The sequence below is a fragment of the Andrographis paniculata genome, unplaced genomic scaffold, assembly GCF_009805555.1.
Source record: "Andrographis paniculata isolate CXL003 unplaced genomic scaffold, ASM980555v1 Contig36END, whole genome shotgun sequence".
NCBI lineage: Eukaryota > Viridiplantae > Streptophyta > Magnoliopsida > Lamiales > Acanthaceae > Andrographis > Andrographis paniculata.
In genome coordinates this window covers 2258918-2320198 of record NW_026137569.1, presented here as the reverse complement: position 1 = coordinate 2320198, position 61281 = coordinate 2258918, and the positions used below count along the sequence as shown (strand labels likewise).

At 33.0% G+C, this 61281-nt stretch overlaps 8 protein-coding genes across 13 annotated transcripts; 6 read left to right on the top strand and 2 right to left on the bottom strand.

The window, feature by feature from the left end:
• The first annotated feature begins 2736 nt into the window (after positions 1–2736).
• Positions 2737–5042, top strand: LOC127249994 (probable amino acid permease 7). 2 transcript variants are annotated; one of them, XM_051273124.1, is made up of 7 exons: positions 2737–2890; positions 3020–3280; positions 3347–3440; positions 3527–3741; positions 3852–3985; positions 4065–4292; positions 4387–5042. In XM_051273124.1, exons 1-7 carry the CDS (start codon positions 2782–2784, stop codon positions 4738–4740), a joined length of 1395 nt encoding a protein of 464 aa, XP_051129081.1. In that variant the 5' UTR covers positions 2737–2781; the 3' UTR covers positions 4741–5042. The 2 variants fall into 2 exon arrangements, with proteins under 2 accessions (XP_051129081.1, XP_051129082.1); XM_051273125.1 differs by having other exon boundaries at positions 2754–2890; positions 2977–3280.
• A 2753-nt stretch (positions 5043–7795) lies between these two features.
• LOC127249565 (proteasome activator subunit 4) lies at positions 7796–23402 on the bottom strand. The gene is made up of 35 exons (XM_051272447.1): positions 23122–23402; positions 22341–22443; positions 22145–22257; positions 21603–21725; positions 20547–20648; positions 20299–20464; positions 19578–19694; positions 19412–19479; positions 19224–19325; positions 18933–19149; positions 18496–18729; positions 18290–18423; positions 18038–18158; positions 17727–17945; positions 17493–17648; positions 16689–16765; positions 16340–16548; positions 15838–16054; positions 15673–15752; positions 15484–15601; positions 15223–15393; positions 14635–14803; positions 14499–14542; positions 14335–14377; positions 14060–14205; positions 13747–13841; positions 12704–13605; positions 11470–11748; positions 11260–11355; positions 10340–10518; positions 9876–9957; positions 9552–9676; positions 8956–9048; positions 8094–8247; positions 7796–8000 (listed from the first exon to the last, which is right to left on the bottom strand). The coding sequence occupies exons 1-35, from the start codon at positions 23280–23282 to the stop codon at positions 7959–7961; spliced, it is 5457 nt and encodes a 1818-aa protein (XP_051128404.1). The 5' UTR covers positions 23283–23402; the 3' UTR covers positions 7796–7958.
• A 5223-nt stretch (positions 23403–28625) lies between these two features.
• LOC127249624 (uncharacterized) lies at positions 28626–31279 on the top strand. Its single transcript, XM_051272531.1, has 3 exons — positions 28626–29454; positions 29543–30845; positions 30939–31279. The coding sequence occupies exon 1, from the start codon at positions 28740–28742 to the stop codon at positions 29394–29396; it is 657 nt and encodes a 218-aa protein (XP_051128488.1). The 5' UTR covers positions 28626–28739; the 3' UTR covers positions 29397–29454; positions 29543–30845; positions 30939–31279.
• LOC127249622 (KH domain-containing protein At5g56140) lies at positions 30703–35147 on the top strand. The gene is made up of 7 exons (XM_051272530.1): positions 30703–30845; positions 31533–31618; positions 32378–32523; positions 33275–33394; positions 33477–33593; positions 34004–34147; positions 34490–35147. Exons 1-7 carry the CDS (start codon positions 30724–30726, stop codon positions 34637–34639), a joined length of 885 nt encoding a protein of 294 aa, XP_051128487.1. The 5' UTR covers positions 30703–30723; the 3' UTR covers positions 34640–35147.
• A 5838-nt stretch (positions 35148–40985) lies between these two features.
• On the top strand, positions 40986–45875 carry LOC127250026 (phosphatidylinositol/phosphatidylcholine transfer protein SFH13-like). 2 transcript variants are annotated; one of them, XM_051273172.1, is made up of 16 exons: positions 40987–41226; positions 42042–42087; positions 42217–42511; positions 42798–42897; positions 43031–43297; positions 43588–43665; positions 43784–43888; positions 43976–44025; positions 44098–44197; positions 44307–44369; positions 44455–44538; positions 44619–44735; positions 44819–44966; positions 45054–45421; positions 45563–45637; positions 45725–45875. In XM_051273172.1, exons 2-16 carry the CDS (start codon positions 42081–42083, stop codon positions 45743–45745), a joined length of 1878 nt encoding a protein of 625 aa, XP_051129129.1. In that variant the 5' UTR covers positions 40987–41226; positions 42042–42080; the 3' UTR covers positions 45746–45875. The 2 variants fall into 2 exon arrangements, with proteins under 2 accessions (XP_051129128.1, XP_051129129.1); XM_051273171.1 differs by having other exon boundaries at positions 40986–41226; positions 43784–44025.
• Positions 45876–46783: 908 nt separating this feature from the next.
• On the top strand, positions 46784–48421 carry LOC127249651 (GPI-anchored protein LLG1). Its single transcript, XM_051272571.1, has 3 exons — positions 46784–47176; positions 47264–47320; positions 47943–48421. Exons 1-3 carry the CDS (start codon positions 47077–47079, stop codon positions 48308–48310), a joined length of 525 nt encoding a protein of 174 aa, XP_051128528.1. The 5' UTR covers positions 46784–47076; the 3' UTR covers positions 48311–48421.
• Positions 48422–48663: 242 nt separating this feature from the next.
• LOC127249650 (actin-related protein 8) lies at positions 48664–53811 on the bottom strand. Of its 4 annotated transcripts, none has more exons than XM_051272566.1 (12): positions 53379–53811; positions 52552–52637; positions 52160–52230; positions 51965–52032; positions 51669–51730; positions 51013–51110; positions 50775–50856; positions 50488–50630; positions 50086–50234; positions 49691–49824; positions 49422–49540; positions 48664–48823 (listed from the first exon to the last, which is right to left on the bottom strand). In XM_051272566.1, the coding sequence occupies exons 1-12, from the start codon at positions 53732–53734 to the stop codon at positions 48743–48745; spliced, it is 1449 nt and encodes a 482-aa protein (XP_051128523.1). In that variant the 5' UTR covers positions 53735–53811; the 3' UTR covers positions 48664–48742. The 4 variants fall into 4 exon arrangements, with proteins under 4 accessions (XP_051128523.1, XP_051128525.1, XP_051128526.1 ...); XM_051272568.1 differs by having other exon boundaries at positions 51669–51737; positions 53379–53586; XM_051272569.1 differs by having other exon boundaries at positions 53396–53586.
• Positions 53812–54355: 544 nt separating this feature from the next.
• LOC127249441 (uncharacterized WD repeat-containing protein C2A9.03-like) lies at positions 54356–60999 on the top strand. Its single transcript, XM_051272202.1, has 10 exons — positions 54356–54521; positions 57417–57556; positions 57669–57833; positions 57947–58033; positions 58827–58961; positions 59099–59209; positions 59734–59825; positions 59920–60025; positions 60332–60418; positions 60500–60999. The coding sequence occupies exons 2-10, from the start codon at positions 57434–57436 to the stop codon at positions 60911–60913; spliced, it is 1320 nt and encodes a 439-aa protein (XP_051128159.1). The 5' UTR covers positions 54356–54521; positions 57417–57433; the 3' UTR covers positions 60914–60999.
• The last annotated feature ends 282 nt before the right edge of the window (positions 61000–61281 follow it).

Below are 61281 nucleotides of genomic sequence, written 5' to 3'. Positions count from 1 at the left end.
ATATTTTCAAAAAAAAATTACAAATTATGTGGAATTGGCGAAAATAGAAAAAATGGACAAATTATGGAAATAAAAAAAATATTATATAAAAAAATATATTCAAAATATTATATTAAATATTCCATGTACTTAGTATATCCGTTTTACTATTTACTTTATTTATAAAAAAAATATGTTGATACCATATTTAATAAAGAAATTACATCTTAATTAAATATGTTAATCTTAATTTTATAATACTTTGTATTAGATAATTTTTTTTATGACGTGGGAACCCGCAGTCGTTACCCGAAAGCATGCACTGGATAAACCTTCGACCGAACCTAGTACCTGCAAATCAAGCCCGACGAGAAATATATAATAATTATTTTTATTAGTACAATATTTAATTATTTACTAATTATAATCTTCTTAAACAAACACACATATTTTTCAAGTTTTCTACTATTTAATTTTTTAAAAGAATATAATAGACTTTTCTCTTATCATATAAAATATTATTTTAAATAATTATTTTACTTCAAAAATATTAAAAAAATAAAATGAAATGAAATAAAATAAATATTCTTTTAACTGATATAATAATTTTGCAATTATATTATCGATTCCACACTTTAAAAAATTAGACAAGACTATCAAATATCAATTGTGTAATATTTTTTTATATTAAATAATAAATACAGTAAATATTTATACTAAATGAAAAAAATAAAAATAAAAATGATAATAAACAATTGTTGCCGTGGGGTGTAAAATAAGAATTGTTTATTGTGGTTCAGGTATCGCGTTTCTTTCAATCATAATGATAATAATTAATTATTATTGCTATTATAAATCTATATAATATACTCTCTCTCTCTCTCTCTCTCTCCCAAACACATGCAATATTTCTTTTTTTGGTATATCTCAAACATAATGCAATATTTTCAAAATATGAAATAATTAATTATACATAATCTCTACCCCACACTTTATCCCATCACATCATCCAAATAAAATAATAAAATATATATTTATCTCTCTATCACATCACCTAATTTTTAAATTATCATGCTTAATACTACTCACCTAAAAATTCGTGCCAAAAGCAAATGTTGCACCTTATTTGGGACGGAAAGAGTATTATTTAAATAAAATTTTTATGCCCGTCTATAATTCTCGTTCGATATTTTTAGTATTATATAAATATATTCGTATATAACTATCCAAACACACGCATATAAGTAGAGTTTGTTTATTTAAGCTTTTGTTTTGTATTTTGTATCCCCTCAATTCCAAACAAGGTGCAATATTTGTTTTAGGCACAGATTTTTAGGTGGGTAGATTTTTAGGTGGATAGTATTAAGTGGATAATTTAGAAATTAGATGATATGATGGAGAGAGAAATGTATATTTTATTTTTATTATTTGGGTGATGGGATGAAATAAAATGTGGGATAGATATTAAGTATAATTAATTATTTCATATTTTAAAAATATTGCACAGTGTTTGAGACATTAAAAAAAAATATTGCACAATATTTGAGACAGAAGGAGTATTTTTTTTATTTGACAGTAGTTTGGCTCTAGCTATTTATATACACATTTTCAGAGATTTTGATACCATTTGAATATTTATTTTATTTACAAAATATAATATAAATCACTTAAACCTTTTAATTTAATTTTATTTTTTTTAAAAAAAAAAACAGTCTTTTTCCTTTAGAAAATTTAGTTCAATAGAATTTTAATGCTATACAAACAAATATTTAAGGTGATGCTTTTAAATCAAAATTTATTTTTAATAATAATTGAAATAAAAATCATATACTTCATTTTGATCACTTTGAACAAAAATTTAAGTAACCACATATTCAAGACCTACTTGATTCCTTTGACAACCAAACATACTATGAGAATCCTCATTAATAATATCTACGTCGTTTTCCAGGCTTTAAATATTGTTTTTGTTCACACTGACATTTTAAAAATTTGATATTATATACTCCTTCCGTCTCATAGTTTACATAATTTTAAAAATATTAGTATTATATTGGAATATAATATGAATAAAGTAGAAATAACTAAAATAATTTTATTAGTACGTGTGATACAAAGGTAATGACATTTGTGCAATATATTGTAAGTTGTAAGGGTATTTGTAATGTTAGATAGATAATACAAAAAGAAATTGATACTTCGTTATGAGACGGACTAAAATGAAAAAATTGATACTATATTATGGGACGGACTAAAATAAAAAAATTGATACTATATTATGGGACGGAATGAGTAATACTTTTAAAAATGTTACTTCTTTCGTTATTCAATTGTATGCTCATTCAACCGAAAATAAAAAAATAGATAACAATAAAAAAAATAAAAAAAAAATAAATAGTAATAAAAGGTGATATTTTTTCACTTAAAAAAAAAAATTTAAATGAAAATAAAGAAAAGTAAAAATAAATTTTTTAAAGAAAAGGAATATCAATTACTTACTATTTTAATAAAAATTTCAATTAAATATTTCATTTCAAATTACAATCAATCAAATAACTAATTTTTGGAATCTTAAAATTTTGAAACATTTGAAACGAAAAAAATATTAATATAATATTTTATTAATTAAAAGAAATATTTGATATAATAATTTTTAAAAATTTATTGTGGATACATAGTAGAAAATTAATAAATATTTCCTCCTTCCGTACCAATAATATGTATATATATATAGACCTATTTCTTCGGCACATTAATGCATCCCCCGTTGACTGAATTGATCGGCGCTACTAAGCTCCGGCGATGGAAGGCGGCAGCGACGGCGACGATGGCAAAACCTTCTTATTGAACTCCAATTCGTCGTCTTCTTCAGAATCATCGCCGATGATTGAGAAACAAGTCGGTCGTAGAGGTCAGTTAAATTCCCCTTTCCCTTTCCCTTTTCCATTTCAAAATTTCACTCTCACTCTCGCTCCTCGAACCAAATAATTGAATCAGATTATCTAAGAACAGTTCGAAAATACGAAATTATTTTATTCAGAAGAAAGATCCGGAGGCGTATGGACGGCGCTGGCTCATATAACGACGGCAGCGATCGGCTCCGGAGTGCTGTCACTAGCGTGGAGCATGTCGCAGCTAGGATGGATCGCCGGTCCGATTACCATGCTCGTCTTCTCAGCGCTCACCTTAACATCCGCCTTGCTTCTCTGCAACTGCTACATGTCGCCGAATCCAATCGATCCCCTGCTGCTGCCCTACCGCAGAAACGCCTCCTATGTAGACGCCGTCCGAGCAATTCTAGGTAAATTAATCAATTCTCTTCTGCTCCTGCAATTAGGAAATTGATGTTCATTTCATTTTGATTCAGGTAAGAAAAATGCTTGGCTATGCGGTGTTGTTGTTCACATAAATTACATCAAGACAGGGATAGTCTACACTCTCACATCCTCCTTCAGCATGAGGTATACATAGCTAATGTTGATTTTGCTTCTCGTCTTCTCCTTCTTCTTCTGCTACTCACTAGATTAAAACTTATGGAATAGGGCAGAGCAATACAGATGTCGAATTGTTACCATACTAAAGGCCATACAGCCGATTGCGAATTCGAAACCACTCATTATGTGCTTCTTTTTGGATTTGTGCAAGTTATAATGTCTCAAATTCCTGAGTTTCGGAAAACCTCGTGGCTTTCCATTGTTGCGGCGATTATGTCAGTGGTATATGCAACCATTGGATCTGCACTTGGCTTGGCCAAAACAATAGGTAGTAGTAATTCTAGTGATCAATAATCAGTATAGATGTGATGAAGATGCTCTGTTCATTTCTTGTTGAGGTTATTTTTCACCTTAGAAGAAGATTCTGAACTTTAACAGAGAATGGAGAAATCAAAGGAAGCACTGGAGGAGTTCCAGCGTTCAGTGCTGCCGAGAAAACATGGTCGATTGCTCAGGCAATCGGCGACATCGCCTTTGCATCCCCCTACTCTCTTATTTTCCTCGAGATAATGGTGAGGGATGTCGAAACCTGTTGTTTTGTTTTACTTTTTGCGATAAAAGAATGCAACTAAGCTTGAAGTTGTTGTGTAGGACACAATGAAGTCAAATCCGCCTGAGAAAGTGACGATGAAGAAGGCCTCCCTGGCGGCAGCCACCACCATCGGCGGCTTCAACTTGTTATGTGGAGGATTAGGCTACGCAGCGTTTGGGAACTCGACTCCCGGAAACCTCTTGACAGGATTCGGTTTCTACGACCCCTATTGGCTCATCGACTTCGCCAACGCGTGCATTGCCCTGCATCTTGTCGGCGGATATCAGGTGAATTCTCCGGTGGCGGCTGATTTTCGAATACTAACACCAAAAAATCTTGTTTCTTTCTCGAACATCATCATCTGTCCATCTCAATCATCAGGTGTATACGCAGCCACTTTATGCGAGCGTCGAGAAATGCTTCGACATGAAGCAAATGCCGGTAGGAAAGCTGAATCTCTTGAGGCTGTGCTACCGGACGGCGTATGTCGGATTGACCACCGGAGTTGCGGTGATGTTCCCATACTTTAACCAAGTGATCGGAGTGGGCGGAGCGGTGACGTTCTGGCCGGTGGTGCTGTATTTTCCGGTGGAGATGTATTTGGTGCAGAAGAAGATAGGGGCATGGAGAGTGGAGGCAATAGTACTGAGGATGTGCAGTTTGATGGGGCTGCTGGCGATGATCTTTGCATTTGTTGGATCAATCAAAGGCCTCCTTGCAGCTAAGTTCATCTAGTAAGTAATTACTACTTTGCTTGCTTGCTTATCTATATTTAATTTCAAATTATGTGTGTATATAATATATTGATTTGCAAGAATTTATCAAAAAATTAATGAGGATGCATTGCTTTCATCTACCTGCTACCCGAAAATACGGACTCGTAAACTCTCGGTCAAATTAGTCTGTATTACATATATGTTTGGTTGCATGTTGGGAAGTGTAGTTAGGAGTTAGTTTTATTATTGAGTAACGAAATGTTATTTACTTGTAAATTATTGTTATTTTTAATTTTGAATGTACTAAAATATTTGAGTTTTTCTTTTTTCGTTCTTCTTTTTACTGTTTTTTATTTTCTAAATATAATTTATAAAAAAAATTCTAACAAGAACCCAAAAAAAAAAAGAAAAAAAATATCAATATTATACTACTAGTAAGAATCTGGACCAAAAGTAAACAAAGCAAATATTTGGACCGGAAACATATATTTTATTTAAAATAAATTTGAATATATATATTCAATATTATAAAGTATAATATCAGAAAAAATATATATATATATAAAATTTTAGTGGTGATATGATTGTAATATATACATGTGATATTTTGAATATAAAATTAATTTTTAATATAAATATAAAAAAAATTAATGTTTAATTTGATTTTTTTTTTTTTAAAAAAAAATATAAACGAACATTTCCTTTTTTAAAGAAAAATATCCAATTTGATAGAGTCTTATACTAACTTTACTTGTTTTCCTTTATTTTTTAAAAGAAAAATATCCAATTGGTGGAAAGTTGATTCTAATACCAACTTGCGGTCCAAGCGGAATCTTATGTATGTATCAAAAGCAAATCTATGAAATTGAGAGCTATCTTATTTTATTTTATTATTATTTTTATTTTATATAAATTGTTTTTAGTCACTATTTTTGGTCCCCACCGGCTTTATATTGAAAGATAGACGTTGTGATAAGGGATGACATTAAGTTATGGATTCAAACTAAGTCCATATGTTACGTATTATTGCTAAGTGTGACTTGTCTTGTTGAATTTAGTTTGAAGGGTATTAAGTTCTACCGAAAATTTATCCAAAGCATATTAGATTAATAGCTACTGTTAATTCTCACATTATCAAAAAATAAATAAATAAATAGGACATTGTCCGTTATAAAAATAAATAAATAAATAAAAATAAAAAATATGGGATGTTGTCCTGTGGTGTGGAGTGAGTTTTACATAAAAATATTCATACAACACATCAAATAATTGAAAACTACTTAAACTTTTGTGCGCCCAATGGTACCATATAAAAAATGTTGATGCATTAAAAAATTTCGGCATTTTAATCCGTCTTTAGTTGAATTGGTATACATTAATTTCATCTAAGGTATGTATGGAAACTGGCGTGGCTCATAAGAGCTTTTATAGACTCATTTTTCAGTCTTCTATATAACACATTTATCATTTTCAAACCGAAGAAATTCTAATAGAAATTTATCTCACAATTTAAAAACATAAAAAATAAAAAAATTCTTCCTCCAACATCGGAATTGATAGGATGACATGAATGTGGCTTGCAATACTTGAGGTGTTGCCCATGTGCTAGGTGTCTATGATCCAAATTAGATCAAATTCTAATTTTAGTATATACAATTTGGTTCAATTAAATCAAATGAAAAATCGAATATTATAAGCCGTTGAATCCTTAAATCGTGCTAAGAGAGACCCTAAAGCCAAAGTGTTCTTCCACAAACCATAACATTGAATACAAGCTATCGATGTCGATCAAGAAACTCTACAATATGCTAGTTTGGAGAATATGATTAACTAGACAAATCGCTGAAGTGTTGATTTTACTGTCATGTATAAAGATAGTTGTATTTTAATTAGTTTTTATATTATCGTCTTATTTACTTTATTGAAAAAACATTAAGTTGTGATTGTTTGTGGGTTTTAATTATTGGATTTGAATTTTTGAATAATAAAAAATTAAATTTGATTAATTATTTTATGTAATATAAACAGAAGTTATGTTTCCCATTAAAAAAAAAAAAATATATATATATATAATGAATTTTCTTAAAAGCTAGCGTTATTTTTTTAATCATGTAATTTTCATTCTTTTTTATATAAAATTTTGCATCCAACTTATTATATATTTTTTAAATAATAATAATAATAATAATAATAAAAACAAAAAAAAACACACACACCACACATGCATGATGCATCTATCGCAAGCAAACCACACCCGGCAATGGCAAGTGCTACGGGGCCCGTCTAAGAGCCATCAATTTTTTGGGACCCAAATATGCGTTTCATATGTATATTAATAAAATTGAGGTAGTCCATATATTTTTTTTTTTTTTTGTCGTAAAAATATCTTATCAAATATTATTTTAATATCAAATTTAAATTATATTTTTTCAAACCCATAAAAAGAAAAAATATATATTTATTTAGTTAAGTAAAGCAAAATAATGTTTAGATTATTATCTAATTTTTAATAAAAAATATTTTATAGAATCAAATATTTAAATTTTGAATAATAATAATAATAATAGGTCTTACCTGAAATTCGCCAAGTACGTGTGGTCCTTGCTCTAGCGAGGCAGGTAAGGAAAGGAAGGACAAGGAGGTATGATGTATCAGCATCACCATCACCACGCAACTACACGTATCCTCAACTGCAGCCTGTCATAAATAACACAATCAATCAAACAAACAAACAAACTTACTTGCATCAATCTAAACAAATAAATGTACCAACCTGTCTCTTCCAATTCATTTCTAATGACCGACTCAATGCATAACTAAGCACCAATTCAAACCCTCCCTTTTGTCTTCTTAATACTATGACTTTTCTGAAACACCTGATTTCCAGAATACTGCACACTCACTACACTTGATGTCAACAATAAAAACTATAAATCAACCTCTGGTTTCTTGAAAGACCAAATATTATAATATCTTCATCATCAGAAAGTGATGCTGTCCGGAGCAAGCTATTCTTTCTATATGATGATAATGAGCGAGCATAAAGACTCGGGTTAGAGAAGACAAAACAGATAAGATATGAAATCCAAGTACTGATATTGTCTAGAAATCAGATTGTTACATTACAGGCAATGCACAAATGGCTATCCAAAAATGGTTTTACTACAATCATCTTCTGTAATCCTTACTTTGCCAGTGGAGCAGAAACAGAGGTATATTACAAGTTTACGGTATGCATCAAGCGAAGTATGAAGACGATGAAGATGTATCGGCCAGAACCTGCAAGAATTGAAGAAAAGTTTGATGAGGTTTCCACGACCGAGTCCGATTGTACTAAAACAATTATCTGAAGAACTCTCATTTGAACTGTACCTCAAGTTGCTCTTCGGTGAACAATTCCTTGTGAAGATTCCAAGTATCAGCATGTGTACGACGAAATTCTGCAATTGCTTTTGTGACGGTTGATTTCAGGGGGGATGGCTCAGACACAAACCGGGCCAGTAGTGTAACATGTTCCGGCAGCCAACTGGGACAAAATGAAGCTTAGTATATATCAAGAGTTGTCCAACAACACATTATACAGCTAGAAAGACACCACTTTAGCATGTAGTTTGAGATAAATTTCTACGAGGGACAGGAGCAAGCAACAATCAACTTGTGACAAATCAAACAATGCCCCTGATAGCAGAGGGTAAAAATAAGTTCGAGTTTTGCTACGGTTGTGATAAATTTATCAATAAGAGTAAATGGTTTAGTTCCAATTCCAGCCAATCGGTAATGTTTTATAAACTTCAAGGAATAAAATGTTTCTCCAAAGTATGCAATAAAATAAGTTTTAAATCTGTGTGAGCGCATGCACATTCTCAAGAATAAAATAAGTTTTAAATCTGTGTGAGTGCATGCACATTCTCAAGATATACAACATAAAGTTAGAATTTCTTACTAGTACTCTCCACACATACAACAAGAAGTGCACAGCAAAAAGCTATAGATTTTAACACTAGTTAATACAGTCTTCAAATGTTTTCAACAATGGACTCTTCAAAATTTTCAGAAATGAAACCTATATGCAAGATTTACTATGAATAGCTCATATTATTGCGGATGGGAAAAACTATCAGATGATATGATATCATTACCAATCACCCCCATATGTGCACATTTACGTCTAATATTATTCTAGATGAACCTTTCATGGAGGAAAAGCAATTAACATGCTAGAAGCTGAGCATACCTGGGCATGTCATAAGGAACTGATAGAACACATGCTGCCAGAGCAAGTATTGAACCATGTACTGATGCAACGGGCATTGCTGAGGCCTTCTTTCTATAATATTAGAAATAATATTAGAAGATTATAATGCGTAACATGACATGTAAATCATACTAAAACAGCATGGGATTAAGCTAAACTTTTCTCTAGTATAATATTCTCGAGTCACGACTAATGAAATCCCATAGACATTGCTATATGGTTGATAGTGTCAAGACCGTCAGTAACTTGAGTAGGCATAAATAACAACAAAGAAGGCAGGTTAGAATAGACAAGGCAGGTATAAAGTGTGAATTATTTTTTATGATACCAACCAGGTAAGTAATGCATGTTCAAAAAATTTCTATAAATCATGAAATAGACAAAGAATATAAGGAATAGAAGCATAACACTGATTGTTTTTAGATTCTTTGAATTTGATGACACATGCATGAGGATGTTTGTGGTGAAAATTATGTCAGAGGTGCATCGAGATGTTTGCGGTGAAAATTGTGAGAAGTGCATGAGAGTATTCCATATTGCGGAGGGGAAAAAGGCCTAATAAAGCAATAAACAACCTGTTCCTTCTGTTCTTAATTGCTGCATTTGCTTGTGAATAAGCCCTCTTCCGGAAGTCATCAACAAAATTTTCATTCCCACTCTTTATCAGACCAGCTAAAACAGCAGCGGCATGCTCCCTCACCTGACCAAAAAATATTGAATCATCAATTCCAGCAAAAAATCAACATTGAAACTTGTGATTAAACATTGCTTGGTGAAAAATATATATACATATATATATATATATATATATAGACTTGAATATGTAACTGTGATAATGTTGAAGAGTGGAATTCATATGCATTTGAATATTTGTTGAAAATATATCTGATAAAAATCACCTCTAGTTGATTATCTGTTAGAAGCTTCTCCACTGCTTGCCAGATTTGTTGCTTATGCATGCTAGAGAGTACGAAAGTGTGCCTACAGAGATGGTAAATCATCATAAGACAATTTTAGCCAGGAGTGACATAATATTGGAACACATTTGCTACAATAAATAGCTTCCAGAAGTTAAATTGGCTGGTGTATACATATAGGGATAATATACTACATTATCTGGTGGCTGGTGCATACAGATGGGGATAATATACTACATTTTCCACTTATTTTATACTACACCCTGCATATTCTTTATAGTTGTTGGCTAGAAATTTGGCAACTTGAAATATCAGATAACTCTCTCTCAGAAAGGAATTTAAACTAGAGTTTAGAATCATTCAGAAAAATGACATGAAAAGATAACCTAAAAAATTAAGATATCCTAGAAAAATGACTGCCAAATTCAACAAGAGGCCAAGGTTACCTGTACATAAAACTCCGCAAAAATGTTAAGGTTGCAGATCGGGTTCTCCAATTGGGATCATTGGCTAAGGAGAGAATAACAGGAACAGCTTTTTCCAAATGAGGCTTTCGAAGCACCCTCCACTTTAGCAATTCAAAAGCAGCCTTAGCTAGATTTGACAATTCTTTGTTTGAAGTTTCCTAAGATAAAGAATAGATTCATGAGTTCAGCCTAATACCTGAGATGATGATTCTTGCATTGAGCATAATAGTAGGGAAACAACCATTCAATCCATCATCTTCAGCATAGAATGCTGATTTATTTTCTTGCAATCCCCAGATTAGGCGAGAATGTGCATACGTAAGGCATATTCATACAAGAAATTTACGATTTCCCATCACCATTGTACTATGCCTTTTAAATCCAACGTCATAATTCAAGTTTGAAACATAACCTCAAATGTATAGTGTTCTCTTTCAGACAATGTTCTGCTATAAACTGCACACACTTGTTAAGATTATTTTACAAGTATATTAAAGCATACAATCACACATGCTTGATTCAGAATAACATAAAATGTAGACAATGTTCTCTTCAGACAAATTGCCTTATATTATATATAATGTTTTCATATGTAACAGATACTTGAATGGTGCGTGAAATTATCAATAAATTATCACTCAGCTCATTCAAAACGTATCTGCAAATCCAATGATTCTCCTAATTACTACATATGTGTTTTACATTTCTACCACAAGAAGCCATAATCATATTTTGAATCGAGGTCACTATAAAGAACGTTTGATAACTGCTATACAAACAAGATTGCTGTCCATTGGCATGTAAAGAGGGGAAATATCATACTCGAATTATATCATGAACACAGGTAAAAGGTAAGCACACAAGTAGCAAACAAATAGAAGTTCATCAAACTGATTTACCTGCAAAGATATCACAGGGTTCAGAAGTTCCACAATAACATCCAGCAAGACTGAAGACCTTCCAGATTTCAAAGATGAAATGATAAAATGGAACAACTGCAACCGGAGAAGAATAAGATCACCTTAAAGAAGCTGAAGTGACTTCAGAAGAGAAATTAAACCATTTTTTAATAATTAATAAATATAATAATAAAGGGTGAAAAATGATACCGTTTCCATCCACTTGACATCATCTTGAGAATGATCGCTTGACATCCCATTTTCTGAGATATAGTCTGTGACAATATCCATATTTTCCGATGCAGTGACATTTTGTATCTTATTTACCAGTTCGGGAGCCCTTTTCACAAGATATTGATCCCAGCACCCTGGAGCTTCTAAATCTGCACTGCTAGCTTCAACTTTATATAAGTGATCATCAACAAGAGAAGCATAGAGTCGAAGGTTGGAGCATAGCACAGATAGGGTAACACCAATAGCTTCTCTCACCTGTTTAAACATATATAAACTGATGAATGAGACAGAACTTGTGCGCACTAGATAAAACCCATAGCAAGTTTCCTCATGGAACCACCTTATACTGTATTGTTATAGGGAAATATTTTAAATTAAATATGATAGACTAATTAGAACAATTGAAAATATAGATACAACATTGAAAAGTGAATGAATAAGAAAACAATATTAATTATTTAGAAGCTCAAAGATTTTATAGATTATTGAGTTTCAGCATGCAGTTGTCAAGAAAATTACAGCAGATTTAGACTCATTAAATTTGAAGCAAACAGAAACATGACCAGAAAAGCTGTCAACAATAAACTGTACAATGATTTGTGTACAGTTTCCAGTGAGTAGAAATCACAAAAGTAGTATAGAAATAAATAAAATCCTTTAGATTGAAATATGGGAAAGTAGAAGTACTGCCAGCCGAGCAAGCACATTCAGGACTAATCATACAATTATTCAAAATCCAAGACAGATCTACAGCTAAAATATTACACAACCATGTGTACACAAAACTTTGGGGAGCTAAAAGTCTAAAATAGATAAAATAAAAACCTAATCCCAAACAGGAATGACAAAAATCTTCATAGGAATTGACCAAAACAACCTCTACTATCACCCTAGTTGAAAAGTTTCCTATTCATATACCCTTGCTTAAAGGAATGGTTTGAAATACCGAAATCCCCAAGGACCTTAACCACAAGTATTCAAAGCAAAAAGGTAGTGAGATTTGTTACCACCAGTTTCCAACTTGTAATTGAATTATGGCACCCAGCCAAATGGATATTTTCAAACCCAATTCCAACAGTTCCATTAGAAAATCAATTATTACAAAAGAAACTGAGAAAAAAGATTGTAAAGCAGAAGCAATAAATTCCTCAGATACAAAGATGGAAACCACATTGATCAAGGAACTGCAATGGAGATAACATTTGCTTACTTGGGCAGATGAGTGGTTCATGTTACTGAGCAACTCTTTCAGAAGATTATAGTGAACCTGTATCTCAAAATCGGGCATTCTAGGAGGAGATAATTCTATGAGGACAGCTGAAAGAAAAGTATAACGTTTGGCAACTACTGAAGTAGTGACAGTTTCAGGTAAAGGTTTCATAAGGCAACCTAATACTTTGTGCCTCAGAAGGGGGGACCTAGTTCCAGATTTTCCCTTCCCGGTGACTGCATAACGAATACTTGCAGCCCACTCTGGGATAGATTCTACAGATGGCGAGTGAATAATGTTCTTCAGCTGGAATTCCATCCAGCTGTCCCACGCTTCTGAAACACCTAGAACATCAGAATGCAGCACTCCAGAAAATGCCTCAGCAGCAACACATTGCTTTGACCTCTCCTTAGATTCCAAAATCTCCTGTAGGGCATTTCTCAAAGCTAGTATAACAGGCATACCACATTCTTGAGTTAGCCTCTTAAAGATTCTTGCAAAGCTCGAGTAAAAAGAATCATTTCCAAACAAGGAAATCCAACTTGGAGTGCGAGGCCATGACGCAGAGAAGTCAAAATAAAACTGAGTAATTGACTTGTCTGCAAAGCTCTGCAATGAAGAACTTCCATAATGTCCTCTAGAAGACGCAGTATCCATATCAGTGATGATATGAACGTGAGAAAGACTATTCAAAGTCTCAGTAAAAAATCCTTTTTCCTGAAAAATTCGATACAAATCTCCTTCAAGAGATGACTTTGTATCACGGGGCAAGGATGCAAGACTATGTGCACTGTTTTCAGCGGAAACTTTGTAAGGTGACTCTTTCAAAAGGGAGTTTAGAGCAGAGATTGCAAGAATTCTAGTCTGTGGAAGCTGACTTTTCAAATTCTTCAAAAAGTGTCCTGAAATCATCAAATAATCAACACTTAACTTGCTGATATGGTAAGATACATTAAACAAAAAGACATGCAAACATTGAAAGCAATAATCCCAAGCTCAATGAGCACAGGAAAGACAGTATTTATCAAGCTTAAACAACAGACCAGCAATTTGACTCAAAACTTTTGTAGGTACATTTGGATCATTTCTGGATGCCATCGCCAGCAATAGCAGAACTCTATTTGCCATTAAATCATACCTGAAAATGAGATGACGTGAAATTTAATGCGCAAACAATGTCTTTCCATGTGCAAAACAAGATTGATAATTTACAGATGCATATAATGAGTGAGGAATGATACTGCATGCATTTATCACCCACTACTTTTATGACTATCAATAAAAATAGAAATGTTCCATGGAATCAAAACGAAAATAACAATGATCTATTACAAGAAACAAAGATTAATTTATTACCGCCAATGCAAGTTGGTACTCTCAAAACTCATAGATCTAATTTCAGCAACCAGATCTGTGAAGTTAGCCCCATCTGCCTGACTACCAGGACCCGCAAAAATACTTCTTGAAAGTCCCGCAAAATGAATATTGAACTTGACAAATAGCTGATATCATGCCATATATTAATATATGTGGACAATAGAGTCCACAACAAAACAAGCAGGGGTTGTCAAACAAAAGTGATAGGACTCAAGCATGAAGGGGGGAATGAAATCATTGGATCAGGAGCTCACCTCAGTAATTGCTTTCTGAGCCTTCTGTGATTCATTATGAGAGCTTCCACACACAAAAAAAAAAAAAGAAAAAAAAGAAAAAGAGATTAACCACATTTATCATTAACTTGCTTAAGAATTATGGAAAATAAAAGGCCAAGTATGTATGTTTAAAGAAATGCTACCTAAACAAAATTCCTAGAAGGAATGAAGAAAGAGCTTTCTTGTCCTGTATATAAGGAAAAACGAGAAGGATATCACCCAGGAACTGCAGGACACACTGTACAAAATCTAACATAAGCAGCTCAGGAAGAGTGATACCGTTGTTAAACGCTTGAGGACAGTTTGGGATGAAAGTACTGCACAAGAACCTAAGACTTCATTTTCTGGCAAGCCTGGGTTTCTCAAATTGTTGCCAAGTGTTTGAACACATTCTGAAATTGTCGATGGCCATCTTCTCATCATCTTTAGCATACATTTTGACGCAGATCTGAGAACATGACAGACAATTTGCAATGAATATGATCAATATTACAAGAAGAAAGCATAACTCAGTGTTTGGTGTAGAATACCACATGCATATTGCAAAAGTAAATATACAATGACAGTTTGCTATAGTCAAAATTGTTGAGCCATGGATCTATCCACATAATAAATATATATATATATAATAAACAAACTCAATGCAAAAAGATAAGATGATATTTTAACCCAAGGTCTTTTGTTTAGAAAAAATATTTGTTAGTCAAATGAGGAAAAGATAGAATGCAGACTTATTGAATACATTGGTAGTAAATTTGAAAATAATAGATTCTATTTCCACACATTGACAGCTTTACTGCGAAAGGAACCAAATTGTTTGGCCACACCATGGAAAGACAAGTTATAAAGAGAATTGCTGGAACTCACCTTCGAACAGTTTCATAATTATGCAATGAGAGAATACGAAGATCCTCCACTAAAAGCTTTACACTATCTGACGGAAACAAATTTCCACTTGTGCGAAACAAGTGAAAAGCTGACTGTGATGATCTCCAGGTACTATGCATATAAGCTTTTCCAATAAGTGCCCAGCGTGGCCTATGACAGAAGATCTTCAGCATCCTCAAGGAAAATAATGTATCAAAAGCATTCAAAAAAAAAAAAACAGTGGAGGGAGGAGAAAGAAACCTTCGTTTTCCTTTAGAATTAGATGGCAAAATAAAATTAGTAGGAGGCTCTACAATAGCAGCAGATTCAAGCCTCCTAGCCTGCCTATTATTAGACCATTCTTCATATTCCAAACTTCCTGCAAGAGTACCAAAAAATGTCTTACAAAATCTAGCACTGAGACAAAAAGGAGCACCAAGGTATCATTACCATAATTTCCCAATGCATCCATTATGCGTATCAAAAGTACTAAAAGAATGCTATCATCATACTTCTCCTTCAACAAATATCTGCAATATCATGATATGGTGGTTTCAATCAGCTACATGCACAAAGTTAAACACATCATAACAGTAGTAGAGTAAATAAGCTTACTTGCAGGTTTCATGGATTACATCAGCAGCTTTTTTTCTTAACTCTGAGCTGCCAACACAAGTACCAGTTGCACCAGAAATCTTAAAATGAGAACTGAAAGACTCTTCAACCATCCCATTCTCAGAGGATGGCCTGAAATCAGGTAAACATGATGAAACTCCTTGTAACGAAGAGTCAACACGCAGAAGAGTCACTATTAAGTGATCTTTCTCATCTCCTGGGCATTATATTCATAGCAGTCAGTCAAAAGATGAAAGAGAAGTAAAAGATCTACAACTGAATATTTTTACAACGGAACTTGAGATAGAACAAGAGAAGGGAAGGGATACCCTCACACCATTGTCATCCTTCCATTATTTTAAGATCTCCAGGTGATGAAGTCAATTTGTTTGTTTATTTTTAATTAAATTCTTAAAACTTTATAAATGCATCTGATAGAAACTAATCCTTCAATTGCAAGGAAAACAAAATTGCAATTCAAAAAAGATAAGCTTCATTGAACCTGGATCAGAATGAAGTTTGGATTGACATATTGTTTGCAGGTCATCTAGTGCAGATTCGAAGTGCAACTTTAGAAGCTCATTTGCAAAATCGATTTCATCTTTTACAGGAACATGCCATTTTGGTGCCAAAACTGACTCATCAAGTGGAAAATCTTTGCTATCAATCCACTCCTCTAAAGAAGCAGCAAAAGGATGATGCTTAACACACCTAATAAGACATGATATATTGCCACAGATCAAAAGATGAATGTGTTTGTGGATATAAACATATGGAAATATCACTGCATCAAGTGCATAATGTATGTGAACTCATTGGGTCACAGAAACTAGTAAGATATGTATGTTTACTTGTATTGATCGACGGGATAATAATGAATAAGGCTTCTCAAAAGAGAATGTAGGACATGATCGCCAGCCGCATTAACCTACAAAAAGTGATACAAAAAAATATTTAAATTCCATAGACAGCTGAAATGCCAATTGAGGATGGGATCTTCATTATCCAAAAGGCATAGATGCTGAACATACCCTTCTAAACTAGATCAGGCTATTCTAGTTAGCAGTAACGCCGAGTGCACTAGAGACGCTACAGAAAATGCTAGTTAAACAATATAATACTGCAAATCCACAATGTACTCATAGTGAAACATTGTAACACCACATACCCAAAATATTCACCCTGCTAACTAGACAAAAGTTCTTTTCATTCTCTTAACAGGAGTCATCTCTGACCATAAAAACAGAAAAGAACTAAAAAGGATTGATATTGGAGCAACTGGTGCACACCCTTCATAAAGAAACTCCAATAATATTAAAATCCCGGGAGTGTTAGACAAACAATGCACCATTAAGCAGTCATTTTTTACACAGGATGGTGCATACACTAGCCATAACGACAGTGATAAAAATTTTGCCCACTTCCTTTTGCATTAGGTGTATGCAGATATTTTTATATTTTATTTTTTTTGGAAAGGAAAATATATATCACATTAGGAAATTTAAGGTGCAAAATCATTTTAACTTTAGGAAAACCTGAAGTTGTACAATTTTACTAATAGCAGTTATCAGACCCTTTTAGGTCTCTTACCATACTACAGGAACATAAATGCGCCAGTACTTTAACAGTAAGATAAACATAAGCAGAAAGAAAACCTTCCAAGATGTAGAATCAAAGGCAGATGCGATAACTTCTTTGAATTGCTCCCTGTAATGCAAAAGTGATGCACCACCATATCTTATTGCAAATGAGAGTACTGTCAACTGATAGTCAAGAGCTGTTTCAAGTGCTGGTGACATTGTAGACTTTTCCTATAAAAACAAACAAGAATTAATTGATGCAACATCCTAGAAGAACTAAAACCATCAAGGATATTACAAGTGGGAAACCTTTCTTGGGAATGAGGCAATTGAAGTGGCTCTGTTTCCAAAACCAGTAGTGGGAGTTTCTTTCAATGATGAAATGACTAACTCTAACATTGGTTTGATAAGAAGAACAACTGCCTCCTGTGGATTAGAGTGCACAAAAGCACCACAAAGCAGCCCGACCTCCACAACTGCTCCAGGAAGAATATTTGTTGAAACAAATTTGGAGATCTTTTTTAGAGCCTGTTAAGATTATATACAATATCACAACATCAATCTAATGCAAATTAATGCATGATGAAATCAATTATTACTTTCATTCATGAAACTCTCACCTGATTGTACAGAGTGTCTGATAGTCTCCCAAGTAATATTTCCAGCATACTGAAGTAGTAAAGGCCATCATCCTCCACCAAGAAAGTTCCCGAGCTTGACGAAGAGTAAGTGCCCTCATTCCTGCAGCACAGCTCCTTACTGATTCGAAATTTCATGAACTAAAAGATGCTGTCCAGCATTTCTTATACAAACATCTGAAGGTGCAGGCATAAAAGCAGGACGAAGCAGGAAAATCAATCATAGTTTCTTACAAAATATTACTAGATTCCAGGTGTTGAAGTAAAGAAAACAGTCGACACAAGAACTCATCCAGCCACTCTGAGGCGCAAAACGATGGAATTGCAGAACCCTGGTTTACATTTATATTGTCATCCAATGTAGACATCTGCAAATAAAAAGAAAAATTTTTAACACTCTAATGCCTAATTAAGCATATTTGCTATGTAAAGAGCCTCACACTGGAGAATATAGAACCAATCAACTGCAAGGTCGCCAAGGTCTTGGGTGGATCATTGGCATCCATACCAAATAGTGAATTGGACAAAGAAATCATTAGAAGATCGCCATATGAATGAGCTCCGCTGAAACTTGATGAATTCATATGTAAGTCTGACAAAGAGGTAAATAAGAGAGATCTTCCTGCGAATGCTACTGATGTCACCGCACTTTTCAGCTGATGGGTTGCTGTCATCTGATCATTTCATCAAGTAAATCATCTGAGAGAAATGTCTAAAATTTTATACAATAACTGTAGAGCAGATGAGGTAAGACAAGTCAATAGCATGATGAAGAAATAAATAATAAACTAAAAAAGAAAGTTAATAACCACTTTCGGAGCAGATGAAAGTAGAAAACAAAAAACTGAAAGTAACTTTATTCTGGCAATAAACATACAGTCTCCAAAGCCATGTGAAACCTATTGGCCAAAAAAGGCAGAACCAGCGAAGGCTCCACATATGACAAAATAGATGTTGCAGCAGCTACTGTTTCTGAAAGCTGGTCATTTTTGCTATATTGTCCCCGATCAATCAATCTCAACATGGTATTCACAAAAGCAACCCTGTCAGACTGAGCCAACGATAATGTCGACTGATGGCTGACTCCGTTGTTCCTGAAACAGTGGGTTCTTTAGAAATTATTCCAAATATGTTATGGATTTATATCATCTGTGTGGGAATCTCTTACAGTTGCTCATGGTGCAAGCGTTTCTGGAATAAATTCACCATGTGGAACAAGAAACGCTCCAATGTGTAGGTCCAGCGTCCACCATTTGAAGGATGATAATATCTAACATAGCAAAAAGCAATAAATTATATATTCGAAACCTAAAAGCAGAAATAATAATATTGCAGTAAATAATCATGATAACAGACTGCTCTAAGAGATCGGCCAAATTCTTTAAGTGCTTCTGTGCTGAGCCACCAGGTTTCAATAGGTACACCTGCAGTGTTATGGCATAAATGCAAATATGCAATCAAGATCTCAGTATAGTCCATGAAATTTTGGTGGATCAAGTTCAAGGCACTAAAGCGATCTTACTATTGATATAGCAATGGCTTTTGATGGGGTTACACTCCGATTTGCAAACAAAAATCTTGTGTTTCTTGGGACATCTATGCCAAAAGGATTTGATGCACCGCCATTAGCCACAGGTACCTAAGACATGCATGAATTCACTCAATTCATAACTGAAATGACTGGAATATAAAATTAAAAAAAGCCATGTCTTCGAATTCTTAGCTAAACATGATTCCTCTCAACTTTAATTTCAGAGTGGGATCTAATTGGGGCACAAGTTCATGGGTCTATATAAACCATGATTATTTTTTCTACAATAATAGTACCTGAAAAAAAATTTAAAACACACTGTGTTTGCCTATCACACAAAATAGACAATTGATATCAAAGAGGGAGCAGAGTAACAGAATAGATCTGTAAATGTCAGACTGTGTCATTTAAGAAAACTTAGAGCAGAAATTGGAACACAAAAGATTGAATTATCACTAGGAAGGTTTCTAGCTGAAATCTAATCAAGACAAGTGCAAAGGGAAACATGTACTTCTAAAACATTTAATCAGAAGCATAGCCATACCAACCTCATTCAATAGTTAAAATGCACAAAATCCTGAATAGGGTTAAACAAAAGCAGTAACTGGAGAAAATTAATGGCTGTGAATATCCAGTCAAACATAGTAGTGAATGCTGAAGTTGGATCACACAAATAAAATTCAATTGATACACCAGTTATAAAAAAACTAACCTCAAACATATTCAAGTATATATTGAATAAGTCTGGCAGGAAATTCTCCCAGTCAATGAAATTATAGTTCTTTATGACACGAGCAGTGACAGAGGCCCATTGACTATTCCAAAACTGACAACTGGGAATTGAATTCCAATGATCTAAACAAGTCTTAATCCATTCTCTGAAATGATAGGAAAGAAATCGTTGTAAAACATGCATATATCATCTGATAGCTGAGTAACAGAACACATTGGATTCCTTACTTGTCATAAAATTCCTTATTTTCAAAGTTTGTAGGGAGAAAAAGTTGCAAAAATCCAGCACCTTCAAAAGAAGCATTGTGCCATGGATTTTCCAATAGAGATCTGAGAATTAATTCCATCCAATAACGATGTGTTAAACTAGTGTAAAGGATGCCAACTAATATCGCATTAATGTAATATAATAGACCAGAAAAATCTGGAATGGAGCCATTCTCCTGAGCAAATCAGGCGAGATAGCAAACTGCTGACAGAGATAACTGGTAAATAAGAGAATACAAGTATCATGCAGTGAAATAATGTAACAAAAGAGAGAATCTGCACGCATTAGAAACATCCTATTTAAATAGAGGTAACAAATATCAAAGAGAACACCTTACAACAAAGCTCTAAAGGTTGTCCAGTCACAAACAAGTTCATGGGAGCTTCGATCAAGTAAGTGTAATTGATGAAACAGAATAAAAAAGAAAACAAGAAAGTCAAATGATAGATCCTTCATCAAAGCATGGACATTGTCAACTACCAAGCCACCTTGCTGCACTGTAATTGTTTCTATAAAGAGCATGAGTAATAAGATGCAAATGTAACATTATAATCGATAAATAAATTTACCTAAAGAATTCTAGCACAGTTGCGACAGCTCATGTCATGATTTAAGGCTCTACAAGTACAAGTGCTCTCATGTCATAAAATTCTAGACATAAGTGTCCCTTCATTTGTATGCTACTTTCCAGTGCTCTCATGTCATAAAATTCTAGACATAAGTGTCCCTTCATTTGTATGCTACTTTCCCAGTGAATTAATAATTAACTGGAACTGAGGTTAAGAGTAGAAAGTGAGATGTTTACATATTTAGGTTTATTTTGTTATGTGAGATTGCACAACAATCTAGTCAAGCTACGCTCAAGACTAAGGTATTGCTGTCCCAAAATTCCAAATGCCATTAAATTCAATCAACATTGTACTTCTTCTCCCATCATCCAGAATTAAGGAAAATGCAGCTTATTGTTGAAAAACAAGCATGCACACAGATACCTCCTTTAGCTCAATGAGAAATACCTGAATTCAGACCAAATCTCAGATGCAGAACCAGAAGGGAAGAATCTTCGGCAAGATCTAACAAGTGAAGTTATTGTATCAAAGTGCCCTTGTCTCAATCTCCACCCTTCAGGGCCAGTATTCCTGGATCAGAAACCTTACACAAATAAATACATTCACCAACGCAGCAAAGCCGAAGGACTACTAGATTGCAGCATTTATTTGGTACGCATTTTAGGGTTTTCTCAGTTGTAGTAACAAAATAAATTTGTCGCATGCTTATCCTGCCTTCCTGAAACTTGAAAAAGGGTTTTCTTGTACCCAACAACTTGAACATTGATTTGCGTAATTCACTTTTTCTCGTAAGTGTACAACAAATTATTCTAAACAAGAAGATATGTTAATTGCCACAACAACACCGAAGTCCATGTTAACATAAGCACCAAGTTTTATACATACAGGATGTGCAGACTATCATGTACCCATATGTGTATATTAAGTTGGAACACCCAACATGAAGATATGCGAGGAACAAATAAACAAATGAGAATCTTAAAGTGTACCTTTTAAAGTGTGTACGAATCAAAATATCGTATAGCGGCCTCCATTGAACTTTGAGGGACAACTTTTTCTTGTATTTGTTCAGTAACTTCGCCAAAATGTTTCCCCATCTAACCTGATTTAAACAAATTATGCAAAAACTCAGAGTAAATAACATATAGGTGACTGATTCAGGAAGAGCAGAAACTGACTAATCACCTGAACATGAAGCTTGTTCTCTGATCCAAGAAGCAATTCTAATCCAACATTTACAATAGTTGAGACATCCTCAACCGCTAACTCACTTTTAGCCTTCACATATCTGTTGAACCAATGATAATGAGATCAGACCATTATGCAACAAATAATCATCTGCACTACATGCAGGGGGCAGGTACAGTCTTACATGCAGTCCCCCAACCAAAAAAAAGTCACCAAGATTCATAATCAAACAGTAAAAAGAGAGCGGAGATTGATTGTAATTTGATTCCCATCATTTAATATAATTGTTTGACTTGAAGATTTCCACAATAAGAAAACACAAACCGTTAAAGTAATCGGAAGCATGCAAAAATGAATATGATTTAGTGTAATTGTTTGATTTACATGAAGTTGTAGCTTATCTTTGATTAAACTATGTCTGCCAGCATGGAAGTAATTTAGTGAATGTTAATCTTGAATACTTGAATATTTATATTGAAATTATTTAGCTGGATATATTGTAATCTGTTATTCCCTTGTATTACAATCAAATCAAACTTGAAGCAGAGAAATGTTCATTCAATTACAATAAATCCATCTTCCTATAACAAAGATTAACAAATCCAACAAACATTAATAAAAATAACCACAGTCTATCACTTGCAGTAGACGATACCGACGTAAACCGATTCAAGAGAAAAATAACAAAGCAGAAAATTGACAAAACCAACAAACATTGATAAAAATTTGCTGGCAGAAAATAAAGCAGTATATAAAACAAATTGAAAATCGACTTAACAGATCAATAATAGACACCCATTTAAGAGTTGTATAAACCGATTCGGGGTCATCACGGTTGTAGGATTCTACGACGGACTTTACGACTCCGGCAAAGGCCTCCTTCTCTCGCTTCGTCTCCTCCGCCACCGGCGGCGGCAGCCAGGCGTTATACAGATGCATTGACTAGATAATCGGATTGCGCGAAAACCCCTCCTGCGAGTGCTGCCGATTTCAACTGGCAGATTGAACGATGTAACTTGACCCCGGATATTTATTTTGCATTTCTTTTCGGACAAGAAAATTAAGTAGAGGGAAAAAAACACATCTTTTATTGTTTAATAAAATATAAAAAGGCCGTTTATATTTTATAATATATTAAAGGAATGTGTTGAATTTTAAGCCACACGGCGGCTCTACATGGGTTAGGGGTAAGCTGAGCTTCGGCTCCAAGCTATATGTATTGTAAAAAATAATAAAATAATACTCCTTTGTGCCACTTTAATTTCTTTTAAATTTTTTAATTTATTATTTTTAAATTTTAATTAAATTAATTAGTTATTTTAATCTTAATTTTTAATTATTTATATTATAGAATCATTATTTTTAGTAATATATTCTTAATTATTTCTTAATTATATTTTTTTAAAATAAAATACCGTGTCTGGAGTAGTATATATGATTTTAGTAATTTATCATTTTTATTTTTTAATTTTATATTTTTACGTTTGCCTCTGAAGATCGTATTTATTTTTTGTATTATTATATTTAATTTTAAAAATATCATTATATTTGTATAATTATATGTAAAAATATTCTTCTATTATAATACTCTAATTGAATATTTTTGTAATTTTTTCTTAATTTGCACTATATTTGATATAATAATTAATATTCAAATATCAACACGCAAAAAATAGATGGACCTTTAGAGCCCGACGGGGATAGTAATATAAAAAATCATAAAAAAAGTTATCTGTTTGTTAATTTATATTTTTATCCTTTAAATTTTATTTTTTATAATAAAAAATATTCAATTTTATGCAATTTTGTTGAAATTTTTTCTATAATATTTAGATTTTTTTTTTTTTTATCTGAGTGTGCTATAAATATATATATATATTGAATCGATAAAAAAAAAGAAATCGACATTTTTATCCTCTAAACTTTTAGCATTGGTTTCGTGACTGACCGCACTCTATTGACAGCATAACGTGATAAAATACCACAATATCAATACAGACAATATATTATATATTTAATATAATATAATATAAAAAATATATATATATAGATAATATACCCCTATGCCCGCAGTCCCACGATAAAGGAATTGCATGACAAAAAATAATTCAATACAAAATGATAATTCCTTCTTCCATTTAATAGAGTCCAATTTTTAATTGAAAATTATAAATAAATATATATATATATATATAAATATATTCCTTTAAAAAATGTAAAATAATAAATAAATCTATGAGCAAACGATATGATCGAGTAAAAAAAATTAGTAAAGTGAATTAATAAATATTGGCATATTTATTTAGTGATTTTTTAATAATAATTTAGAAATAATTTTTTATGAGATCAAAATAATATATATGAAAATAAACAGTAAATATATATAGCAAATAAATATGGATTCTCAATTTTATTTTTTTTTTAACTCTGCACATTGTAGAGGGAAAAAAAATAGAGAATGAAAATGATACATTTATTTAATCCCAAATTTTTTTGATTGAAATAAATTAAATAAAGGAGGATGTTTTTAATCCAAAATTCAAGCTTCCAGGTTCTATTTTAGATGAAAAAAAAGTAATAATAATTACTTTTACCTTTCACTTCATTCTATTTAATATTAAAAATATTTTTATAATTTTTTGTTAAAATATTATTTTATTAATATTAAAAGACACTAATAGAAATATTTTGCAATTTTTTTTTAATTGGTAGTATGTTTTGATATAATAATTAATATTCAAATATCAATAAGCAAAAAATAAAATTAGTACCGAGTTAGACACTAATGGAGTACTATTTTGTAATTAAACTTGTATATTATCAATTCTTTTGTAAAATATAAAGAAATAAGCACAAATTTTAATATTGGAATAAATATTACTCCCTTAGTTCTAGCTAACTTGTCCCCTAGGGCAAGTAGTTTTAAATATTATAAAATTATTAAATAATTAAGGATTATATTAGTAAAAATAATTATGAATTAAGATAATTAAATAGTTTAATTAAAATAATAAAGTATAAATTTTGAATTTTAAAATGTGATTAAAATGTATGATTATATTTTTTTTTTTAAAAAGACGCAATTTGGGATGAAGAAATAAAAAAATAGTTGACAAATTAAATGAGAACGAACCACTATTTTTATGACATGGTACTTAATCGCTACAAATTGGGTCATCTATTATGCATATATTACAAAATTTTGACAATATAAACTTTTTTTAAAAAAATAAATAAATATTTCATTTTACACAATATTCAAAATTTTTATTATTGTTTTAAGGTTAAAATTTTAAAATCGTCTATCTAAATCACCCTAAAATTACAATAATACTGAAATAGAATTAGCTGCTTGCGGAGGGGGCAAATATGTGGATGAGTGGACTGCGCGCGTTCGTACTGTGTTAGAAACGCGTTGTAATATCTATATGACGTGTAGTACCAAATTTATAATTTGATAAATGATGATTTTGTTCTTTTACTATTTTAATCCTAAACTAAATATTCCTCTGTCCCAAAAAAAAAAAATATTCATTTGCTTTTTGCAACGTAATTTTTAAAATATTAGTATTATATTAGGATATAGTAGGAATAAAGTGAAAATGACTAAAATAACTTTGTTAGTATATATGATATAAAAGTAATGACATTTGTATAATATATTATAAGTTGTAAGGGTATTTGTAATGTTAAGTAGATAGTAAAGTTACTTAAAAAAAATGGATATTTTGTTATGGGACGGAGGGAGTATCATTATTCGATATGATTTTTAATAAAAATTATACTCTATCTGTCTCATAATTACATATCCATTTATTTTTTATACGTATTTTAAAAATATTGATATTATATTGGGATGTAGTAGAAATGACTAAAATAATCTTATTAGTATGTGTGATATAAATGTACTGACATTTGTGTAATATATTGTAATTTGTAAGAGTATTTGTAAAATTAGATAGACAATACAGTTACTAAAAAAAATTGATACACACTAAAATGAAAAAATAAATATTTTATTATGAGATAAAAAAAAATATTATTTTATTTTATAAAATAACATATTAAAATATTATTTAAATAAAAATTCAAATAATAAAAAATTAAATCAACATTGCATTTTAAATCAAAAGCTAAACAAAAGGCGCCCGCTTATATGCTCACGGCATGAAATCAACACTATTTCATTCATTCTTTTTATAATATATCACAGTATTGTACTATATAAAAATATATTTTTATTGTTTAATATTATTGTGTTGTATATATATATATATATATGTTTATTGAGCAAAAAATCAATAATATATTGCGAGTTTATTTTTTACAATTTTAAACTAAAATCAATATTATTCACTCTTTAAATAAAAATATATTATTTTATTTTTAAAAATATCATACTAAAATACTATTTAAACAAAAATTTAAATTAACATCTAAATTCAAATTAATTTCAAACTATAACAAAACAAATTATGTATTATCAAAATATGTATTGAACACTATATTTGTTTGACTATTTTTTTTTTTTCGACATGATTCTCACAGTATATATATTATTTACTCAATAATTCAATATAAAATATTATTTATATTATCGATACTATTTTTTATATCTCATATGAAAAAAATTCAAATCAAACCACTAACAAACGAACCCAATATAGTATCATTTGCTATAATTTGTGTGTTGTATGCTAATTGAATTTATTTAGTAGTTTTTTTTTTTTCTCTGATTCAGTGGTTGATTATGGCTAAATTTACATTGTGTAATATTTTGGAAGTTCATTAAATTTTTATTAATTATTGATATTTGTATACTCCATTGTCTCATTTCAAATAGATCATTTATAATATTTTTTTTTAGTAAATTTTAAAAATAATATTATATTATTAGTAGTGAAAATATGAAAGAAATTTTGACATATTATTCTTTTATTTTATATATAAATTAATCGTATATCTAATATTAGTATTTTTTTGTAATTTTGATAAAAATTAAAAAATATTTTGATATTAATGTATAATTAATTTTATTGAAATGTGAAAGAACTTGTGAGCGGAACATACGAAAATAGTAAAAATGGTACTTTGAATTTAAAACGAAGTGAATAATTTTAAATTTATAGTTTATGATTATTGAATTAGACAAGTATTTAGATCTAACATTTGATTTAATTCAATAATTAAATATTAATTCGAATAGAAAAATATGTAATTATACTTTTAGTTGAATAAGTGACATGCACTCAAAGTTAAATAGTTAACTACTACAAATTATACAATCCAATGTTAACTTCTACTCATCACTAACATCAAATCAAACACATAATTTTTATTTTTTATATTATATTAAAAATCAATTTTATATTCAAAACATCACATCAACACCTATTTATATCACATTATACAACTATTCAAATTCAAAATTTGTAATACTTAAATCCCAATTCAAAATTCAAACCCCCAAACAAATACACCCGAAGTAATTACTAGAGACATACCTAGGGGTGTGTTTGTTTGGGGGTTTGAATTTTGAGTTGGGATTTGAATAGTAAAAATTTTGAATTTCAATAGTTGTATGATGTGATATAAATAGGTGTTGATGTGATATTTTGAATGTAAAATTGATTTTTAGTATAATATAAAAAATGAAAAATAGGTGTTTGATTTGATGTTTTTTGGAGGGAAAAATTTGGATGAATAGTGCAAATCCAATCCAATCCCCCAAACAAACACACTAAGTTTTTAGATTATATATATATATATATTTATATTTTAGATTATATTCTAATTTATTGATTTTTTTTTAATTTTAGTTATTTACACATTTATTTTTGAATTTCTATACATAATCTTTTTAGTTTTTGACTTTTGTAAAAAAATATTTTATATTATTATTATTATTTTTAAAGAATTAAAGTTCAAAAATAGTATTGGATCAACAAAATCATTATTTATTTATTTTTAATATAATAAAAATTTACTATTTTTTTTTCCATAAAAAATTAATAACACCAATAAAGAGACGACATTAATGGTAACCGTTAACAACTACAAAATTAGCAAATACTATTAGCAGGAAGATCAAAATCCCATTAATTAAAAAAACTAAAATCATTGAATATTCTCCTGAATAAAAATTACTCGAAAATGAAAAAATACACACTAATCAAAATATCTGACCGTTGCGGTGTGGTGATGATTCTCTCAGGTGCCAGCGTGGCCGAAATATGACCGTTGGCCATGCGCAGGCGTTTCCTCGTCCTTTTAAATATACGAATTTCTCATCTCATCAATCCAACAAAGATCACTTCACTTCATTCCTACGACGTTCTATAATTCGCTGATTCTGCAATTTTCTGAAATTTTATTGGAACCTTAGTTTATCCATCAATGGCGGAATCCAAAGGCGCTCACATCGTCGTCGAAATCCCAGCCGACGACGAGCAGCACCACCACCAAAGCCTGATTCCGGCGATCCAGCACCACCCGCTGGCGGAGATCTCCCAAAGCCCCGGCCATTTCCTGCTCCTCAAGCTCTGGCAGCGCGAGGAGGACCTCGCCGGCCGGCGTACGGCGAGGAAGGAGTCGAGGAAGGACGCCGTCGGGAGGGAGATCTTCCAGCTGTGCTGCTTCTTCTTCGTCTTCCACGGCCTCTTCCTGACGGTTCTGTTCACGTCTTCTCCGGCAGGGGACGACGACGACTGTCGTAAAAACTGGTGGATCCCGGCAGTCCTGTCCGGATGCACTTCTCTCGCCATTGTATCGCTTGTGCAAGTGAAGCTTTGCAGGTACTGGAAAGTGGAGCAGCAGTTGCAGAGGGAGCGGGCCGCGGGCCGGGCCCTGGCGAGGTGCATACAGGAGCTGAGGATGAAAGGCGCGAGCTTTGATTTGGGGAAAGAGCCGCAGAATGGGAGGAAGATGAAGAGCTCCAGCGTGGAGATCAGGTGGAAACCGCTGAATTGGTTATCTCAGTATCGACTCATCGTCTTCCTTGTCTGTTTTGCAGGTCTTCTGCTACCTTCCAGCAGATTCATCCTCTGCTCTTGATCAAATCTCAATTCCGAAACAGGGTGCTGCAAATTTTGGGCAGTTATTGGAGACGATGGTAAAGGATATTTTTTTTTTGGTGAATTAACTAAATCCTGAAAGATTTTGGAGTTGTCATCTGATGTGCTTCGATTTGAGGATTTCAGATTAATGGAGTCTCCATCGCAAGGAATGAAGCTCGAGTGGTCCGATTGCTCTGTTCTGTCTGTTCGATTCCACACACTAAAAAATCATCAGTGTAGTTGATCTTACTCTTGCTTGGAAGTTTAGTTGCCATATTTAATATGCCAATTTTGAACTGTAACTGCTGCAACACGTCTTGTGTTGCTTGCTCTGTTTCTTCGATGTATCTGGTACAAAGGTTTCTGACTTTGATCAAGAAATTGTTCATGTTGATTTTTTCTGAAAATGGCAAAATCCCCAACCGGAGATTCCGTTTTGACTGATTGACTGACTGATAAAAAGCAGCAAGGAAAGCAATCCAGAATAAAAACGTGATCTTTTTCGTCATCGATTAAAATTAATCCATTCTCCCAAGTACATGGAGAAAAAGAAGCTGCTATGGCCCGCCAATGCCGGGCTACGGCTGAGATTGGTTTCCCACTGGCAAAATCTAGCAAAAGCAACATCCCAACTACCCTCCCGCCTCGCATACGCCAAATCGATTCAGATCAACAAAACGTCGCCGTTTTGATATTAGGGTTGGTGTTGCGGCACTTGCAGGGGAGAAAAGCTTCCCCCCATGATTGAGGGCAAAATCAATGATGATTGGCGACCACTTTAGGCACCTGTTGCAGCCCACCACAACGCTGCTCCTGCTTGTGTACAGTGGAAAAGCATATCCCCTTTTCGATCTGGTAAAAGAACCTGGTGAATTTGGGTAAATGTAAAAATTACAGAGACAGGGTGGGGATAAAGAATCGTCACCAACTGGGCACTGTAGAGAAGACAAGAGTTATAAATAGCAGTCATTCTCAAGCATCAACCAGAGGTAGCAGTAGTAAGTGGTCGTGGCTGTCGCCTATTGGGTTGGACCAACCCCTCACCCCACCCCACCCCCTCAATAAATACACGCCCTACCTTTCGCATTCTCCTCCCCTTCCCTTTTTACCGCCCCCCCTTTTGCTTTTTGTGCTCTGCCCTCCCCTCCCCTGCCTGCTCCACCGACGGGCCATCGCTGTACCTTATTGCCACGAATAAATACGCCAGCTGTTGTTGCTTGGATTTCCAGTTCCAGTCGAGCTGTTTTGTTTGGTTAATTTAATCGGTGCTGCTGCCTGGATCTGACTCACGGCGGTCGTAACCATCCATCGCGCTGTTGGGAACGATGTCGTCCGGGAGGTACATGGCCTACTCGCCGTCGCCGTCCGCTCCTCACTCGCCTCACATCGCCGCCGCATCTGGAGGAGGCATCCGCGCCGCCGCCTCTGCTCTGGTTGAGCAGGAAAAGTAATTTTTTTTTTTTTTTTTTTTGTGATTTTTATCTTTTCATCATCCCTTATTTTATTTGCACGCAGAGATGTACTTTAATATTGATTGTAGTCTGTAGATCTTGTGGACTCCAGTTGCTTCTGGCGAGTGATTTATTCAGTGAAATTCTGCTTCAAGTCGTGGATGACTGGATATTTACTCGCTATTTATTCAGTGATTTATACAGAATCTTGTTGTGACATGAACTAGAAGTTCGATTGTATTGTATGCAGTGGAAATACAATTGTGTATATATATATACATACATATTTCAAACTGGATCTGTGTAATATTTGTTTGGTTGGTTGGTTTTTGTTTGAATTATGTCTCTCCTTGTTATTCAGAGATTTCTGAGGTTCTTGTAACAAATTTGCTATTGGGGATGAATGGTAAATTAAAGGTTCTCTTTCAAATTTCTTTGTTTGTTCGTCGAGGTTCATGCAAAAGCTGTTGGATGATGAACTAATCTTCTAAAGCTTGTTCTTTGCGATATGGTTACCCTTTTTATGCAGATTTATTTGTTATGCTGTGAAGGAAAAGTGAGCAAGATTTTTTTACTTTTCTTGCATTCTATCGATTGCACGATCATAACTGGATTCATTTGTATATTGATGTTATAACATAACAACTAATGCTGAGCATGCTGTTTTACTTCGACTCTAACAGGATTCTTGCAGAACTGCTGGCGGAACGTAACAAAATTAGTCCGTTTATGGCCGTCCTTCCGAATAGCTATCGGCTGCTGAACCAGGGTGAGTTTGTGATTTGACTTTGTTCTTATGTGAAAATTCAAAGTTTGATTTCTGCCATATGCATTATTGAGATGCCATACCAAATATTTTGTGTGTTCTAAAGTGACGACTGCTAATTGACCGAGAGAAGGGAGGGTTAGATGGAGAAGACAAAAAATGATTAGGGATGACAATTGCCTTTGTGGAACAATATTTACATTCTGTTTGGAAGCATTGTACGGACTTCTGCAATGTGATCATGCTTGCTTGTTTTGCTTCATGGGGCCATTAACTAACCTTGTTCTTCTTGTGTCAATAGATGTTCTTGGCTCTTGTATTGGCTGATTTTCTAGATTGAGTGTTTTATATCATGAAGCCTACGTTTACTAGGTTAGGAATGATGACAAGTTGACAACATATACAAGATTGATGATTTCAAAATATAAGTTTGAAATGTAAAACTTTTCCTGACTATATCCATCTAAAGTGCTATCAATCCTCTCAGTGAATATATAATGATTAGCCGGTGTTGAGTAGATATTTGCAAGAAGCATCGCTGTGTTTTAAGGTTTCACACTGGCTGATCGCGATGATTTAGATATTTTAGAGTACTTTGGTAGTTTTATCTGTTAACAATTTCAACTTCACAAGAATTCCATATTTCATTTTCCCAAAATTTGCTAACCAATTAACAGTCCATATTGTGGTGACTGCTCGCTAATTTCTTAACCAATGCTAACCGGTACATCTTATTCTTGGAAATTGACCTTTTTGAAACAGAAATATTGCGTGTAACTACACTGTTGGGGAATGCTTCAGTTTTAGAACAAAGTGGGCTTGAACATGCAAGCCCCCTGGCTTCAGGAGGAATATTTTCAAACGGCGGAGCTAACGTGAACAGATGGGCATCACCATTTCAATCAGAAGTATGGATACTAACTATTAACATAACATTTTGTTTGATCTAATTATGTACTGTTTTACAATCTCTTTTTTACTTTAAAAAAAAACCACTCTTCAGCCTAACTTCATTTTTCGATGCATTCAACTTTAAATTTGACTATTTTTAACACGTTGTCTTTAGCTAACAACTTAGTGGTTTTTTTTAGAGCATACCCGGGCATGCCAAACACTGAATTTCACTTTTAGTTAGATTTACCTTTAAGTTGCAAGTATTGAGCTCAGGTATGCAACCTATGTCTACCGCCTTTCAAATTTGACTTAGATTGGCATGGAGGCCGCTTCTGTTCCGGGGGACGCTAGTCATTTGAGAAGGATGTTCCCCTTTTTCTTGATGTTGATGAGAAATGAGTGGTTTTGTTTGCTGATAGAGTCTCTGGTTGACTCCTGACAAAGTTCTTAACCCATTCTCATGCTAACAAAGTATTGTGAATGCGCGCTCATTTCGTAGAACAAGACACTTTCCTAGTGTTGAAAACAATTCAACAGTTATATGAGATGCTGTTTTTTTAGATAGATCGACTTTCTTTTCTTGAAGTTATCTGTGTTTGTGTGCTGGCATGCCTTCCTCTTGTTTTCTACTACCTAATCTTCTTCACTTTCGTAACTATTGAAGTTATGATTAAGAAGAAACATAAAATTAAAGAACGGGGAGAATTTCTGACTGCTCTTAATGCTTTTCTTATGTTACACAAAATGTGGGACAATAATGTGCAGATATCCGGTTTGATGCAACCCTCTTCTGCACAAAGTTGGCTTGGCTCCCAAAGCAATTCATCGGGTCTTATTGTCAAGAGAACCATCCGAGTCGACATTCCTGTTGATCAATATCCTAATGTATGGACTCTCCCATCTTAATTGCTGTCTTTTTTAGTATGACTTATCCAACATTCTTTGTTAAAATGTCTTATTATTGCAGTATAATTTTGTGGGCCGTCTCCTTGGTCCTAGAGGGCACTCTTTAAAACGAGTTGAAGCAACTACTGATTGTCGTGTTCTAATCAGAGGACGCGGCAGCATCAAAGATCCAACAAGGGTAATCTTCGGTTTCGCTGTTATCATTGTTTTTAATATAATATAATGAGATAGTAGCATCCATTATAAACGAGCTGCAACCTCTTCGAAGTTAATCACACATATATTCATTAGTGCAGTGCGATCAGTAGTAGTAATTTTGGAACATCATCAATGCATTATTCATCACAATACACATTCTATACCTCTTGTTTTTTTTTTTTAAGCTAAATAAACCAAATTGTTAATTGCTGCTTTTAGATATCTAATTTGTTATTTGAGTTGCATTTCATGGGCACTATGCCCAATAATTATTTTGTAGTCTATACTGATTTGATTCTTCATTCCCCCCTCTCCTGACTTTGAAATTAACATGTACTGGTTATTGCGATGTTTGCTAAAAATACTGGGGTTTTACTGTTTGACCTGAAGGAAGAGATGATGAGGGGAAAGCCAGGATATGAGCACCTTAATGAACCCCTTCACATACTTGTCGAGGCAGAACTGCCTGTTGAGATTATTGATGCTCGTTTAATACAGGCACGTGACATACTAGAAGACTTGCTCAAACCAGTGGTAACTAATATTTACCTCTTTCATATTTCGCCTTTATTTGCTATCTTATTTTTTGGTACACTGTCATTCACTGTGTATGTTTTATTGAAAATGCATATTACTCTGTATTTATTTATAACATGAAATCTCTTTATATTAGCATAAAGTTAGTATAGATTACTCTTTTCGTTCAAACAAAACTATTATTAAAGATCAAACCCCTTTTATGCAAATGCATCCAAAGATGAACGCAGTAATTTTGCTAGACAGTATTGGATAAATAAGTCGACAACGTCACTTTTTTATCAAATAGATAGTTATATTATAAATTTTGCAATGTTTATAGTACAAAGCTTAATGCAGGATGAATCCCAAGACTTCTACAAGCAGCAGCAGCTGAGAGAACTGGCATTGCTCAATGGCACACTGAGGGAAGAAGGCTCTCAAATGTCTGGTTCCGTCTCTCCCTTCCACAACAACCTCGGAATGAAGCGCGCAAAAACTAGGGGGTAAGCTTTAGTGGCCATTTGCCAGACAACGTAATGAAGCAGCAGCAATTCACAGATTATGCTATGCTATGCATATGATGCCAACCAATGCCATGCCCCTCTCTCTCTCTAACTGCCATCGGGGCACTGGTACTGTCGAGTCCCGGTTTCAACATCTCTCTCTCTCTATATATACATATGATATGATACCATGTGGGGTGTGCTTTGTTACGATTTAGTAGCGCTACTACATTATTATCTATCTATCTATATATCTATATATATATATATTCAAGTCGGTATGTGGTTGGGGAGTAGTCTCCGGCCTGTCGGTTGGTTGCCGTATCGGTTTTATTTATTTGTGATGGGAGTTTTTGTGATGGTTGTGAGAAGTAAGGTAAGGTAGAATGCATTGCAATGTGAGATCAAGAACATACATTATATATATGGTATTTGTTTTAAGTCATTCTTTCCCCTTCATGTAATAATAATATGTATTATTGTTTGGAGAAATATTCAATGTTTTCCATTTACATTTTATGTTATTATTTTTATGTGTTTTTAATTGGATTTCATACTATTTGTTGTATATTTTTCTCTTATTTACATTACTTGTTGGTTGTTGGTCGAGATTGTGGTTGAAAGTTTGATTTTACTGTTTCGAATAACAAGTTTGATCAATAGTAGTAACTGTAGTGTCACTATTTAATAGTAATAATATATTTGAGTGGATTCAACTTGTATTTTAACAGATAACCTAACACAAACTTTTAGCCTATTTTGCATCATATAATTCAATAATATTCATATGCTTCTATTTAAGATGAGTAATAATTGCATATAAAAAAGAAATGGTGAAGATAAAAGAAACTGTTAAAGTTTGATGACATTACCAATGCGAAAAAATAGTAAAAATAAAAAATAAAAATGGACGAAGATAGTTTATTGTGTTTGTTTGAGTGATTTAATTTGATGTGATGATTTGTTAAAAAAGAATACAAAATTTTATTCCCTCCAATCCCATATCTATCTATCAATTTTTTTTTTTTTTTCATAGTTTTAGAAATATTAGTATTATATAAAATATTCTTGTATCATATAAATATAATGATATTTGTGTAATATATTGTAAATTGAAATGATATTTGTAACGATTAAGTAGATAGTACAGTTACTATAAAAGAAAACAGATGCTATGTTATCACACAAATCAAAATGAAAAAATAGATAAATTATTAAGGGGATGGAGTATTTAATAATAATAATAATAATAATAATAATAATAATAATAATTAAAATTCTTCACAATCATTTATCGAATCTAAGAGTGGGGTATCAAATTGGCCTATATAATGCAAACAAACAAACTCAAAATTTGTCCTAATTGAAAGCCATTGCTATGTACTCGCCCCATTCACATGTATCTATACCATTTTTATTTATAAAAAATAAAAAATAAAAAATGAAAAATTTATGTTCAGTAAAATAATTTTTTTTAAATCTATATTATAATCATTTATATACCCAAAATTTCTTCAATTTCATTAATTTATTTACACAATTCTCAAAATACGGGCGTGTTTGGCAATCAGCTGATAGCTATTAGCGGTTAGCTATAGCTGTTTTTGGTAAAACAACGGTTTGATATTAGCTGTTTATACGTAAAAATGACAATTGAGGACATTTCTATTTTATTTTTGTTTCTAATATATTCAATTATGTTGTTTTCAGTTTAGAATATTTAAAATTTTTTGTTATTAGTTATTACAAATTGTAAAAGTGTTATAAAAATATTTATTTCTATTATAGTTAAATTTTAAAAATAATATATTTTTATTAAAATATATAAATAGTTTTTTTTATTGAAAATGATGTAAAATATATAATAATAAATTTTTTATGTATATATTTATATGTTAGTTATCGATTAGTTCATCGTATTTATAATTTTCAATAAATTTAATTTATTATTAGTATACAATTTATATAATGTAATTTTAATATAAAAATAAATTATTAATATTTATATTTTCTATTTTATGTTGATTTTAATAAATTTATATATTTTACAATTAAAATAATTTTTATATAAAAATTAATTATTTTAAATTTATAAAAGTAAAACTATATTATAATAAAATATTTTAATATAATTAATAAATAATCAAAATATATTTATTTGTGGAAAATGCATAATAAAATTTTAAGGGCATAAAGAATAATTATTATTTTTTTTTAGAAAAAGTTATTTGAAAACGCTGGTAAATTAGTTTTTCAAAAATTAATTTTTTGAATCCAAAAAGCTATTCTAAAAAACTAATTTACCAAACACCTAAATTAGCTTTTTGACTGGTCAAACAGTTAAAAACTGTTCAATAAGCTAAAAGCTCTTAAAAAAACTATATGTTAAACACCAGTTCACTCGATTTTTATCTTTCAGACAAATACAATGTGGTCCTTTTTGTTGAAGAAAATACAAATAAAAAATAAAAATAATTAAATTAAACATGGCGAGGATGGAGTGAGTAGTCACTTTTGAAGGCCACACAGCACTTCGTATAATTCCAACGTTTTACTGTTTTATTATTTGGTCCTTTCTCTTTGTTCCTTAACCCTTTCATATTCTCTTTCTCACTTACATTTACATACACTACTGTCTGAAATTGACGTTCCCGCCAAACTCATATCATATTAATTAATTCATAATTATTAAAAAAATAAAAAATAAAAACACACGTTGAATATTAATTTTTTGTTTCAATTATTGTCTCCCCTCAAAATAGCAACAGTTACCGTTACTTGTATTTATTATTGGTAATTCTTTCTTATTATTTTGAGTAATATTTATCACTTCATCATTTGTGAATTTTCCTTTGATCGGATGCATCTGGACCGTCGATTGATGTGTGGGCCCCGCAACCGCAGCAATCAACGGTGAGGATGGATTCCCGGGGGTCGAGTGAGTATTTGGGCGGGCAGTTGCACATATTTTGGGAGGCGCTGGCGTGGCGGTCAGCATCACAGTATTAATAATGTAACTACTCTACTACTAATAATTATTTCATAATTACATTTGACCCCCTTTGTTTTCATTTATTTCCAACTGTTCTGCCTTGTCGTCTTCTCCCCCCTCATTTATTGCATCATCCTTCCTTCATTCTACATGTGACCAATAATGATGCTTTTACGATTCTTTTATATTATTATTGGATTGATTTAATTGTACTTTTAAAAAAATAATTTTTTTCTTAAAAAAAATAAAAAATTCAATACATGATTTTATTTTTACTTGAGAAATAAAATCGGGATACAGAAGACAAGCAAGAATGTGGTTTTATTCTTTTCATATTTCAAATTAAAATCAATATTATTCAATTGACAAGTTTCAATAAAATTATATTATTATTTTTTTTTTATAAAATATCAAATTAAAATACTATTTATAAAACATTCAATTTCAAATAAATATCAAAGTACAACCAAATAAATTTGTATTCCCGAACAAAAAAAATCGTATTTGTGTGGGTTCGTAAATGATGGCCTGATGGTGTGAAATCATCAAGGATTTGTTTGGCTGTAATTTGAATTGATTTAAAATGTATTGTTGATTTGAAATTTTGTTTAAATCATATTTTGTGAAAACAAAAAATGTATTTTTTATTAATAACTTTGTTGATTTCAGTTTGAATTTTGTTTTTTGTTTTTAAAAAAAACTCTAATTAACAGTGAGTTTGTTAAATTTTGATTTGAATTATTTTTTGCACTAGTTTTAATATGAGGTATATATTTTTTTACTTTACACCTTTTTATAGTAAAAAAAGAATATATAAATAAAAATGGCATAATTTCTTTCTTGTTAGTTTTTATTTTTATTTTTATTTTTATTTTTATTTTTTATGATGGATAAAGAATAAAAATGGGTCTATTTTTTTAATGACAAAAAAGGTACTCTCGGTCCCAAACAAAGTGCAATATTTGTTTTCGACACATATTTTTAGGTGGGTGGCATTAGATAAGATAATTTATGAATTAGGTAATGTGATGGAAAGAAAAATATATATTTTATTTTTTTTACATGGGTAATGTGATGGAATAAAGTGTGAAGTAGAAATAAGTATAATTAATTATTTTCTATTTTAAAAATATTGCAGAGTGTTTAGGACATAAAAAAAAAATGTTGCACAGTGTTTGAGACGAAGACGAAGAGAGTAATATTTTGTGGGAGACATATTTTTTCAAATCCAAAATTTTGATTTAAATCTACTCATTTTTTTTTTCAATTATTACTTTTAAAAAATTTCAAACTTCCAAAAATTTTATTGTGACAAAAGAAACAATGAACTATCGATATTGTAACGTGTGTTTATTATTTCAATTTTTTTTTCCTAAAAAATATCAAATTAAATATTTATTTTTAATTTATTATATCACATTAAAATTAAATTTTATATTCAAAATATCACATCAACTAATTATTTTAATTTAAAATTTTACTGTTGAAAACCAAAATAAAAAACTAAAATATACTAATGATACACATCCGTATAAAGCTAATTGGGTGAACCGTGAACCACCCACCCACCCACCCTTAGCTTCCCCCACCTACACTACACATCTATTCCCCACACTTCTGCTGCTGGCTGCTGCTGCTGCTACGTACGTACATATATATATACCTACATATATGTATATCTATGGAGTGTCTTGTCTGAAAACGACCACTCTAACGATAGGTCACCTTCTGCCATTCTCTCCTCTTTTGCCCCATCTCCATTTCAATTCTCAAATATCTCCACACTTCCACTTTTTTTTTCTTTTTTCCTTCCCAATTACCAAAAAACAATAATAATAATAATAATAATAATAATAATAATAATAATAATAATAATAATAATAATAATAATGTACTACTCCATCTATCAAATATCATCGATGACAATCAAGAGCTTTTCAATTTTGGGATTTTGACATCTCCTAAATAACTATTATTATTATTATTATTATTATCATTTATATATATCATCACATTTTAAATAATTTAGTATTTATTAATGGATTCTACATTGCAAACTGCACAGTACATTTTTTCAGTACACTAGTCTTTTCGTGTCTGTCTATTCATGAAAACTGTTGTCTTCCGAGATTCCTTTGTCACTCTACCCATAAAGCTGCCCACCCCTTTTTCTCTCTTCAATTTAATTAATTAATTAAAAAATTATTTATTTATTTAATTTTATTTTATTTTTTATAGTGTTAGAGAGAATTCGGACACAATAATGATGTCTCTGAGAAGGGCTCAGCTTTAGCTTTAATTACCCTAACAGTATGTCTTTAATCGCGTCAGAAATTTAATTTTAAAAAATACTAATAAATTAAATCTCGCACGCAGAAAATCTTTGGAGTGCAGATAATATTATATTTTTCTCAAAAATAATAATAATAATAAAGTTGAGAAGTCAATGAAAATAAGTTGAGAAGTCAATAAAAATAAAAATAAAAATATTCTGAGTCACTGACACTCACTTTCTTCAATAACAAACAAAGCAGTGGATTATCAATTCTTCATCCTTCCACGCCTGCACATCTCATCTCGATTATTTAACCAAACCCATATCTATATCTATATATATATATATATCTTTAGCTTGAAGAATTAATAGCTGTATGTTTACAGATTCTGTATCTCAATTTTTTATTCATTTTTATTACACCTCTCCACGTGGCAACATTTTTTAACCCACACTTCTCATTAATTATGGTAAACGTCATTAATTGGTCAATTCTAATAATATAATTAATTCCCAAATCAATAAATATTCCATTTCCCCAGCTGACTCCAGTCCAGTCAACACTAGGCTAGAAATTATTAATTGTTCCAAATCCATTCATTAATTAGCTCCCAATAAATTTCATTTCGTTTCGATGATATTTACGTAGTAGAAAATAATAAATGCGCCAATAAATGCTACAGTACCGGTTGTTAATTAAAACCCTTGCATTTATTTTTCTCCTGTTGTTTGTGGTACGAAATACACACACCTTTTTGCAGCTACTAAAACTACCCCAACTAACTCTGCACCCAATTTTCCAACGGCATAAAATAAAACCACCAACATTTAATATACCAAATAAAATAAATTTAAAATTTATGACTATTATTATTATTATTAATATTACTAATTTTGGATTAATTGAAAATTGAAGAATTAAGTACAGTATATTACCCTTTAACTAAAAATCAAGCAAGATCGTACTTATTTGAATTTAATAATAAGGGAAAAAATATATATAGAGACAGGGGGTGTGTATGTATATACGTAGACACGCATATCTATGCTCTACGTGTATGCGAGAGCAGAGTATTATATAGAGTATAAAATCGTCATCAGATCTTTCGCTTTCATTCAGTCTCATAGTAGTATTATCATATTTGTTTCTCCAGGGAATTCCTCTGAGGTGCGTCCCCCAACTGCAGCTGCGTGCGTTTCCTGGGCGAGTTTTTTGTTGGTGTGTGTGCGATTGAAGGAAGGAGAAGTCAATGCAGTAGCTCTCTGAGGTTTCGATTGCGGTATACTTGCGCGGTGCTGATTGTAGCTGTTTGAGTGAAGCTGTGTAAGTGATTGCTGCGGTATTTTTACTTGCGAGTGAGTGTGTATGTGTTTGTGCGCGAGCTTAGGGAAAATTTTATGTACTTGATTGTGCGTGGCTGCATGTTTCTGGCTAACTTGCTTTTTACTGAATGGATTTATGGTTGTGAATCGTGTGTTGAGCGAGATCTGAGTGGGAATGGAATTGTTGAAAAATTTCAATTTACGAGAAATTAGGTTAAGATGAGTAAATTTGTTTCCTACGTACTCGAATTTTGTTACTAGTTTTTCTCCGGTGGAGACTAAAATATGAAGTTTTGGTGAAATAGTCTTTGCTATGTCGGTTGAGTGGCGTACAGTGACATGTGAGTGAGCCTGTGTTATCTGGTAATTTTGAGTTTCAATGGGATGGATCGTTATCTGTGGCTATTCAAGGTCTCAATTGGCAATGGAACAGTCAACCACATTTATTGGGAAATTAAAGCCACTGCAGCTATGGCTTTAACAGGTTTCAGACAAGATCTAAGGGAAATGCCGGTTGAAAATTTTAAGATACCTCTTATGAGGAAGATGAGGGTTAAAATTTATTTTTAGATACAATTTTTCCACCATTTGTAAGTTTGAGTTTTTTGCTCTAAATTCTGAATGCACTATAATATACTTTTATAAGAAGAGTCCAGAATCTAGAAAATGAATTCTATGTTCTTGTTCCTGGAATAGATCACTTTTTTCCTGAACAAACTTCCCTGCATTGGGTTGAGAACGACTATTATAATGCTTATCTGATAATTTCATTAATGTGAAGTAGAGCTCCGGGGTCTTATGGTTTCTTTCTTGCAGATCGGCTACCTTTGGCCTCGGTTTCTGAACTCTGGTAACATGTCAGGTAGGTAGTCTTTCTTCTCTCTGTTTCATTTTGTTGTTTTTCTAATGAACGGGTGCGAGATTATTCATACCCAAAGTTTGGCGACTTGCAGCAACACTTGCATCTGACTTTATTTTTGTTGGCCTAAAGGCTTAGATGTGTTCGACGAGACAAGGGAGAGAAAAGCAGATTATGAGAATTCTGAAGATGAAAGAAGGAGATCCAAGATTGGAGCATTAAGGAAAAAGGCTATAAATGCTTCAAACAAGCTTACTCATTCTCTCAAGAAAAGAGGGAGAAGGAAAGTTCATTTTAAAGTGCCATCCGTTTGCATTGAGGATGTTCGAGATGCAAGAGAGGAGAGTGCTGTCTCTGAACTGCGTCAGAGACTTCTAGACACGGATTTTTTGCCTGTTAGACATGATGATTACCATACTTTGCTTCGGTAAGCTGTTCTCTCGTTTCATTTTCTACCTCAGTTGGAAGGAAAGACCTGTGATTCTTTGTGGTTGTTTATTCCAAATTTCTGAAGCTTTGAAGTAGCTTAAAATTAGTTTGTGGTTATTGCAATCTTTACACAACATATGTGTGCAAAATAACTTCAACACTGAGTGAGGGTGGTATTCGTCCATCTGTTTATCTGTTAGAAAGTGGATTTAGGGGCTATCTATAAGTTATTTGTTGCAGCAGATCTTATGGTTTTAACACTATGTTATTGAATTTTGAACCAGATTCTTGAAAGCAAGAGACTTTAATATTGACAAGACGATCCAAATGTGGGAGGAAATGCTCAACTGGAGGAGGGACTATGGAACTGACACTATATTGGAGGTAATTCATTGTTTGGCATTCGAGAAGATATACTTTTTACGGAAATTCTCATATATTTAGGATGGTTAGCTGACTTGGGGTTGCTAAAGTATCATTGTGCCATTAAAATTTTTTATGATTGATCAATTTTCAGGACTTTGAATTTGAGGAGCTGGAAGAAGTTTTGCAATATTATCCCCAAGGATATCATGGAGTTGATAGAGAAGGCAGACCTGTTTATATCGAAAGGCTTGGAAAAACCCATCCAAGTAAATTGATGAATGTGACTTCCATTGAACGATACCTAAGATATCATGTTCAGGAATTTGAGAAGGCCCTGCATGAGAAGTTTCCTGCCTGTTCCATTGCAGCAAAGAGGCGTATCTGTTCAACCACCACCATATTGGATGTACAAGGACTGGTCAGTAGATCAACTATTGTCAGTTCTGCATTCGATTATTAAATTCTTTGTTCTCTCTGTTATGAAAATGGAATGTGCCCCCAAAGATTTTTGCAAATTATAACGATCGTCTTTTCAATCCTGTGTTTTTTTGCTTCAAATGGTTATTGTATTTTCTGTTGAACAAGTAATACCTAATTGAATTGTCTTGTATCAGAATTTGCTCTGCCTACTGTAGTGTTAAAAAATTTTACTCCCATGTATGATGACAGATAATAAATTTTAGTTACTGTGATGATTGATGATTGCAGGGGATAAAAAATTTCACAAAGACTGCTGCGAATTTGCTGGCTTCCATGGCAAAGATTGATACTAATTACTACCCTGAGGTGTTTTGCTTTACATATTAAAAGCACACACACATTTGTTTTCATGTTGATTTGACAGTTCAATTTCAATGTTACTATTTCTCATTTTTGTGGTATTTATTGCTACATGTGCATTCAGACGCTCCATCGCATGTACATTGTTAATGCTGGACCAGGATTCAAGAAGGTTCTTTGGCCAGCTGCACAGAGATTTTTGGATGCAAAAACTATTCCTAAAATTCAAGTAAGTATATGCATCATTATGTATTTCCATTTCTTCATTCTTTGCAGCTTCACTTGGTCTGATATATGCTATCTATCTGTATGGCAGGTTTTGGACCCGAAATCTTTGAACAAGCTAGTTGAAGCTATTGATCCATGGTGGGTTTAGCTATTTCAAATCACCGCATATGCGATTTTCATATGTATTTTTATCTGACAATGTTTCTACAGTCAATTGCCAGACTTTTTGGGTGGATCATGTGATTGTGATATTGAAGGAGGTTGCCTTAGGTCTAACAAGGGCCCATGGAATGATCCTGAAATAATGAAGGTAGATACTGCATTCAAACATTTTCAATGGATTGATATTTTATTTCAGGTAATTAGAAGTTTGTATATAAATCTAGGTCGGTGTCTAATTGAAAAACATCTATTTTCAGGTTGTTTATAATACAGAAGCAGCTTATGCAGGGCAGCTTGCTAAAACAGCCAGCGACTCATATGTTCGTATCTGTTCGTAGTCTATATAAAGTTTACATAAATTTATAGGTATGTCTCATAAGGAAATTTTTTTTTATCTATTTGCAGTTCATGTACAACACCGAAGCAGCTCAAGCGAGGCGGATTGCTAAAACAGTCAGCGACTCTTATGTTCAAATGAGGTTCTTGCAGGTAATGTGTGCAAACACTATGTCGTAATAATTCTCTTGATCGATGCAATGTATAACATTTTAGGTACATCTTATCTTCAGGAGAGATGCAGGGATCCATCTGAGGCAGGTTCTGATGTTAATGGCACCCGCCCTCCAATGAAAAAGAAGACCTCAAAGATTTCGCGGCTGGTCCCTGTTCAAGAAGATGCCAGTCTGGTAAACTGCAAAGCACTTGCTGCTAATTCTTCCCCGATTATCAGAACCTCTTTTTCTATAATGCTAAAAGTTTTTTGGTTTAGGACACTACACCTTCCATGGAACAAACACCAGATGAATGCATCTACTACAGCTGTGACGAGCATTTTGATCCCAAGGATGAAGATGGGGGAGATACTCTACAAGACAAAAACAAGTCTTTATTAAACGATGCAGGATCAATCATGGAAGGTTCGTGAGTTGTGCTAATCTATTCGAATTTTTAATCTCATGGCGTGATTTTCATATGATATGGAAGATTTTTAAAATATTTTTCAGGTGCTCTAATTATGTTCTGGTTGGATAAGGTTGTGAGGAGCTTCCGAAATGTACCAAGAAAATTAAAATCAATTATGATCAAGCTTCATGCTCTTCTTCGAAGCATGCCTGCTGAACATCGCCACCGTGGTTTGGAAAATGTACACGAACCTTCATTCCCCGAGCCATTATTAGTTCATCAAGCGAAAGCAGCTATGGCCGAAGAGGACAGGGTTCGTCCATGCGTTCTGCGGCTCCAAAAGCTAGAGAGTTTTCTGGAAGAGCTCAAGAACAAGCCTGCGGAAATTCCGGTGGATAAGGATGAAATGCTCCAACAATCATTGGACAGGATCAAGATGGTCGAGTTTGAACTAGAAAACACAAAGAGGGTAATTAATTAAACTGCACTGCTTATATAACAACTACATATAACTCAATCTTAGCTATACAATACATAATAAAGTGATATATATATATATATATATCTAGAGAGAGAGAGAAATAAGTTGTTGATGATCATCATGATGCAGGTATTGCACGCCACAGTGATGAAGCAAGTTCAGATTAGTGAGTTGCTCGAAAATATGAGGGCATCTCAATTGCAGGCAAGTGAATAATGATTTTAGATGATAATAATGGTGTGATAAGTGATTGATGAGTAGTAGTACTGATGTGTCTATATATATTTGCAGCGAAGAAGATTCTTCTGCTGAGAGAAGGGGGGAGGATGATTTGTTTGTACATCCATGGTGTTCTTGATCTTGAGCATTGAGACTGAGTGAGTGACTAGGAAGGATGAAGAAGAAGAAGAAGAAGAAGAAAGAAAATGCAATACAGTGGGTGGGTGGGTGGGCGGTGTCAATCAAATATTTGCCTCTGCTCTTCAATAATTGATTGTAGGATTTGTTATTAAGAAATCAAAATTTGCAAATGCCGGCTGGCTAGACATCATATCATATATAATATATATGACAAAAGATTCATGCTTCCACCTGCTGTCTACTTCTTTGTGCTCTACCAAAGCATATTATATATGTATATATATAATATATATATACGAGAGAGAGAGAGAGAGAGAGAGAGAGAGAGAGAGGTCTGTTTGTGTGTGCAGTTAAAAGCACAAAAAGAAAGTTGTGGTTGGGCATATATAGGTATCGGTATCCATTGGAGGGGAGCATTTTCAGTAACATGCATGATCTTGCTTTCTTACTTGAAAAGAATACATTTCTTGATATGCTTACTTTGGACTCAGCAGCTGTTTTGAAATAGAGAAAATAATAATGTAATTGAATTGTAATGATATATACAAGTGTTATTATTATTATTTATTACATATGATATTTCAAATACAAGTAAATGAAATTTACAGAAATGTTTTCATGCATGTAGAGAGTTGTACAATTGAGAAGTAAAAATTATATATATATATAGATAATTTGAATTAAATTTGAGCATGCGAGCTGAATTTAAGGTTGAGGTCAAGTCTACCTCGCCATTTGACAGCTATAATTGTCATTAATAATAATAATAATACTACGTTTGGATGTGATGAAATAAATATTTGTACTGTTTAACTTTTCATCAATTTCAGTTTCACCAGCGAGAAAGACAGAGAAGGTCAAAAAGAGGGGCTTTCGTGTTTTTGTTTTCTTATTCTCTCTCTCTCTCTCTCTCTCTCTCAACCATTTATTTCTTTCTTAATTTACTAATAAATTCAACCAGAATTGTTTTATAATCTAATATAATCTAACGTAGACGCGTGATGAACTGGCAGCACTCTGTCTGTCCGTCTGTGTCTTCTTCATCCTCACAGTTTATTTCGTGTACACTTCTTCGCCTTAACCCCACTATCGAACCTCAATTCACAGTTAAATGACTTGCGTAGCTGAGCTGGGGAAGTTGGGTAAAACTGGTGCGTAGAATTATAATTAGAATCAGAAACTAGAAAGAAAGAAACAAAAAAGAGGGCAGAGAGATCTAGTGCTGTCTGCACAGATTTTTAGGTTTTTATAATTAAGATCCTGAGGAATTGAGCTGAGAGACGATGGATTTGCGTCTGCGCCTGATTATCAAGCCTTGCTTGCTTCTCGTTTTCCTTTTCGCACTTTTCACCTCCCTCTCCTCGGCTTCCACTTTCATCTCAGGTCCAAAACTTAGTTCCCTCTTTTGATTTGATTAATGGGTTCTCGATTTTGAACTGCTGCTGATTCTTGGTTTGATTTGATTTGCAGATGGTGTGTTTGGATCTTCTGTTTTGAGTGAGAGGAGGCTTCTTCAGGCTAAGAAACGTATGGGGGTTTCTTTTTCTTTATCTTTTTCAGTTTTGATCTTGTTTGACTATGTTAGATGCATCAAATTAAATTAGGGAAAAGGTTTTCTTCTCTGTTTCCATGGCATCTTATGGATATGCAAAAATTCTATGAATCAAAAACCCTTGATATGTATATACATGCTAGTTTAGTTGATCGATTGAGGAATACAAAGTTGCAAAATGTGGCTGCCAAGTTTGGAAAAATTTCAAAATAGTGAAAAAATTAGGATATTTTGATGTGATAAGGATTGTGTCATTTCGGGTGGTTGGTTTGTTAATATGTTGTAAGATGTAGTGTTGCAAGAATTATAAACGCAGATCAAACTTGGGAATGATTACACAATCACAAATCTGTGTGTGATAGAAAATTATGGCAAGTTCTTTGTGGTGAACTTGATATGCATTTGATCCCTTTTGCGTGTGTCCAAGAAATGTTAAGAATTTGTAATAAGAGTCATAAATGCTATGTTGTGTCTAAACCAACTATTGCAAATTAGCATTGTGTGTTTATATACAGTTTATTGGATTGCTTAGTTCTACTTGCATTGCGATCTTTTCTTCATTGAACCGACTGTTTCTTTTACCCGGAATCGCCACAGCATGCCCGGTAAACTTTGAGTTTCAGAACTACACTATTATCACCAGCAAATGCAAAGGACCGAGCTACCTGCCCAAGTTGTGTTGCCCGCCGTTTAAAGATTTCGCTTGCCCATTCGCTGAGTATGTGAACGATTTATCGACTGATTGTGCTTCAACGATGTTCAGCTATATCAATCTATATGGGAAGTATCCGCCGGGTCTATTTTCTAGCTTATGCAAGGAAGGGAAAGAAGGGCTGTTGTGCCCGGCGTTACCTCCCGGATCTTCTGTACCTTCAAGAAAATCTTTGGTTAATAGCGCGAGCCCGGTGATACCACTGATGGCACTAACCGTGGCTTCCCTTGTATTTTCGCTGCAGTTTGTGTGAAAAGGTTTTGTAATTTATTTTCATTTTTTGCGATGAATGTATACGGTGAAGGGGATATGATGAAGTTCTTGTTGTTGTGTTAAATCCATCTGTGCCATGAGTTTCTTGTTTTCTTGATGATCATTTGGTGACTGAAATAAGATTTGTTGATCGGATATAGATTTTGGGTACATTCGTTTTTGTGTTGGGGGATTTCATGAGATACATGTTCAGGGTTTTAGTAATGAAATATTTCTTAATTGCAAAAGTGATGAAATACAGAGCAGTGTAAGTGTACAGGGTTTGTTACAAAGTTTTTTTGTGATGATTTTATTTGGGGATTTCAGGGCTTATTGCATCTACAAAGAATCTGCATATTTTAATTAGCATATGTGAAGTGTGTGTGTATATATATGTATGTATGTGTGTTCATCTCGATGTCGACCTGCTACTTCAAAAGCTAAGAAACTTGCCTTTAGACTGGTGCCGAAACTGCTTCTTTGTAATGCACCATGATGTAGGAAATGCGCTTAACTGCGAACAAGAGCCATTTGCATAAGGTTAGTATGGCGATGATTACTATGTTGATTATATTTGATCAGTATAAATCAACTGTATAACACAAATACAATTGACAGCAATTGACATTAATCCATAAATCACATATTATAATTGATCTCACTACTAACACAACACATATATAAAATAAAATTGACAGCACTATTGGTGTGGGGATAGAACTCGTGACTGTAAAATCATAGATTCAGACCTTGAAACCTCTAAGTTCCCACGTATGATTTGCCTAGTGCGATTCTTATTTGCTTTGGGGGGGGGGGGGGGGGGGGGGGGAAGGGGGTGAACATCTAAAGATGATTTGCCAAAGGTTCATGTAGAATCTTGTGTGCAAGTTTCATCAATCTCTATGCATCAAGTGCATGTTGCATAAGCAATTTTCATCTATCTCTATACCCTAAAAGTCCATTTTGAATCTTGTATGCAACTTTCATCAATAATAATAGGCAACTTATTAGCTGTCCTTAGATCACTAGAGCAACAAAATTTTGATGATTGTTAGCTAATCAAACACATCAGTTACTGTGAAATTAAGGCTTGTGAGATAGCTAGCACTTACATTGCTAACAAGCTTTGCTCCGAACCAAGCAGAGTCAGTTCCATAAGGAGGAGGAATAACTCGGATCCCGTTGGAGATAGAGAGTGGTAGAAGTTCACGCAGCTCCTTCTCTAGTCTTGCTGGAAAAAACAACAAACACAAAAGAGCCACAAATTGTATGGATCAAATTATTATTTTGAAATAATTTAACTGAGCCAGCCAGTATATAAATATATGCATATATATATATCCTGTGATTTATCTATGAAGCAGGTAGAGAGGCTTTTAACCTGCCAATCCCGGCAAACACGCAGTGCCCCCGGCCAATACTACAGTTTTATACCAGTTATCATCTCCTTTTAATTCAGCATCATGGCAGTGATCCATGCAAAGTCCGACGGCCTGCTGTAGTCCCATTGCCTGCCTGTAAAAAAGTCAAACGTTGGACAAATCAGGGGTTGGAAAACAAGCAAACAAACACAAAAGGTGGTCATGTCTTCGTATTATCCTAATGAAATCTGTCCATTTTCTTTTATGCCCTCCATTTACTTGTTCAGATTACACCTTGGGAGACTCTTCATTGGAAGCTTCTGAGACGAACACACTTGTGATCATCCAACAGATACCAGGCATGTGGACATTAATGGTTTTACCTAATATCCATTATATAGAGAAGTATACGTACACTCCAGCCATGCGAGGACGGAACAATATCTCTCCTGTTTGGAACCTCTCCTTTGTAAGAGTAAACCAATTATCTGATGTAACAGCAAAAGATGCCACTGTATCCTTAGATAATTCAGCTTCATAATCAAGAGCAACATAGCATAGCTTCTGCATGTTGAAACAACTTGAAATCAAAAGGCTGTAAAGAATCTAAAGCCAAAAGAAATGGAAGACGATGATCCGGGAGAACATTTTAGTTTTGTCTGCCTTAAGAAGGAATGCAAACTAAGCAGCCAACATTTAAGACCAGTCTTAACTATGAAGTTTGGCAGACAACCAAGATTTTGAAAAAGTCCATGCTGAAAATTATATTAAAATTAAGGATAATGGATGGCTAAAGCATTAAGAGCAATTTGTATACCTCTTTCAATGTCCGTACAGTATAAAGTGAATCAAAATGTATATTGTTCTGTTGCATCTGATCACGAAGAAAACTTGTAAGCTTCATAGCTCCCATTCCAACAACTTCCACACCCACCTTATACATTACTTTTCCATGTAAAACTGTCAACAATAAATGAATAAGAATGAATGAGCATTTAACAAAGCAAATTAATCAATTTTCTTGAAAACATGGACGCATCTGGCTGGACTGCCTGACATAAATTCCGCAATTCAATAACATGAGTACAAGTTGATGGCTATTACTTGGGACAACAGACGTTTGATGGAAACCAATATTTACAACAATTCCTGATGTTCGTCTCGCTGAAAACAAAGCCAAAGTTGCCTGCATGTTTGAGAATTCTGTAAGCAGTTATAGATTAGGAAAACGAGAAGTACAATACTGATGCTCCATTAAAGATAAATCTGTCAACAAATAAATCAGAGGGTCTTACAGATATGGTAACAAAATAATGTCCTGTTTCGGCACACTAGAGTTTACCTGGTTAATGGCACACACAGCAGGAACATTCATCTCAAATAAAGTCGAACAGATGGCATCCTCCAGTTGCCTTCTAGACCGTTCTGCATTCTCATTATCTGGTTGGATATGGAAGCAAAACCATAAGAAAATATGCCCATAAACTAGTGAGAAAACACAAATTTCTCACCACAACAACTTACAAAGATTTTTCTAAAAATTTACTCAGAAACTTATATTATTATTTGGGGGAAAATGTAATTCTGATCCAAGACACGCACCATTTGTTAAATTGGCTCTTTTACGTGGACATGTATAAGAATAGTTCAGTATGTAATTTACTTTTGTTTCTTGAATTCTTTTACTGAAAGAATCAAATAATAAAGAATGTCACATACTAGACCAATTTATATCATGTCCTAATAAGGATGGGAGCAATGAGGTCCCATATTCAAATCCCCACTACACCCACTGCTAAAAGCATCATGTGTGAAGGCTTTGCAGGAAAGAAATCCTGCTTTAATATGAGAAGGTGTGTTCGAAGAATGAAATCTGAATAAATATAAAATGATGCATCTTCCTATCAACTCAAGCTCTTGAAAGTGGGGGGCATTTGATAGCACTTTCTTGAGAAGGTTTTGAAGACAAAAAATCTAGATGAAGAATTCGAAGCTAACCATCATAATGAGCAAGTGGTGTTGATACAACAATTGGTTGTGTTGATGGTTTAACCCGCATCCTGCATGCTGTCAAGTCAAATTTAGTTCTCAACAAACGTGCATAAGGTTAGCCATGAAATCTGCCATCTTGAATGAGTGCAATAACATATGGCAGAGGCCACAAATGAAAAGTTAGGCAGATCTTTTGAGCTGGTAGTTAGAATGCTAGCATGCCAAGAAAATACAAGGTTGCCAATCATTTCATTGAATAAATTAGAAACTTGTGTATCCAACTGAAAAATCCATAGAGAGACCTGCTGCAAATTGTTGAAAAGAAATGCCTAAGTCTTGAATGCATTGGAGACTCAATGTTTCCAAATTCCTGCAGAGATGACACTGAGTTAGGCCATTACTATGCTCTTGCTTTAACAGGATATTGAGCTCCACATCAGCAAGTTTCTCTTCAGTCTTCAGGTATATTGTATTGCATACAAATTCAGATAGCTTACCAAAAACGTTGCGGACCGCCCTGATGGACAGGGATACTTGCTCCATCCGTATTTGCAATACCCAGAACCCCCTATGATAGAGATACATGGAAATGATAAAATTTTCCTTATGTACAAAGCCAAGGCAAAACATGATTTCAAGACTTCCAAATGTTAAAATGCAACTTTGTAAACCAAGACACCTTCTTGGTTCAAGAAGTGATATTCAAGGAATATACAAATAGGCATAAGATAATATAACAGGTTCAGACAAAAGAAACAAAGAGAGCACTAACAAGTGAAAACATGCAAAATGTATGCGGTACTCTAACTTAGTTAAGATGTGCTTGACCTATTTCTGATAGTAGAATTAGATAGGGGTGAAATCCCGAAACTTAATTGATAATCCATACCATCAATAATAATAGCTCCGGGAACTTCCATGCGTTGACCATAAACATGCATAAATGATAGGTCGTGCATCTGAGCAGGAAATACCCTGAGAAACATTAAGAGTCTAGAGTTGTCACATAAATTCTAAATAGTGTAAGTAAATTGCTTATTATTTTCCAAGAAAACAGGCATATGAAAAATGATCACATTCAAATATCCAACTGCAAATTACACTTTCTCTTCTTAAGGTTGATTCTTAAATGTCTGAATGTTTTGAAAACATGAAAGCAGACCAGTTGGGAACTCCTTTTGAGGAAAGGGCAAGAAAATCTCCATTTCTAAAAGACATTTCAAATAAAACAAATATAAGAGGGGAGTTCTTCGTAACCAACTTCTATTTAACAGGGAAGGATAACAAATTGGGAATTTTTGATCAACCAAGAATTACACAAAGCAATAATTTCTCTGTATTCTAATGAGCAACATCTAAAAAGGAAACACCAGGCGTTAATTGTAACTTTTAAGCAGTATCTCAGCTAGGAGGCCATCATGTATAATGATCACTTCAAAACTAGTGGCGATGCTCTAATTTTCATGGTTCTTCATAATGTTCATAAATAGTAGCAATCCGAAGAACAGTCTAGATTCTTAAACTGATCAAAATACACTAGATAGCAGCTACTAAACTAAGATTGTAAAATTGAGTTGTAAACCTGTATAATTCAGTAAACTAAACCGCCACCTACTTTTACTACCATGATCGACCGATTCTTCCACACATAGATTAATCAAGTGTCCAAACCAAGAAACAATAAAGGATATATATATATCTTAGGAATTATCGTACTGAAGAGGATAACCGACTCGCAAGTGAGTCTCGGCGAAGAAGACGGAGTCCCACGGCTCCGGTCCATTCTGCAGAAAGTATATCCACAGCCGATTGTCCGATACCAAAATTTTCCACGATTTGCAGACCGCTCTCAGCCTCACCGACTCTCGTGGTCCGAGAATTTTGAGAATCTGCATAAAAATGTCGATGGGAATCCGGTCAAATTCTCCGGTCGATGAATCCTGGATGGACATCATCTGGAGCAGCCCGTCGTAGTCGGAGATCGGGCTGGGGCAGGATGCGTAGCCGGAGGCCGATGCCGGGCCCAGCCGGTGGGCGACGGAGACCCACACCTTCCGAATGAGAGAGGTCATCGGGATTCAGCACAACATTGGGGGCTGGTTTCGCGTGTGTGGGTTTATTGTTTGGAAGATTTTGACGGGTAGATTTTGGTACCAGATTAGATCAGCCATGGATGGACACGACAGACAGGTTTTAATTAATGCCTGGAAGGTCCAGGACTCCAGCTCCACATTAATCCAAACCGTCCGGTTGTATTAAAGATTTGAGGTAGGTTTGTATTATATGCCGTGCCATGTTAACTTCTGATCCCGGACTTCTGGAGCAAACTTTGCGGGTCCCTGAAAAGTCTGCCACGTGCCGCACGTGCGCAGTAAAATATGGTGGCTGATATTGGGCTAGGCCAGCCAGATCAAGTCCAATATCGATATCTCGTGTCTCTTTTTTTCGGTTATGGGATTGGATTCCAAATTGACAATATGCTTTTTAATATATATATATATATATATATTAAAAAAATATTAAATCAATCAGATAGATCTTATTTTAGTAACTAAATCTATTTATATAAATTTATAAAAGCATTTAAATATATATTTTAAAATTTTTGAAACGTCTAATTATTTTTTTTTTTATAAAATAATATTCCTATTATATATCGCATTATAGATCATATATTACTAATTAAATAAATCTCCACTAACATAACTTCCAAGTTCCAACCCCAAAATCTTCTCCCTCCCTTCCTGGGTTTATCAACGCACTCTAAAATTTTCTCCCTCCCTTTTTGGGTTTATGGTTAGAATCCTTAATCGCTGAAAATTCAGGATTTTCTGCATTGGTTGTGATTGGTATTTAAAGGTTGGTGTAATTGTATTGAGCTTTTCTGTATTCGTCTTTGGGATTCTAGGGTTGACAAGTTGTTTTTCTTCGGGGTTCGTTAGTTAATTAGATTTTTACTGTTCGTGGTATTTTACGTCTGCTGTACAGAACTAAAGGCCCTCTTTTGCTCCTTTCTGAAAGGTTGTTTAGATTATGGAATGGCTCTTGTTGCTCTTTTTGTTCTTTATTATTTGTTGTTGTGTTATATTGTGAATTTGTATTGTTCAATTTAATTTGCTGTAGAGTCTGTTGGATTCTTTTAGGGCTTGCTTATTTTGCTAAATAGTTTGAAGTAATATATATATATATTTTTTTTTAGTGGTGAGTACAATTGAACTGTGTAGATAATATAAAAGTAATACAAATAATGAATGTAATATATTAATTTTTTTTTTTGGGTAAATTGGATTTTCAAAGTTCTCTTTAAAAATCATTAGGATTTATAAAAATATTAAAAAATCTTTAGTTATTCGATAATATTCTATGAACTTTGTTTGATTCTCTCTTTAAAAATATTTTATCTAATTAACAACCAGGTATTTATACTGATTCTCTCAATGGAGTTTTTGAAAAAAAAAAAAAAAGAAATAGTAAAAAGTTAATTTTATGAAATGATTTGTGAATTTGTTTTTCTATGTTAGTATGAAAAATTATTTCGGTAATATAAAATTGAATTGTTTATTTTTTGTGAATTGATAAAGCGTATATGTTATATATATTTGTATAATATATATTTTTAATAATATTTATGAGGAATTATGACTTTAAAAACACAAAGTGAACAAACACAAGTTATTAGATGAGATTTTGTTTTTGGAAAACATTTACTATTGATTAATAGTGCCAAAAAGTCCAAAAGTATATTATTTTCAAAACTTACAAATATATTACTCCCTCCGTCTCATAATTTTTTTAATATTAGTATTCTATTGAGTTATAATGTGTAATATTTTGTAAGTTGTAAGGGTATTTATTACGTTAGGTTAGGTAATACAATTATTAAATTAGAAAATAGTACCACTGTTTTGGGAACTCTCTGAGTATTAGTTTCTAATTTCGAAGTTTTATTAACATGTTTAAAGAAATAACAATTTGAAAATTTGAGCCTATTTTTTAAATACTTCAATAAAGATAATTATTTAATATTAAATAAAATAATGCTGGTAAGCGAGAAAAATTAGATATAAATAAAGTTGCAAATATTTTCAAAATTATATATATTTTTAAAGTAGCAAACTAGGCTTGCTCAAATTGTTTGAATCACCGTTTCAAAACTACTTGTTCCAGTTTTTATTTTATTTAGATATATGTTGATTTATTTTTAATTTTTGTAAAAAATTATATGAAATAAATAATAATTACAACATAAGTTGTTTGGACTTTGGAGTTAGTGTATTTAGATGAAAGTTATATTTTTGTAATAATAATAATGTAATAAAAATTTATTAAAATTGTTATAAAATAGAAGAGAATTAACTTAATAATGATGAATGATATATTATTTTTTTATTTTTGGTATTTTTTTCTAAACAATCTAGATAACTTTATATATATATAAATGTGTTCCATATTATGGATGTGTTTACATGTAAGATTTTTTTGTTTTGGATTTTGGTTTTGAATAGTAAAATTTTGAATTGAAATCGTTGTTTGATGTTCTAAATATATATTGATGTGATGTTTTGAATGTAAATAAATTTTAATATAATATAATTAATTAAAATAGTTGTTTGATTTGATGTTTTTGGGGAAAAAAAGTTGAAATAGTAAAACAATGTAAAATCTTCAGTAAACACACCCACAATGTAAATATGTATTTCACAATTTCTCAAGTCTGAAAATTTAGATTTTTTAAATCCACAAACTTTCAAAATCTAGAAAAATCCACTATAATTGCAATTGAATTCACCCTTGGTTAATGTTTTTGGTAGGATTTGATGAGTTCATTAGTAACTTAGGGTTAGTATAATTTCTCTCTGTTACTGAGTACGAATCCTAACTTATCTAAGCTGTTAAAATTTCTACATTGCTTGCAATGTTTGTTTGGTTTATAGAAACAAAAGAAAAGATATAAGAAATGAAGCTACGATACTGCATTTTCTCTTGGTAGAGTGATTGCCTTCTGCTAGAGTAAAAACTGTAGATATTTTGCGTGCTCTTCATTAATTGTTCAGAAACAGTCCAAACAATTTAACTTTTATTTTTTGAGAATTGGTAAAAAGGATTTGGAGGTTCTTACACTTTCTGTGTGCAGAAAACAATTTTCAGACAAAGCTTCATTATTCTGTTTCTGTATTGGCAGATATTTGTCTAATTTGTTTGTGTTCATTTTCTTTCTTGCATGTGTGTATATATATATATATATTTATACATTTGATAACTGGCTGTATTGTTTGGTATGCTTCATGTTTATGTTATTATGTAATTTCACGTGATTTTCATGTATCTAACATGGGTAGATGCATTGAGTGGATTGTTGAATGGGGTTTCGGACATCCCCGCTCAATTTGTGAACAAAAATTTTATACGCTTGGACTATGTTAATTCTTCTAGACATCAATTTATAAGTCAGTTCTACTACTTTGTTTGAACGCTCTAACTACAGTTTATGATATATCTCTCATATAAACTTGTTTCTATCATAATCTGTTTCTATTTTGTAAGATCAAAGATAAAATTATTAATCTATCAAAGTGACTCTCGATTATGTGCTATTTGACTGTTTTTGTCGATACATGTAATAGTCGACGGTGTGTCAGCTACTTGGTAAATTTATGTTATCCACTTTATTTCACTACTATAAAATTGGTGTTGGTTGCTTTGAGGGTTGCTACTGAAATGTTTTGAGAAGCTTTTTTTTATTTATTTTTTCAGGGTCTATGCTGTAGATCATGTCCCATCAGCATGAAGCTTATCACACGGACGAGGAGTACAAAATGAAAGATGACGACGATATAGATGAGCTCAGTGACAATGATGCTAGTAACTCAGATTCTGATATAGAAGAATTCATGGTTTGTTATTATCTATATACATATATAAATCTGTTTTTTCTTTTCATTCTCAATATTGTGTAACTTTATTAGTGCTAGTTTTAAATTAAATCTCATTTCCTAATCACCACAGACCAGAATGGAAGATACTACAGCAGCTCAAGCTAGAAAGGGCAAAGATATACAAGGGATTCCCTGGGAAGACCATGACGTAACACGAGAGGAGTATAGACAGACTAGACTGAAAGAGTTTAATAATTATGATGACGCTCCTTTATCTGGAGAGGGATCAGAAAAGGTTGGTTGTTTAGTGTTTACTTCATTTTTCCAGATGTTTCTTTGTTATATTCTTGTTTAACTTGTTTGTAATGTTGCTTTTAATTTTGACTGTGTTTGCCTTGTTTGGTTCAGGAATACACAATTACTGAGAAAGGGGGATCATACTATGAATTCAGGTGGAACTCAAGATATGTGAAACCAACATTCGCCCATTCCCAGGTCATTCTTCACTTATCATCAATGTATGCTATTGGTTGTCTTGAATTTTGATTGCGGTGAACAGCGAAAGTCTTGTTTTGAGATTTGTATGTTCTCCAAGGTTAATTTATGATTCAGATCTATAAGATTAAGTGGCATATAACTTGTTTGACTGCAAGGATGCACAACTTTAGCGTGGATGTCCATTTATGTTATATTTAACTTTTTTCTGGAATATATGGGTCATCCTATGTGCACTATTATATATTATTCATATATTTCTGGTTAACACTTTTTCTAATTAAAGCTAATTGTTAAACCTGTCTTATTGGGTCGGTGGTAAGATGGTTGAAGCATAATGGCTTTGATATAGCTGCCAGAAATGAGGTTGAAGATCAATAATCTTTCATGTTGCATGAATTTCATTAGAAATTGTTGTAGTATATATCCTTTTAGATGAGATTTACGCCAGTGCCGGGAATCCTTATTTTGTTGCATTGTCATACATAACTACAATATATTGTTCTTTTCTGCACTCTTGTCATCTACTTTGGCTTTGTTGTACTTTAACTTGATTTCCAAATCTAATCAGCTTCAGTAATGCAATGACACAGTTAAGAAACGTTATAATTTTCTGCTCGCGGGTAACCCTGCTGTGGTGCATATCTAACTCTTCAGTATTTATGTTTATTCTTTTTTTTTTTCCATTTTTATTTCAATGTGTTTGATCTGTTTTTCTCTTAGATTAAGTGTTTATCTTTTCTTTTTATTCCACCATGTTATTTTAACTAACAATTCAATTCTTTTGATGCAGCTTAGAAATTTGGTGTGGGCGACGTCAAAGCATGATGTTTACCTAACTACAGATTTCTCAGTATTTCATTGGTCATCATTGAGCCGTACCAAGTCTGAAGTTCTTAATGTTGCCCAGCATGTAGCTCCCTGTGAGGTCAGATGCTCTCTTATACACACAACCCCACAGTTTCCTGTGTTTGTGTCTGCAAATGGGTGCATATGTAATCTATTCATAAAGCTCTCAATTTATTTATTTATTATTGCAACTTATGGTTTTATTCTGTAAATTAGAAACACCCTGGAAACTTGATGGAAGGATTTAGGCACACCGAAATCAGCACACTAGCAGTGAAAGATAAGTTGCTTGTTGCAGGAGGTCTTCAGGCAGAACTCATCTGCAAGGTGGTTTCCTTTCCTTTTTGCTTTCAAAGAACCGTTTCAAGATGCTTTTATGTTTGGCCTTATCAAATATGTTGACTATTTCATTGAAATGCTAGGAGTTGCTGGTAATAACTGCCCGCCACTGAACATTGTTTGACTTACATTAACTTTTCAGAAATACATTTGCTTATTTATATATTACATCTGTTGAATTAGTTATAATGTTCTTTAAATAAGAATGTGTTACTTTTCATTTGGCTGATACTCCATATAGACTTATATTGTGTTTGCATCTCAAATTGATATAATAAGTATTGTTTCCTCTCTCTCTCTCTCTAATTATGATAATTAGATTATGTGTTTTAGTTTTTTGTTGATGCTAAGAACACTGGAAAATATTGGCCTAATGTACTGAGGAAGATATTCTTGATAATGGAGATAAGATGTGATTCTGAGTTGCCCACTTTTGGTTGCAGTCAAGAATGACCTCTTACTTTTCGTAGCCTGTATTATGAACCCTTTTAATGTGAATTGCTCTGTTGCAGTATGTAGACAGGCCTGGTGTTTCTTATTGCACTCGGATAAGCTATGGCGACGATGCCATTACTAATGCCGTCGAGATATTTACATCCAGCAGGTATTAAATTTTTTAACCATATTTGCGGAGAATGGGATTGATTTCTAGTTCTCTCCACTCTCATGAAGATTCCTAAAACTTCCTTTGTTTTTAGTGGTGCAGAGCATTTCATAACCTCAAATAATGACTGCGGTGTTAGAGACTTCGACATTGAAACATTTCAACGGTGCAGCCATTTTGACTTTCCGTGGCCAATTAATGTGAGTCTTTCCACACTCTATTTTCAGTGGCTTTATCTATATGTACTTGTTTATTCGTACGTTTATATGCTTACACACCCTCATGTTCTAACTTCAATGCAAAGGGATGCATATTATGCACTCTCTCGTCGACTTTTTTTGTTTTTTGGATGGGAATGGATCGATGTTAGGAATAGAATTGGATAAATGATGTGCAATTGAACCTTTATCGAATTCGAGAAAGTTTCCAATTGTAAACTCTACGGAAAAGCTTAATGTGTACGAAAGTCCCACGACTTATAGTGGATTTAATTTTCATTGATGCAGCATACTTCCATGCGTCCTGACAGTAAGGTTCTCTTAATAGTTGGCGACGATCCTAAAAGTATATTGTTCGACACCAAGAGTGGAAAGGTAAATGATTTTGCATCCCATCATTCAGACATCTGAAAAACATTTTTCTAATCAATACTGAGTCGCCTCTCGAATGTGCAGGAGACAGCATCTCTAGAAGGCCATTCGGATTACTCATTTGCATCAGCTTGGCACCCGGATGGTCTAACTTTTGCCACGGGGAACCAAGATAGAACATGCCGTGTTTGGGATTTTCGAAATCTTTCCAAATCAGTCACCGTATTGAAGGGAAACATCGGCGCCATTCGATCTATTCGTTACACAGGTGATGGCAAATTCATTGCCATGGCCGAGCCTTCTGATTTTGTCCATGTATTTGATGTCGAAAGTGGTTACCGAAAGGAGCAGGAAATCGATTTATTTGGCCAAATATCGGGTGTGTCGTTTAGTCCCGATTCGGAGGCCCTTTATATCGGCGTCTCCAACTGGACTTACAGCAGCATCCTTGAGTTTAGCCGGCGCCGGGAGCTCTCCTACTTGGATGCCATTTTGTAAGTCATTTGTCCTGCATTGAAATTACTTGATATAAATTAGTAGGTTAAAATTGGAAGAATAAATATTAATTTTAATTTTTTGTTCAATTTATGTGATCTGTTTATTATAATTACCATCGAAATTTAAAACTATATATTTATAGGTTTAAGTTCTATTAGAAAATATTGGAATGCATAGAAATTAAAAATTTATTGATGTTTTTAAATTAATTAATTTATTCCAAATAAAAATATCGATATTGGACAACTTAATAGGTATAAATTAAAAATGTGTGAATGTGGATGCACATCTACACCATTTATTTCATTCACTCCCACGTCTCAAGCCATTTAATAAATAGCTTAATATAATCATAAGACGTTTAATTT

Bases quoted from the DNA above. Each gene is read 5' to 3' on its own strand.
- LOC127249994 (XM_051273124.1), top strand. From the start codon at position 2,782: ATGGAAGGCGGCAGCGACGGCGACGATGGCAAAACCTTCTTATTGAAC. The intron at 2,891-3,019 runs GTCAGTTAAATT...TATTTTATTCAG, and splicing joins GAAACAAGTCGGTCGTAGAG to AAGAAAGATCCGGAGGCGTA. The intron at 4,293-4,386 runs GTGAATTCTCCG...CTCAATCATCAG, and splicing joins ATCTTGTCGGCGGATATCAG to GTGTATACGCAGCCACTTTA.
- LOC127249565 (XM_051272447.1), bottom strand. From the start codon at position 23,282: ATGCATCTGTATAACGCCTGGCTGCCGCCGCCGGTGGCGGAGGAGACG. The intron at 16,766-17,492 runs GTTTTCTTTCTG...CACTTTTTGTAG, and splicing joins TTGATTCTACATCTTGGAAG to GTTAATGCGGCTGGCGATCA. The intron at 11,356-11,469 runs GTATCATTTTTC...CTCCGGTTGCAG, and splicing joins ATGTCAAGTGGATGGAAACG to TTGTTCCATTTTATCATTTC.
- LOC127249624 (XM_051272531.1), top strand. From the start codon at position 28,740: ATGGCGGAATCCAAAGGCGCTCACATCGTCGTCGAAATCCCAGCCGAC.
- LOC127249622 (XM_051272530.1), top strand. From the start codon at position 30,724: ATGTCGTCCGGGAGGTACATGGCCTACTCGCCGTCGCCGTCCGCTCCT. The intron at 31,619-32,377 runs GTGAGTTTGTGA...TTTTTGAAACAG, and splicing joins CTATCGGCTGCTGAACCAGG to AAATATTGCGTGTAACTACA. The intron at 32,524-33,274 runs GTATGGATACTA...AATAATGTGCAG, and splicing joins CATCACCATTTCAATCAGAA to ATATCCGGTTTGATGCAACC.
- LOC127250026 (XM_051273171.1), top strand. The intron at 44,026-44,097 runs GTGGGTTTAGCT...ATGTTTCTACAG, and splicing joins GTTGAAGCTATTGATCCATG to TCAATTGCCAGACTTTTTGG. The intron at 44,539-44,618 runs GTAATGTGTGCA...TCTTATCTTCAG, and splicing joins TTCAAATGAGGTTCTTGCAG to GAGAGATGCAGGGATCCATC.
- LOC127249651 (XM_051272571.1), top strand. From the start codon at position 47,077: ATGGATTTGCGTCTGCGCCTGATTATCAAGCCTTGCTTGCTTCTCGTT. The intron at 47,177-47,263 runs GTCCAAAACTTA...TTTGATTTGCAG, and splicing joins GGCTTCCACTTTCATCTCAG to ATGGTGTGTTTGGATCTTCT. The intron at 47,321-47,942 runs GTATGGGGGTTT...GAATCGCCACAG, and splicing joins GCTTCTTCAGGCTAAGAAAC to CATGCCCGGTAAACTTTGAG.
- LOC127249650 (XM_051272566.1), bottom strand. From the start codon at position 53,734: ATGACCTCTCTCATTCGGAAGGTGTGGGTCTCCGTCGCCCACCGGCTG. The intron at 52,231-52,551 runs GTATGGATTATC...TCTCTATCATAG, and splicing joins CGGAGCTATTATTATTGATG to GGGGTTCTGGGTATTGCAAA. The intron at 51,731-51,964 runs GTCTCTCTATGG...GACAGCATGCAG, and splicing joins TTTTCAACAATTTGCAGCAG to GATGCGGGTTAAACCATCAA.
- LOC127249441 (XM_051272202.1), top strand. From the start codon at position 57,434: ATGTCCCATCAGCATGAAGCTTATCACACGGACGAGGAGTACAAAATG. The intron at 57,557-57,668 runs GTTTGTTATTAT...TAATCACCACAG, and splicing joins CTGATATAGAAGAATTCATG to ACCAGAATGGAAGATACTAC. The intron at 60,026-60,331 runs GTGAGTCTTTCC...TCATTGATGCAG, and splicing joins ACTTTCCGTGGCCAATTAAT to CATACTTCCATGCGTCCTGA.